The sequence below is a fragment of the Odocoileus virginianus genome, chromosome 31 (genome assembly GCF_023699985.2).
Source record: "Odocoileus virginianus isolate 20LAN1187 ecotype Illinois chromosome 31, Ovbor_1.2, whole genome shotgun sequence".
NCBI classification, from domain to species: Eukaryota; Metazoa; Chordata; class Mammalia; order Artiodactyla; family Cervidae; genus Odocoileus; species Odocoileus virginianus.
Genome location: NC_069704.1, coordinates 23,331,155 through 23,403,243, shown reverse-complemented (window position 1 = coordinate 23,403,243; position 72,089 = coordinate 23,331,155). Strand labels below are relative to the sequence as shown.

General features: G+C 40.0%; 1 pseudogene; it reads left to right on the top strand.

Annotated features, from left to right (window-relative positions):
* Positions 1-20,079: 20,079 nt before the first annotated feature.
* On the top strand, positions 20,080-42,972 carry LOC110150789 (casein kinase I-like; annotated as a pseudogene).
* Positions 42,973-72,089: the final 29,117 nt, after the last annotated feature.

Below are 72,089 nucleotides of genomic sequence, written 5' to 3'. Positions count from 1 at the left end.
TATGGAGAACAGTGTGGAGATTCCTTAAAAAATTGGAAATAAAACTGCCATATGACCCAGCAATCCCACTGCTGGGCATACACACCAAGGAAACCAGAATTGAAAGAGACACATGTACCCCAATGTTCATTGCAGCACTGTTTATAATAGCCAGGACATGGAAGCAACCTAGATGCCCATCAGCAGATGAATGGATAAGAAAGCTGTGGTACATATACACAATGGAATATTACTCAGCCATTAAGAAGAATGCATTTGAATCAGTTCTAATGAGGTGGATGAAACTGGAGCCAATTATACAGAGTGAAGTAAGCCAGAAAGAAAAGCACTAATACAGTATACTAATGCATGTGTATGGAATTTAGAAAGATGGTAACAATAACCCTGTATAGGAGACAGCAAAAGAGGCACAGATGTATAGAACAGTCTTTTGGACTCTGGGAGAAGGCCAGGGTGGGATGATATGGGAGAATGGCATTGAAACATGTAAATTATCTTATGTGAAACGAATCTCCAGTCCAGGTTGGATGCATGAGACAGGGTGCTCAGGGCTGGTACACTGGGATAACCCAGAGGGATGCGATGGGGAGGGAGGTGGTAGGGGGGTTCAGGATGGGGAACACATGTACACCCATGGCAGATTCAAGTCAATGTATGGCAAAACCAATACAATATTGTAAAGTAAAATAAACAAATTAATTAAATAAATAATTAAAAAAATAAATTTGACAGCAAAGAATGAACCTGCTGAACCCTAGGCACCTCACCCTCAACCCCAATAAAGGTAGAACTCCAGGCTCACACTACCTCACTCTCTACTGTGTCTTTGCTGTGTGGCCCTCAGGGTTGCTACACTCAAATCTGTCAGTAATAATCTTATGATTTTCCCCCCAAAGATTGCTAACAGTTGTTCCTGAGGTGCATAATAAGAATTACAAGGACCAAGAAAAATCTAATTTAAAAAGATGCATGCACTTTTCATTCATGCAATGCACCGGATGTTCATTGCAGCACTATTTACAATAGCCAAGACATAAATGCAACCAAATGTCTATCTACAGATCAATGGATAAAGAGGATGTGGTACATACATACAGTGGAATATTATTCACTCATGAAAGAGTGAAGTAATGCCATTTGCAGCATTATGGATGGACCTAGAAGCTATCATATTAAGTGAAGTGAGCCAGAGAAAGACAAGCGTCATATATCAGTATATGTGGAGTCTAAATTATGACACAATTGAAATTATGTATAGAACAAGAATAAATCCACAGACACAGAAAACAAACTTATGATTGCCAATGGGGAAAGGAGGTGAGGGAGAGATAAATTACGAGTTTGGGCCTGACATAAATACATTACTAGACATATAAAATGGGTAAACAGCAAGGACAAGGAAACTTACTCAATATTTTGTGATAATGTATAAGAGAAAAGAATCTGAAAAGTATGCATATATATATATTTTAATATATATTATATATACATATATATATACCTGAATCATTTTGCTGTACACCTGAAACTAATACAGAATTGTAAATCTACTATACTTCAATTTTAAAAGATAAAGCTTAAAAAATAATTACAGGATGGAAATACAAAAAACCTCGAATAGCCAAAGTAATCTTGAGAAAGAAGAATGGAACTGGAGGAATCAACCTGCCTGACTTCAGACTCTACTACAAAGCCACAGTCATCAAGACAGTATGGTACTGGCACAAAGACAGAAATATAGATCAATGGAACAGAATAGAAAGTCCAGAGATAACTCCACGAACCTATGGTCACCATATCTTTGACAAAGGAGGCAAGGATATACAATGGAAAAAAGACAACCTCTTTAACAAGTGGTGCTGGGAAAACTGGTCAACCACCTGTAAAAGAATGAAACTAGAACACTGTCTAACACCATACACAAAAATAAACTCAAAATGGATTAAAGATCTAAATGTAAGACCAGAAACTATAAAACTCCTAGAGGAGAACATAGGCAAAACACTCTCCGACATAAATCACAGCAGGATCCTCTATGACCCACCTCCCAGAATATTAGAAACAAAAGCAAAAATAAACAAATGGGACCTAATGAAACTTAAAAGCTTTTGCACAACGAAGGAAACTATAAGCAAGGCGAAAAGACAGCCCTCAGATTGGGAGAAAATAATAGCAAACGAAGCAACAGACAAAGGATTAATCTCAAAAATATACAAGCAACTCCTCCAGCTCAACTCCAGAAAAATAAATGACCCAATCAAAAAATGGGCCAAAGAACTCAACAGACATTTCTCCAAAGAAGACATACAGATGGCTAACAAACACATGAAAAGATGCTCAACATCACTCATCATCAGAGAAATGCAAATCAAAACCACAATGAGGTATCATTACACTCCAGTCAGGATGGCTGCTATCCAAAAGTCTACAAGCAATAAATGCTGGAGAGGGTGTGGAGAAAAGGGAACCCTCTTACACTGTTGGTGGGAATGCAAACTAGTACAGCCGCTATGGAGAACAGTGTGGAGATTTCTTAAAAAACTGAAAATAGAACTGCCATATGACCCAGCAATCCCACTTCTGGGCATACACACTGAGGAAACCAGATCTGAAAGAGACACGTGCACCCCAATGTTCATCGCAACACTGTTTATAATAGCCAGGACATGGAAGCAACCTAGATGCCCAACAGCAGACGAATGGATAAGGAAGCTGTGGTACATATATACCATGGAATATTACTCAGCCATTAAAAAGAATTCATTTGAATCAGTTCTAATGAGATGGATGAAACTGGAGCCCATTATACAGAGTGAAGTAAGCCAGAAAGATAAAGAACATTACAGTATACTAACACATATATATGGAATTTAGAAAGATGGTAATGATAACCCTGTATGCAAAACAGAAAAAGAGACATAGATGTATAGAACAGATTTTTGGACTCTGTGGGAGAAGGCGAGGGTGGGATGTTTAGAGAGAGCAGCATCGAAACGTGTATATTATCCAGGGTGAAGCAGATCACCAGCCCAGGTTGGATGCATGAGACAAGTGCTCGGGCCTGGTGCACTGGGAAGACCCAGAGGGATCGGGTCGAGAGGGAGGTGGGAGGGGGGATCAGGATGGGGAATACATGTAAATCCATGGCTAATTCACATCAATGTATGACAAAAACCACTACAATATTGTAAAGTAATTAGCCTCCAACTAATAAAAATAAACAAAAAAAAATGAAAAAAAATAAAAATAAAAATAAAATAATTACAGGGACCAGTCCAGCCAGAATGTTGGCTATGGTTGGGAAAGTGTCTATGGGTCTTTACCAAAAGTAATACAGACACAAGTGAATGCCCCAGGCATTCTTAGCCAAGAAGATCACTATTGATAAGCTGAGACGAACACATTATACATTCTGCATTGTATACTGTATTGTACTATATACTGCACTATAATGCCTATACCAATACTATTTATAGACCTAATAGGCAAACATTTTCTGAGCATGCAAACTGAGTTTGTAAATTAAAAAAACTCAAATATAGAAACGCATTCATCAGTTTCCTTAATTTACAGACTTAACCAGTTTCTTGAGGCATATATTGCTTCTTTGGACTACAAGCAGGAAACTTATATTTTTGATGGTTTCAATAATCATTTTTAAATATATTGGGTTGACAAAAACGTTCCTTAATTTTTTTAAGTAAAAATGAAAGACATTTTTCATTTTCACTAAGAATTTTGTTGAAGAGTGTATTCACTGTTTTGTTCCACTACCTTCTGCCATTTATTTGGCAACTTTATAATTCCGTCTTCCCAAAACTTTTATCTTCTTCAGCAAATAAGTGTTCCACATGTTTCTTATGGACTTCCAGGGAATTGAATATTTTTTCATAAAGAGAATTTTGTAAAGACAAAAATAAAGAAAATCCAAAGGTGCAATACCTATTATACAGCAGATGAATCAAAACTTCAGAACTACAGCCAAGATGTAACAGTTTTTCCCCAGTCATCGAAGAAACATGTGGTCTTTTTTTATCCTGATGGAAGATTACTAGTTTTCTGCTAACTAATTCTGGATGCTTTTCATTGAGTACTGCTTTCAGTTGGTCTAATTTGGAGCAGTAATTGTTAGAATTAATCATACGGTTTTCCAGAAGGAGCTCATAACAGAAGACTCCCTTCTAGTCCCTCCATATACACAACATCACCTTTTTTGGATGAAGCCCAGTCTTTGGCATGGTTGGTGGTGGTTCATTTTGCTTTCCCTATGAATACTTCCATATATATATATATATATATATATATATATATATATATATATATATACACTCACCCATCACCTACTTGTAATCACCCATCACAATTTGTTTTAAAAAACAGAGTGTTTTCATTATATTTAAGCAGCGAATTGCATGCAGGAATATGGTCGAAAGGGTTTCATTTTTGCTTAACTTATATGGAACCCAAACATCGAAAGCAATTAACATAACCAAGCAGGTACAAATGATTTTCAGCACTTGATTTGGATATTTTGAATATTCCAGCTATCTCCCATATGGTATAAACTTGATTGTTCTCATCTGATGCCTCTGATTGCATCAACTTCACTGGCCTACCCAACCATGGGGCATTGTCCAGTGAGAAATCACCAGCACAAAACTTCACAAACCACTTTAGCACATTGGGTCAGTCACAGCACCTTCTCCACATGCCGGGGTCTAGCCTCGGCAGGATCCAGGGGATACCCTCAGGATGAAGGGCGTCGGCGAGAGAGAGAGAGAGAGAGAGAGAGAGAGAGAAACAGTGACCAGATGGGGGGTGCAGAAGAGTCTGGCAGAGTCTGGCAATGCTTTATTTTTTACTGTGGCTTTTATAGCCTGAATTAGTACATTTCTAAGGGGAAGATAGTTTAACATTACATCAGCTTGTTCTTCACAAAACCAGGGTGTTTTCTGCATACTTCTTTGTTTATGAGGGTCTTGTACATTATCTTCTGGCCTTGGGGCCTATTGACATTTTATGACCTAGGTGAATGCAAAGCTGTTTTCCGTAATCTATTCTTTAATGAACACAAAGGTCAGTCATTTTGCAGAAGTTATCAGTTATATTTATCTAAAAGGTTTACCACACAAAGACTCTGCAGCTCTGGTGAGGCAGCTCCTGTTTAGCATTCCTGGTTAAAATTAGCAATTCTAAACTTTATTTTTCTAAATCTTTAACTATAACCACTTTTAGAATAATATTTTTGTGTTCTCTAATAGGGCTTCCTCACCCCCGAAGGGCTTTGCGCCTACTAGGGCCTTTTGTGTGATCAGGTCCTTTATGCTGTGTATGATTAAGGTGTTGTGAGCAGTCATGTGCATTAGTACACATTTGCCAAGCAGGCTAGAATGCCAGCAAAGGGGTCTAAATTGAAACACTCCTTTCATCCTGGATAATCTTATAGGATACCACCGTCCGGGGGACATATTGATTAAAGTTCTAGGTTAATTCTGTTTGGAGAGAGATCGGGGAAGGCCGTCTACCTGTGTCACAGAAATTAGGGAGTAGTCTAATATAGCAAGCATCAGAAAGACAGAGATCATCTTTAAGGTGAGCGCCGGGGCAGCTTTTCAAAATCCCTGAGGTCCTGATCTGCCTTGCTTGTCAGGTCTTCTCCTCATGACCTTGTCATGGGTGGGATCTCATGTTCCGGCTCCCAGCATCCACACACTGCACAAATCTTTTCTTGCATCTCATTTGCACTTTTAGCTCTCTTGAAATACTAAAACATAATATGCTGAAAATGTTGCTTTTTTATTCAATATCAAAATGGCTACATAGAAATTCACCAATTTTGCTATTAGCCTTTAAATGCATGCTGATATGACAGCTGTCACCGTACAATGACAAATTGTTTCCAATGACGTTAAAGACAACTAAGGGCTACTATAGTCATCTTATAGAGAAAAACGAAGGAACCTTTTGGCCAACCCAAAACTTTATCAAACTGCCTATCTTTACTAGGCAGGTTGTCCATTACTGATATCTTGGGATCTTCAGGTTTCCTACCATTTTTGTGCTTTGGAGATATCTTACTGCATGATTTAAGATGCAGTATTATTCATTTCTGGGCTTTGCAGGTGGCTCAGGTGGTAAAGAATCTGCCTGCAACGCAGGAGACCCAGGTTCGATCCTTGGGTCAGGAAGATCCCCTTGAGAAGGGATTGGCAACCTGCTCCAGTATTCTTGCCTGGAGAATCCCATGGACAGAGGAACCTGGCAGGCTCTAGTCCATAGGATTGCCAAGAACTGAACATGACTGAGTGACTCACACACACACACACACACTTTATTCACTTCTCAGGCACCACACCGCCCTCCTGCGCTGTTCCACGCTCGTCTCCCCCAGCCTTAACCGCTGTCCTCTATGAGTCTTGGGGATGAGGGTCCTGATTTACTCTCGGGGTGGCCTCCCCGGCTCCTCTGGCTCTTTCAGGTCAGGCACCACAAGAGAACCCAAAAGAAGACAGTGCCACCCCAGGGGACCACCCATCTGCTTGTGATATGAAGGTGGCCTGGCCCCACTCCAGTTCCTTCTGCTTCCATGTAGCATTCAAGCCTCTCCTGCAGGGCAGCTTACACCCACCTTCCACTGCTAGGATGCCCCGGGAGAGGCAGGCATGGCTCTCCTTAGCTTGGTCAGAGTCGCAAACATCCTAACCTCTTCTCTGAGTTGGAAATCCCACTTGTGTGTTCAGCTGGGCAGAGTTAAACTTCCAAGTGTCTCTCTTGCATTATCTGATGGTTTCATAGAACTGAATGGGAGAGGGAGGTGTGACTTGCATCTTCTCTCCCAGTACATACCCCATCCCCATCCTTCAAAGCTTCTAACGCAGGCTGCTCCAGCAGCCCCCAACCCTTAGCAATCTTCAGGCAACAAGTTGGCAATAGACTGTGTTTATGTACATCCTTCCAGCTCCGGGGATACACACCAACTTTCCCCAGAACTTCATCACTCCACACTCCTATCACTGCGAAGTTAAGTGGCAGCAAGTTGCTGCCTTTCAGTTATTTAAGCCCTTGTAGTGTAACTTCTCTCCATCGTGCTTCCATTCATTTGGAGCAATGCCAAAGTTTCCCGCAAATTACCAAAACAATACAATTGACACTACTTCTTCATTGAATTTACCAGGATTCCTAATGCACTGACTCACTTTATTAGACCCTGCTACATCAATAAGAGGAGAAATTGGAGTTTTGATGCCATTGTTACAGAGAAGACATGACTTAAGCACACACCTCAGATTTTCTTCCAAGAACAGGTGTAAGCCTTGGAGTCATGGTGCTTCATGAAGGAAACAAAATCTGAAAAGATAAAGACCTCGACTCATTATTGGTCTTGGGATCCTCACAAAGAAAGTATTGAAATTCTTCAGTAAACTGGCAAACACAACAGAGACGAGTGTTAAAATCTGAACAGTATCAATTTTCCAGACTCACATGGATTCCTCTTAAGCCCCTAGATGTTGCATTTTATTAACTGAGCAATTTTTTCCCACACCTAACATTCTTTTATAGAATATTTACATCAAAATAAGTCATTTCTTAGAAAGAAATTGTGGCAAGATAAAAATATCACCATCTTTTATTTGCTTTAAATGCCAACCCACTCCAATATTCTTGCCTGGGAAATCCCATGGACAGAGGAGTCTGGCAGGGCTGCATTCACGGGGTCAAAAAGAATAAGACTTAGGGACTAACAACAGTTTTAATTGTAGGGCGCCATCTGCTGATCATTGCTCTTCTGACTTTTTTTTTTTTTAATTGCTCAAGTTATTTACATTGGGTAAATTCATAATCAAGAAAAACAATTTAATTATGTACAGCATCTTCCATTTGGGAATTTGACCAAACTGATTTATCATTACACTTTGGAAGTAAACTCATAAGCATAATAATTCTTTAATATGAAAAAAATACTCATTTGACAAGGGGGCAAAGAGAAGGACCCATTCAGGTACTGGTATGACCAGTGACTATGTAACTAGGTAAGTGTGTAAGTAACTGTGTATGCATAGATCAAAAGCCTTAAAAATATCCATTCCTCTTAACCACAGAATTCAAATTCTATGAATATATTCCTGGTTGTACCAGAGATGTGGACACACATTCTTGTGCATGGCTACTTACACTGTTATTTGTAACACTTTTTCCTACAGTTGCAGATAGAGGTGTGTGTGTGCTGAGTCACATCAGTCGTGTCCAACTCTTTGCGACCCTATGGACTACAAGCCCACCAGATTCCTCTGTGCATGGGGCAAGAATGCTGGAGTGGGTTGCCATGCCCTCCTCCAGGGGATCTTCCCGACCCAGGGATTGAACACTCATCTCTCAAGTCTCCTGCATTGGTTGTTGTATTCTTTACCACTAGCATCACCTGGGAAGCCCAGATAGAGGTGTTTAGTTCAGGTCAGTCACTCAGTCATGTCCGACTCTTTGCGACCCCATGAATCGCAGCACGCCAGGCCTCCCTCCATCACCCACTCCTGGAGCCTACCCAAACCCATGTCCATCGAGTCAGTGATGCCATCCAGCCATCTCATCCTCTGTCACCCCCTTCTCCTCCTGCCCCCAATCCTTCCCAGCATTAGGGTTAGACATACATAAAATATGCAACCATTATAAGCCTAAATTTTAATTTAAAGAATAATATGAGAAAATGTCTATAATGCAAAGGCAAGTAAAATAAATTTAGAAACTTAACAGTATTTTCAGTATAATCCCAATTAGGTGCAAAGCATATTTATACATCAAATTAAAAGAAAAATAAAAGAAGCTATGGATGTAGTATAGAGGTCACGTTTAATCATAATTATAATTTTTAGTTTTGAATTTTTTATTTCAAAATATATATCTATCTTTCACTTTTGTAATCAGATAACTTGCCAATTTAGTATAAGCACACATTTTTTTTTAATTTATTTATTTATTTATTTTTTAATTTTTATTAGTTGGAGGCTAATTACTTTACATCATTACAGTAGTTTTTGTTATACATTGATATGAATTAGCCCTGGATTTACATGTATTCCCCATCCCAGTCCCCCCTCCCACCTCCCTCTCCACCCGATCCCTCTGGGTCTTCCCAGTGCACCAGGCCCGAGCACTTGTCTCATGTACCCACCCTGAGCTGGTTATCCGTTTCACCCTAGATAATATACATGTTTCAATGCTGTTCTCCTGAAACATCCCACCCTCTCCTTCTCCCAGAGTCCACAAGTCTGTTCCATACATCTGAGTCTCTTTTTCTGTTTTGCATATAGGGTTATCGTTACCATCTTTCTAAAGTCCATATATATGTGTTAGTATACTGTAATGGTCTTTATCTTTCTGGCTTACTTCGCTCTGTATAATGGGCTCCAGTTTCATCCATCTCATTAGAACTGATTCAAATGAATTCTTTTTAATGGCTGAGTAATATTCCATGGTGTATATGGACCACAGCTTCCTCATCCATTCGTCTGCTGATGGGCATCTGGGTTGCTTCCATGTCCTGGCTATTATAAACAGTGCTGCGATGAACATTGGGGTGCACGTGTCTCTTTCAGATCTGGTTTCCTTGGTGTGTATGCCCAGAAGTGGGATTGCTGGGTCATATGGCAGTTCTATTTCCAGCTTTTTAAGTAATCTCCACACTGTTTTCCATAGTGGCTGTACTAATTTGCATTCCCACCAACAGTGTAAGAGGGTTCCCTTTTCTCCACACCCTCTCCAGCATTTATTGCTTGTAGACTTTTGGATAGCAGCCATCCTGACTGGCGTGTAATGGTACCTCATTGTGGTTTTGATTTGCATTTCTCTGATAATGAGTGATGTTGAGCATCTTTTCATGTGTTTGTTAGCCATCTGTATGTCTTCCTTGGAGAAATGTCTGTTGAGTTCTTTGGCCCATTTTTTGATTGGGTCATTTATTTTTCTGGAGTTGAGCTGGAGGAGTTGCTTGTATATTTTTGAGATTAATCCTTTGTCTGTTGCTTCATTTGCTATTATTTTCTCCCAATCTGAGGGCTGTCTTTTCACCTTGCTTATAGTTTCCTTTGTTGTAAGCACACATTTTTAATTGAAAATAAATGTTACAATGGTTACAGAAAAATTAAGTTGCATACTTTGCTTCCACCTAGTGGACATAGGAGAAACTGCACTTAATGTCTGCTTTCTTTTAAAAAAAAAATAAATAAATAAAATACCGATATTTAAGAACAAAACCAAGACGTGGGAGTAAGGAGAACAGAGAGGAAGTAAAAAGAACAGAAGAGGATGAAAGACCATGTGGGCAACAACTGAATACAGATACATGAAGCCTGAAAACATGTTGTATTTCAAGCAAAATTTCATCTCTAGTGTTTATATACAATTTCTGCTCAAATAATTCATCTCAGTTTGGCTTCTTTAACACTAAATTCCTTCCACTTTTTCATCCATGACCATAAACTCCCCCCACCCAGTGTCTGTACCAGCCAGCTCCCCGCTGGCCTTTAGGTCTGCCCTGACCTAAACAACTATTAGCTGAACTACTGTGCCCTCAGGCCTTGTCCTGAAGGATCCCAGTGGTGATTTTCCTGGGGAGACTGACCTCTTCTCATCTCCTCAAAATACATTCTCTTCCCTTCTACTTGCATGAGTTTCCTTTTGTGCATTCTCTGGGACCCTTAAAAAGATCAAATATACATTCTAACATGAATCTTTCCAAGTCACTCCATTGCTGAAAACTCCTTACCTGTCTTATCATGAAAAATAAAACTGAAATTCTTTTCAGTTCTGTTAGTATTTGCTTTATATATTTAGGTGCTCCTATATTAGGTGCATCATTACTTATAATTGTTATATCTTCTTGGTGCATTGACATTTATCATTATATAATGACCTTTCTTTTTACCAATTTTAGCTTAAAGTCCATTTTGCCTAGTATAAGTATAGCTGTCATGCCACGCTAAGTCTCTTCAGTCCTGTCTGACTCTTTGCAACCCTATAGACTGTAGCCTGCCAGGCTCCTCTGTCCCCTGTCCATTCTTGTCCTCCAGGCAAGAATACTTGAATGGGTTGCTATGCCCTCCTCCAGGGGATCTCCCTGGCCCAGGGATCGAACCCATGTCTCCTGCGGTTAATGCACTGTAGGCAGATTCTTTACTGTTGAGCCACCAGAGAAGCCCTGGTCTTTTTATTTTCTGCTTTGATTACCACTTGCTTGAAATATCTTTTTCCTTCCCATAAAGCTAAAATGAATTTTTTGTCCAGTATATCATTGGATCTTGGTTTTTTGTTTGTTTGTTTGTTTTGTTTTTTATCCATTCAAATTCCAAGTTCCTCACAATGACAGAGGGTCATGTCATGACCGAGCCTTTGCCTTCTGTTCAGCTTGGTCTCCCTTCATTCCTTACTCCCCATCTCACATTTTTTCAGATTTCTGGAATAACCATGTGCTATTTCCTGGAATACTTTTCCCACTTTATCAATCTGGAAAACTCCTATGTACATCTGCGTTCTCTGTGAAAACTGAATGTCTAGAGACATGTAGATTTTTGTTGTATGATAGAGTTTTTTTTTTGTATGATAAAATTCTAAGAAATGATCTTTCCGGTTACTAATGCAAGATCTATGTGCATATTTGTATCTAGATAGATATCTAGATATAAATATGTATCTCATTCTGAAGATAAGACAATGGACATCGTGAGAAATTAAGTGATGTCATCAAATTCAGAGTTGGAATCTATACCACTGAGAGTGTAAATTGTTAGATATGTTTGGAAAGCTGTTTTCTAATGAATGTTGGATATCTCTGGCAGAGAAGTGTTGCTTGCTTTTGTTTGTTTTACACCTGCAGTTTCTGCAGGTAAATAACAAATGAAAGTCAAGAACAGAAGTTTGAGTAAATTGTACCTAATTGCAGGGTGGTAAGGGAGTGTGATTTAGGAGAAATGTTCAGAGAAGAAGGACAAGACACAGGAGCTAGGGGAGTTGTGAGACCAGGGTGGGTGTGAACTTTGGGGGCAAATGGCATGATCGTTGATGGAGCCAGGGACCAGAAGGAAAGAGCTGAGAAGAAAGCCCTGTTGGGCAGCTGGCAGCAACAGGGAGACTGAGAGGGGACATCTGGCAGAGAGGTAGGGGCAGGAGCTCGGTTCAGGGGTATGGGAGAATGGGTGTTGAGGGACTCCAGGCAATACGTGTGGCTCCTGTCTCATGTAGTGCCTGCAGGTACACTTGGCTGCCTTCCAGACTGACCAGACTGACGCATCTAAGAGGGCAGCGAACAGTGAAGGGGCTCTGATCTCTCATCTCCTTGCAATCAGAACTGGGGGCCTCCAGCCTCACTAGTGGGGGACAGGTTGTGCACAAGACAAGGCCAGAGGCGGCAGAGGCAGCTACAAAGTCTCCAGCCCAAGCTGGGTGGAGGTCACCCTTGGCCCAGACCAAGCACAGCCCAGATCTCAAATCTTTGAAATTTGAAGAAAAAAAAAAGGCCTTTCATGCAAAGCGCACAGATGTGATGTCCCCATTAGCAATGCCTCACAATCACCACAAAGGAAAAAAGAAAAAAAAAAATTAACTTTTGCTACTCTACCCCCAAATCCTCTTCATTGCTTAGTAAGACTCAATCTCCGTGAGCACAGAAAAAAGGAAAGGAAGGCTGTCTTTGTGGAAAGTGAAGAGGAGCCCAGAGAAACATGGATCAGAATCATAACTGAAAATTAGTCTCTTCCTCTGTCTTCAGTTTGTTGAATTCAAGCAATGTGGCTTCCCCAGTCCGCAGTCAAGGAGGAGATGTGGGAAGTCGCTTGACTTAATGCTATGCTGTCACCATCTTGAAATTTTAAACAATTTTATTTTTGAACTTGGATTTTGCAGTGAAGTCCATGAGATAATGGAGTGTGCGTGTGAGCAGAAATCTCTGCAGGTGTGTATCCTTCATCGCTTGCCGCCAGGTATTCATCATTTGCGATGTCTTGTGGACACGGAGCTCTGATGGATATGTGAAGTTCAGAGGAGCTCAAAGTGAATACCAGGTAAGTGTGTGATATCTTGACTGTGATACCTTGACTTGAAGGCTGCTAGTGCTGAGAGGACGCACGTTATGTTTCACTTGCTTCACTTGCTTCATCAAATGCAGAAAGTACTGACTTCTAAGAAACCACCATGGCACCCTATCCTGCCCTATCCTTTCTTAACCTCTAGTAGCCAACCACTTACTCGGTAAATGCTGACACAGAACAAAAGAGGGAGAGATGGAACAGCCCACAATTCCTTCTTCAGTGCTTCTTTACTTTTCAGTGAGCAAAGGTAGAGCGCTGATAAAGTGTGCATATCATGGAGAGAATTCACTATGTGCAGGATTTTCACTATAAGAGCAAAATATATGTGTACAAGCTACAAAATGAACGCTGAGTGCTTTCAATGATTCTATATACAGGTTAAAGTTCTAATAGCTATACTTAATGCTGGCAGTACCAGTTTTCTATAAACACAAATGGTAGAATTCAGGCTAATCATTTAAAATTTTAATTTTTCTCTAGTTAAAGTGAAAGTGAAGTTGCTCAGTCATGTCTGACTCTTTGCGACCCCATGGACTGTAGCCTACCAGGCTCCTCCATCCATGAGATTCTCCAGGCAAGAATACTGGAGTGGGTTGCCATTTCCTTCTCCAGGGGATCTTCCCGACCCAGGGGTCGAACCTGGGTCTCCCACATTGTAGGCAGACGCTTTACCATCTGAGCCACCAGGGAAACCCTTTCTCTACTTAGCATGATATTAAATAGCAAATTTTTAAAAATCATAAGATAAGAAAGGCACTATGGAAGAAAATGAAAACACATCATATGTTCGTATACTTGACAGTACTTTTATCCTTGCAAAGGACCTACATTTTCATCTTCATCTGGAAAACTGTGTATCCAATTCATCTACAATCAGCTGTCTACCAAAGCCACCAAGAGCCGTACTAGGTTCTTTTAAGGATGAGAATATAGAACATTACAGACAAATTCTCTCTCTTGCTGTATAAACTTTGGCCACAAATCTTTACCTGGTCTTTGGCTGTGAATGGGATGGGACCACAAATGATCTTCTAAAATTCCTTTAGATTAATGTCTGCAGAAAAACAGTTCTGCACACAGCATGCTGCATACCTACTTTATTTAGAACTCCAGTTTCCACTAAGCCGCCAAAAGATGAGTACATCTGGAATGTGAGAGGTATCACCAAGCCTTTACTAGCTGCAAAGATGTCAGAACTCACTTGAGTAACCAAGTGCCCAAGAGAGAAACTGCTGCTGACCATTTCTGTTTATAATCCTTTATCTCTTTCCATTGAAATCTCCACCATATACCACATCACCTGCATTATATATTTCTTTTAAACACTAATTTTATTTATTTTAAAATAAGTCATGTATAAACATGGTTCAAAATGAGCAATCTTAGAGGAAATTTTCTCTGATCAGGATAAAATAACTTAAATATTTTTTAATTAATAAATCCATTTATGTTTGGAAATTAAGTAGCACAATAGTTCTGTTTTGAATTTAAAAATAAAAACAAACACAAAGCTGGATATGAAAAAATCGTGAGTTTACTTAGGAAGTGTTCTCAGGAAGGAGAAGTGAGAGAATGGAAAAATCCAGACAGGAAAATTGGAGAAGTCGATAATGCAAAGGTGTCTGGTTTGTCTAATCACGACTTGATTTTTCAGAGACCTGCAACAAGCATGTAAAAACCTCCCAAAACTTTCTCCTGAAGGAGGGAAGGCTGGGACCGTCATACACCAGTTCCAATAGGCCATGGAGTTGTCAAATTCTCTGTATTTGGGGGTTGAATCTGTGCACAAGTCAAGAAGTCTTCCAAAGAATTGAGGATAGCTGGAGCAGAAATTAGAACACATATTTGGTTCTTACTTGAGGAGGGAGAATGTCCCCACAACAACATTCACTGCACTGAGTCTGAAATCAGAGCAAATTGGGAGATGAAATGTGAGTGCCAGGAGCATCAGGTACAGCCTATAAAAGAAAATAATCACAATGAAAAGTAGAAATATTTTTAATTGAACAATGATAAAAATACATGACAAATCTTTTGGGACACAGCTAAAGCTGAACTCACATGCATAAATTGAAAAAGTGGAAAAATTGAAAGTCAAGGAGTTTAATATCTATCTCACAGAGTTAAAAAGAGAAACTTAGATTAATGCAACAGATAGTAGAAAATAAGAATTAGAAAGGTACAAACAAAAAAAAAATAGCAATATAGGAAATAACTGCACACACAGCAGTAGAATCAACAAAGCCCCAAAGAAAAGGGGGGCAAGACTGACCAAGAGACAGACAATAATGTATAAGTTATGATCATCAAAAATAAAAAATGGGATACAGCTACAGACCTTTACGTACATTTAAGAGATGAGTCAGACATCCTTGGTGGCACGGCGGATAAGAATTTGCCTTTCAGAGCAGGGGACACAGGTTCAGTGTCTGCTCCAGGAAGATCCCACATGCCACAGAGTAACTGAGTCCATGTGCCGCAACTATTGAGCCCACACTCTAGAGACCGAGAGCCACAACTCTGACTACTGAGCCCACATGCTGCAACTACTGAAGCTCACGCGCCTAGAGCTTGTGCTGTGCAATAAGAGAAGCCACTGCAATAAGAAGCCTGCACGCCACAGTGAAGAGTAGCCCCTGCTCACTGCAACTGGAGAGAGCCCCTGCAAAGCAAGGAAAACCCAGTGCAGGCCGGAATAAATATAAATAAATTAATATATTTTTTTAAAAAGCTCCAGATCCAAAACAAGCAAAACAACAATAATAAAAAGATGAGTGGACCTTATGCCAAACTTTATACCAGTGAATTTGAAACGGTAGATAAAATTGATTAATTCCCATAAAGTATAAATTGCCCAAATTAACATAAGAAACAAAAACTGAACAGTCTTATATCTAAAAGAGAAACTGAATCAATAATTAAAAACTTTTTCACAGGAAAAACAAAATTTCAGGACTAGATGACCTTATCAATGAATTGTATTAAAAATTCAATGATGACATTATACCAGATCTATACAACCTCTTCTAGAGAACAGAAAACAATAGACTACACCTGTATTTCTTTTATGAGAATGGTGTACCTTGATATTAACTCTAACAAAGACATTACAATAAAAGAAAACTATAAAACAATACCCCTCATAAAATAAATGCAAAAATACTCTGCAAAAAATGGTAATCCAAATAAAGTTACATTTAAAAACAATAGAAATCATAAAAAGTTGAGGTTATGCTAAGACTGCATATGTTGGTCAATGTAATTCATCACATTAGTGGAAAGAAAGAAATGAATCAATATCATCATCCTGTGGTTCAGTCACTAACTCATGTCTGACTCCTTGAGACCCTATGGACCATCACCTGCCAGGCTCCTCTGTCCATGGGATTCTCCAGGCAAGAATACTGGAGTGGGTAGCCATTTCCTTCTCCAGGGGATCTGCCCGACCCAGGAATTGAACTCAGATCTCCTGCATTGCAGGCGAATTCTTTTAGTGACTGAGCCTCCAGAGGAGTCCAATCATCACCCTAATAGGTGCAAAAAATGCATATAAAAATAAAAAAAAACAAGCAGAAAAACACACCTCCCAGCAGTCTAGTAATAGAAGGATATGTCCATATCTAATAAGTGGCATCTGTATATACCTCCATCAAATATCAAACTTAATTATAAAAAGTTAACAATCTTGCTCTTTTGAGATCCAGAGGAAACAAGGATCACTTGAATTTGATATTGTTCTTGAGGTCCTTACTAGTGCAACATGGCAAGAGGAAGAAAAAAAATGCATTTAAAAATAAAATATATCTTACAAAAATATGAGAATTAGAAGACATTATTTGTATACATATGCTTAGTAAGTAGAAAAGAGGAACCTACAAATAAATTATTAGAATTTATGTGTACTTAGAATGCTGAATAAAAAGTCAATTGCATTACAATGAATCAGCAAAAGCTTAATAAGAAAAATATTATAAACTTATTACAGTACAGTACTATATTATGTTAGTTGTGTACCTAGGCTAACTTTGTTGGACTTACAAACAAATTAGACATATAAACATGCTGTTGGAATGGAACTCATTCATATGTAGGGGACTTACTGGACCGAGTCCTCTTCATCAGTAAGAGTAAAATGGCAGATCACAAAACAGCAGAAGATGCTTGCAACATATGAAAACAAAATAGCACTCAGAATATATAAAGAGCTTTTAAAAATCAATTGAAAGACAATCAAATAGATAAATAAGCAAGTCACATGAAAAAAAGTCACCAAAAAAAAGTCACATGAATGTTCAAATGGCCAAGAAACTTATTAATCTGCAAGGAGATGAAAATTAAAACCCCAATGTGACACAACTATATATCTACATGAATTTTGAAATTATAAAGACTCAAAAGTAAAAAGGATGTGGAGCAACTGGAACTCTGGTGGTGATGCAAATCAACTCAACCATTTTAGAAAAAAGATTGAATTACCTAGTAAATTTGAAGAGTAACATATCATAAAAAACAGTGTTTTCATTCCTTGTGATGTACCCTAATGTTGATTGATGCCTATTATATGTCAGGAACACTCCCAGGAGTTTTGTAAACCTTAATTCTAATACTTCCTATGAACCTATGAACTCTAATCTTGCTATGTTCCTTCAGAGGAACTGTGAATAATTCCTATGGTATTATTTCTCCCATATTTGGAACAACTAATAACTAACTTAAAGTCACATTGCTAGCAGCAATAGAGGGGAGATTCCAACTTAAATCAACCCAAATTCAGACCTCAAGAATGAGCATATATTTCACTCATTTGGTATGTATGTAATTATATGAAATAGTCACTCTCCTAACACACTATATGTATCTCTCTGTCTTTTCTAAAGCATCTGCAGCTGCACGTATGAGAATTGCCTCTTTGTCTTCAGGAGAAATAGAAAAGCAGAGCCAAGGAGTTGATGCCTTTCTGATCAGTCCTCAGCAAAGTAATGGACGTTGGAGAATAAATATTATCTTTTCTTCATCTGGAGTAGATCATTTTAAGCTTGTTCCACCTTATCTCCCTGAAGTCCTCAACAAAACTGAGTCCTGGCCTCCTGCTTTTCTCCCATCCTTGTCTCACTTCCCGCCCTCCTACCAGGCCTAACTGAGATCAGCTTCCAAATAAACCGCTTGCCCTGGAGTTCTCTCCAAGTCTGTGTTGGAACCCAACTCAAAAAGCCAACTTTACGTAAAGATAGTAACCGACTTCTTATATGGCAGCATTTAGTTTCTTAAATTGCTGTGAATCATTTGATATTGATATCATATGTGCATGTGTCCATGCTAAGTTGCTCCAGTGTGTCTGACTCTTTGTGACCATTTGGACCATAGCCCACCAGACTCTTTTGTCTGTGCAATTCTCTGGGAATGAATACTGGAGTGGGTTGCCATTTCCTCCTCCAGGGGATCTCTTGGACCCAGGAATCGAACCTGCCTCTCTTATGTCTCCTGCCTTGGCAGGTAGGTTCTTTACCACTAGTGCCACCTAGGAAGCACTTAATGATATCAGGAACCACATTATTCATTATGCATTGAAGAATCAATCATTAATGAAATTATCTCCCTTCTTTCCTAAAATATTCCTGCAGAAGTTTGCCAAATGTCTAAAATTTCTACTACTAAAATTTATTATTTTGGCATTAAAGGAATAGTTTTAAAATTACTGAAAGTAACACAGATCTTATAGACGAAACTAATACAACTTTGTAAAACAACTATACTCCAGTTTTAAAAAAAATTGACGCTGGTCTTTTTAAATAAAGCAGAATCCCTATATATAATTAAGAGGAAAATCAGGATTCTCTCTTGAAAAAGAATATGGGGGGTTCCTGGATTTAATGCACTGGGCTCTCATTCCCTTAATATCCTTCTAGAGAACCTGAAAGCTCTAGAATATAGTCAGAATAGCTCTGAGTTTTGAAATTAAATTCCCAAGAAATTTTTTTTTCATGTCATGACATTTTTCATGTCACTTGTTAAACACAAAATTCCATAGAAAGAGGAGAGAACTTTGACCACTGTGTAGATGGGATTTAACCAGGAGCTTTGTTCTTCTTCTGTAATGAATAATCCTGAAGAATCATTAACCAGTTATAGATTAAAACAACAACAACAACATCAAAAGTGGCTAAGACTGGTAAAGAATCTGCTGCAATGCAGGAGACCCATGTTGGATCCCTAGGTCAAGAAGATCCCTTGGAGACTCCCATGGACAGAGGAGCCTGGTGGGTTACAGTCCATGGGGTTGCAAAGAGTTGAACACGACTGGGTGACTAAGAGGGTTAGAAACATGCCCCAAATAACACAGGTGATAATGCAGGAGCTGAGATTTTTTTCTATTGTTTGTCATTTCAAAGTTCATATATTTTATATAATTCACTACAAGAAAGCCAGCTATTAGTGAAACCATGGGAAAAACATGCAGAGCTACCTTTTTTGTTAGAGTAATTGAGCAAAGATGGATCCAGAATGTTTCCACCAAGGAAAATGCTCCATGAAATGAGAGTGAATATCCACAGGTATCCCTCCTCCTATCTCTACTTCAGTCTCATGCTAGAAAGATTTGAAAGGCAAGTAAAACAAATGAGAGCACAAAGAGTTACATTTTCTTGTGTCTGCATTCACCTGGTCTATGTATACCCATTCTGTACACCTTATGTACGCCAGTCACTTGATCCTTAACATACCTTTCCCTGGCTGCAGTGTTTTGAATGAAAAGGTAAGAAACAACAGAAAAAAACAGAGAGAGAAGTGGCAATACTAATTGCTACAGTCCAAGAGGCACTGATGGCTTGGATGTGAATGTGAAAATGGAGACAAAGGGGAAGAATTGGGACATAATTTGGACAGAGAATTGAGAAGACAGGCTGATGAAATGGATGGTGGTTGAGGCAAATGTAGGAAACACAGGGAATGTCAAGCTTCTGATTCCGTCAAGGAGGTGTATGATGATGTGAATGGGAAGGCCAAGATGAGAAGGCTGGGAAAAGAAAAGGTGAGGAGAGGTGAAAATCAGAGTTCTGGTTTGTTTGTTTTTTTTTTTCCCAGATGCCCCCAGCATGCAGGTAAAGACACCAGAGAGTTGGCAGCAACTGCAGAGAAAGGAAGGTTAAGAGAGAGTTTGTTGTTAAGATGGATGATATCTAACCAGCAGAGGAAGGTAAATTGATACTGTGGGGGGATAAGGAAGGGGGAAAAGGAAGCAATTGCTTAAGAAAAGCCTCTCAGAAGAAGTTGAGGGTTAGAGCAGCCAAAAGACAAGTGAGTTGAGGGGGTTACTTGTAGGTAAAAAGGCAAGATCATGAGCCTAAAATGAGGAGGGGCAGGTGAAGGCGATGTCTGAGAATTCAGAAACCTAGAGGTGTGGAAAGTCACTTTAAAAGCAGCAGAGCCGTTCTCTCTGAACATCCCACCCTCGCCTTCTCCCACAGAGTCTAAAAGTCTGTTCTGTACATCTGTGTCTCTTTTTCTGTTTTGCACATAGGGCTATGGTTACCATCTTTTTAAATTCCATATATATGCATTAGCATACTGTATTGGTCTTTATCTTTCTGGCTTACTTCACTTAAGACCCAGAGGGATGGGATGGAGAGGGAGGCGGGAGGGGGGATCGGGATGCGGAACACATGTAAATCCATGATTGATTCATGTTAATATATGGCAAAAGCCACTACAATATTGTAAAGTAATTAGCCTCCAATGAATAAAAATAAATGGAAAAAATAAAAATAAATCTTTAAAAAGCAGCAGAGCATTAACACTCGAGGAACTGGTTCTTCGTCCTCTGGAATTTTAATGGTTGGACTTAACTTTAGAGTTGGAAAAAAAACTGGATGTGGGAATTTTGGAGAACTAAAATTAGGGAAAAAATTGTATACTAATGAATATATGCCCACTAAATTGGAGCTCATGAAATCCAGAGCATCACAGCTACATTTGACTGTATTCCAATTTGTACAAGTGATTACGATCTGGAGATGTATACCTCAAGTTTATTATTCTGGCCTTTGTGGTAAATACAACACTAAGGTGATAGAACTGCTGGGACCTGTTTTGGAAGATTTGTTTGATTTGTGTGACTGAACATTTTCTCCTAAAATGGTTCTCATGATAGCTATCCAACTGATTTCTCGCGTGGAATATGTCCATTCAAAGAACTTGATAAACAGAGATGTAAAACCTGAGAACTTCTTAACAGGCTTTCCAGGAAACAAAACTCAGCAAGTTATTCATATTATAGATTTTGGTTTGGCAAAGGAATATGTTGATCCAGAGGCAAAGAAACACATACCATACAAAGAACACAAAAGGCTTACAGGGACAGCTAGATATATGAGCAGATATGTGAGCATAAACACACATTTAGGGAAAGAACAAAGTAGAAGAGATGACTTAGAAGCTTTAGGTCACATGTTCATGTATTTTCTGAGAGGCAGTCTTCCTTTGCAAGGTTTAAAGGCTGACACATTAAAAGAGAGGTAGCAGAAAATTGGAGATACAAAACAAGCCACACCAATAGAAGTGTAATGTGAAAAATTTCCAGCAAAAATGGCAACGTATCTTTGTTATGTAAGAAGGCTAGATTTTTTTTTTTAAAATCCAGAATATGACTACCTCAGAAAACTTCCTACTGACTTGTTTGATTGAAAAGAATATATGTTTGATTATGAATATGACCGGATTGGTAAATAGTTGCCTACTCCAGTGGGTGCAGTTCAGCAAGATCCTGCTCTATCTATTAAATATAGGAGCACATCCACACAGAGAAAAGATACAATTCAAAGATCAGGTTTGCTGTCCTTTTAGATATGAAATATCTTAATTTATTTCTGTATTATCTTCTCACTGTTTATAAATATATTTGGTGTTTTATTATGCCCAGATAACAGTTTTATATGTGCATGCATGCATTTGTGCATGTGTTTGCATATGTGTGTATACATACTTATAGATACATACTGAATGATTAAAATACATATCCTTTTCTTCTATAAAACAGACTGTATACAGACATACTAGAGATAAAAATGCACATGTTTTCAATAGATAGGCTATTTCCCCTAATGTTCACATTAAAATTGTTTAATCATAAATCCTGATTAGCGGTGTTAGTATAAACTTGGAGAATATTGTTCTGTTAGAATGGAAGTGTTTGGATACCCTGTTGTAATGAATTGTAATAGTAGTTGTTCTTTCTAACTGTAGTCTAGTTTAGTGAATAAATTATTTACTGAGTTCTGTTCTTTGAAAGCTACTGCTCTCCACATTACAGAAATGCAGAAGTAAGTAAAAACATATAACCTATGAGAAATGACTTTGTAATGAGTGGTTAAGAGCTCACTGAGCCTCTGGAATCAATCAGACCTGGATACGGCAGGTTACTCATTCACTCAAAACCTCAGTTCTCAGCTATAAAATAGAAATAATGTTTGTTAATTCCTAGCATGTAGTAAGCTTTCATTAAGTTTCAAGTCTTGTGGCTTGTGTTCCTGTTATCATTATTACAATAAATTCACAAATAACTACATAGCAATGCAGGATAAACTCCACCATGGGAGATACCTTAATAAAGTGCCATGAAGGATCATTGGAATCTGTAGGATCTATAAAGATTTGATGCAAAGGTGGTTTTTGAGATGAGCATGAAGAATGAATGGAATCTTTAAAGGCAGGCGAAAGAATAAGAGAATTTTGGAGAGAATGGGCATTAAAAAATTATAAAGCAAAAGTTTAAAAATGTGGAATATGTTTGAGGATAAATAAGCAGTTGGTTTGGAGCAGAGAGCAGGTTCAAGACAAGATATAGAAGATTCATTGAAGAGTTTGTATTTCCTGGGTAAGATAAATTGGAAGCTCTTGAATTTTTGAGCAACATTTCACTCTCCTCTTTTTTGTATAAAGAAACCTTATGAATCCATTTTTGAAATAGAATTTTTGCTGTCACCTTGACTTAAACAGTATCTTTAGAATTTTCAGTTATAACCCTTTTTGGAGAGGGATAGTGTGCTATCTTTTTTGTATCCCATCAGGGTTGAAGTGAGTGTTAAAAAAATGAAATCAAAGAAGAAACACAACTTACAAAAAAGCATAGTCAAATAAAATGCTACATTTATGAAGTATTTATAATAGTATGCTTTAAAGTATAGACAATTTAAAAGATTAGTTTTATAATTTTGCCTTAGAAAAACTGGGCAGTAAAGGGACTTATATATAAATTACTTCAAGTATAAATTAAAAGATATTGATAGCTTGAGTACTCTGATAAGATGCTGTATATAGAAAGAAATGTGAGAAGTGAAGACTTGGGGTATGTGTTTTATAAATCAGTTAATTTCTCAAATGTATGTGGAACAAGACCAGTAATTCATGTTCTGTGAAAATCTCCACTTGAGCTATTAGGTATTGTAATAGATGAAACTCTTCTTTTATTGTTGAATTAAATTATTCTTGAAATAAATTTAAATATTTTAAAGTTTAAAAAATAAATAAATAAAAGCAGCATAGTACACATACTAGAGTTTGCCATAGAATGGCTCAGTAGTCTGAGAACTCAACTTGAAATTTGCAGTCAAGAATTTAAAAGTGGTTTGGTTTTTCACACAAGCCCAGATTAATTGGACGCATGTTTGGAACAACTGGACCATCAACCAGTACATAGAAGAGTGGAAGAACTAAATTCAAGGTGTTATTTAGAAGTGATTGAAATGATGACTATTTTGGCGGGGTTTTGTAGAATGATAAAGAAAGTAAGATTGAAACAAGAGGGAAGGGGGCAGGACACAAGATTTAAAAGAATTACATACACATGTACCCCAATGTCCATTGCAGCACTATTTATAATAGCCAGGACATGGAAGCAACATTTTGTAGCTGTCTATCTACAAATGGGTTAATGAAGAAGACATGGTACATATATACAATGGAATATTACTCAGCCATAAAAAACAACTAATTTGAGTCAGCTGTAGTGAGATGGATGAAACTAGATACTGTTATACAGGGTGAAGTAAGTCAAAAAGAGAAAAACAAATATTGCATATTAGCACATATATGTGGAATCTAGGAAAATGATATCATTGAACCTATTTGCAGGGAAAGAATGTAGATGATGTAGTAGAGAATGGACTGTGGACACAGTTGGAGAAGGAGACAGTGGGACAAACAGAGAAAATAGAATCAACATATATACACTACCACGTGTGAAATAAATAGCTGGTGAGAAGTTGCTATATAACACAGGGAGCCAAGCCTAGCACTCTGTGATGACCTGGAAGGGTAGGATGCGGGGAGGGAGGAAGGCTCAAGAAGGAGGAGACATGTGTATAGTTATGATTTATTCATGTTGTTGTATGGCAGAAACCAACACAACACTGTAAAGTGATTTTCCTCCAATTAAAAAATAAAATTAAAAAGAATAGCATAGCCTGAGGACACAACACATACTGATTAGAACCAAATAGGTGCAAGATGGCAGATCAGCTGACTTCCACTAGACCTTTAGCCTTAGAATAAGCTCGACTTAACACATCAACAAACTAAATGGCATACCCACCAGTGACATGACAGTTCTGAGGCCAAATATAAGGATCAAAAAGTGGTCAGTGACCCAATTCCTGGAAACCTCCACCTCTTCCCCAAAATTGCTGGAATAACCATTGCACCCATCAGTCTATGAAATTATCCAGCTCATAAAAACTAACCACACCATATTTTGAGATTGCTTTCACCATCTGAGATAGACAACACTCTGTCTGTGGAGAGTGTTTCTCTCTAAATAAATCTGCTTACCTATCACTTTATCTCTCATTGAATTCTTTCTGCAATGAGACATCAAGAACCTGAGTTTCATTAAGTCCTGAAACCAAGTGTGTGATCTTAGTTCAAAGGCGATGGGTTCAAGTCCCAAACTGGGTTACATGGTTTCAGTAAGTCCATGCATCGGAAACCCAAATGAGACTTAGGAACTGCTAGGGGAGTTAATTAGGATAAGTGAGCTGGAAGACTAGGAACCCACAGACTGAGAAGGGATTGCAGCTCTGCTCTAAGACATGGTGACGTGAGAGTGGGAGGTGTAATTCTGGGAAGGAGGTGTTGAGCGGGAGGAGAAGAGGCACTCTACCACTGCTGCGTGGGCCAACTACCCGAGGCTGAGGCTACGAAGGATGGTGGCCAGGGTATCATGAACAAGGAGACATTGGGAGAGCGGGACTACTCCATCCATTCCTCTGGCCTTCCCATCCCTCCTCCTCTTCCAGCCTTCTTACTACATGGTACTCAAACCTCTTTCCTTCTGAAACCACATCCTGAATATCCTCATGAATGAAATCCTGCCAAACCTTTGCCTCTCCCTGGATTTCCGGACTTTCTTACAGACTTCATCCCTCTGGATTTGCCACAAATTCACACATTCTGTCTTCCTGAAGTTCCCCTGTGACACTGACCTCCTCACTGCTCCCAAACGTGCCCTCTATTCTTCAACATTCTGAACTCAACCCATCTTTCTATTAGATGCAGAAGCCTGAAGAAGCATCTACTTCCACAGGCCTGCTTTTGAGATGAGTGGCCTCTGTGTTCTTTGATCTGCATTAGCAAATTGCATATATTATGATGTGTATGAGCAAGATTACATAGATTTGTACACAGTTCACTTCTCCATGTTCGTTATGACTGCAGAAAGCACTCAGCACAGGTCCTATCTGATTTATAGGTATAGACTTGAAAGACTTCAGCATTTCCAGACAAATGATCCTGAAGAATTAACAAGTCCAGGTACCCTGTGGCCTGGCATGGCCCCAGCTATATGAGAAGGACACACCAGTCAAGGCCCTTGATCATATGGAGAGGTGATGCATCTCTTATATAGACCTCTAGAATGAAGTCAGAATGAGAGAACAGCTTTGTCGTGAGTTGTTATATAATCACAAATAAAAAGAAATAGATGTCTAACCTGACGTCAATAGCAACTGATAACGAATACATCAACTTTGATTTCCTGGGAAACATAATACTTTTTATATGCCATTTATTGTTTGCTCCAAAATGCACAGTTAAAGACATTCTTAAACGGAATTTTTTGTGTATAGTCTGAACAATGTAAAACTGAATATGTTCTATTTATGAACCCCTACACATAGCTGCAACAGGAAAAAGCTTTCACATTAATCAGTAGGAGTCTTCCAGATTTGACAAGAAACTCAGTTGCTCTTTCTATGGACTGATTTTTATAGCTCACAGATTACTAGTTAAGTGGGCTATGAGAATGGAGGTCCACACCCTGACAAAACACCACAATGCTGGCAGCAAGAACTCTCATGTCTCAAGTCTCTCTTCACCTATTGTAATGAGACAGTGATGGAGCTTTCTCAGTGCACAGGGGCCAGACCCATTGAACTTGGTACATCCTCTTGTCCTTTCCTGCTCTGTGTCTGAGATACTAGTTAGAATTATGCTGTTTATCAGAACTTAACCCTTGGTATTAACTTTGAGCAAACTCAGTGAGATGGCCAGGGAAGTCTGGCCTGCTGCAGTTCATGGGGTCACAAAGAATCAGACACGACTTAGCGACTAAACAACAACCACCCTTGGTATCAACAACCCAAGGAATCCTGAGATCCCCCTCCTTACATTATTATGGAGTTCTTATTCATGTTGAACAGAGGAACCAATACCACCTCCAAATGGCACAGTGTGATCAAACTCTGAACTTTATCTCTCTCCATCAAAGTAATGAGAAAAAAAAAAGGCAAAAGCCAACATGCGTAGCTTCATGGATCAGAAATGGGTCAGAAACACAGTCAGAAGTTTGGGGCCTGGGACTGAAGCTGAAACCACAGGCCAGTAGGCTTCCGAGGTAGAAACAGACTGGTATTCTCTTTCACTCAGTATGTGTTGGAGGACCAGAGCCAGGCTTACTGCTTAACTCTAGCCCTGTGATGAGGGGCTTCTGAGGCTGGCGTAAAAGCCACACCTGGGTGAGTCAGCTACTTGGCAGTCACATGCATCCTACCGGGACCTGGACAAGCCAGGCTGCCTTAGGAATCGGATTTTATAAACTGATGATGTAACTCCAGGGAAGGAACCCCAGGTATGCCTGTGGTAACTGTGGCCCATGTGAAGCCATGGACAGTGAAAGTAATAGCAAAACTCCTACAATAGTGATTAAACAGAAAAAAAATAAAATTTGCTTTTCAAAATGCATTTCCCAACTAAAGTTGGGAGCACACAACAGAAATTAATACTAACCAAGGAAACAACTATTAGAATGTTCACTCCTGACTAATGAAGTAGTACAAAATATTAAAATAGCTGCCATGTTTATATCTTTGGGGAGCTAAAGGAAGGTGGGTCAGCACTTAAAAACAAGTAATTAGAGGGAAAACACGGGGAACTTGTACATAACAAACAACGGTTTGAAATCTTAGAAATGACAGATGTGTTAGCCACTCAGTCGTGTCCGACTCTTTGCAGCCTCATGGACTGTAGCCCGCCGGGCTCCCCTGTCCATGGAATTCTCCAGGCAAGAATGTTGGAGAGGTTGCCCTTTCCCTCTCCAGGGATCAAACCTGGGTGTCCTCCATTGCAGGTAGCTTCTTTACTATCTAAGCCACCAAGGAAACCCAATACAGACACTGACATTTTAAAAAGCTTTTGAAGGATAAGACAGATATTACCCAACTCTTTCTTTCTTTGGAAGAGAATGGAGTAAATCAGAAGAAAGAACTGAATAGCTCCTATCTAGAACACAGGGCAGAGAGAAACAATTGAAAATATTAACTCATGGATGAAAAGCTTGCTGATTGATTTCCAGATTGGAGGAAGAACTAAATAACAGAATCATTAGAAATTAGCCTATTTATACTGGGGTGAAACTGAATAATATCAAAAGGTAAAAAGAAAGCTTAGAAAATTACCAGAGAAGACAGACCCACAAAAAGCTGATAGTTAGATGATAGATTTTTAAATTTGTAGTAACAGATGCCCGAAGACAATGAAATAACTTTTGTCTTAAAATTGCAACTTGAAATCTAGAATTCTGTGTGTTGAGTAGAAAGCATTAGTCAGAAAGGAAATCTTTGACTAAGAAAAAGGACAATACATCAAGATAAGATATTTAAAATTGATAGCTAAAATACATAAATTCAGGAAAACCTAATCTTGGATAAAGGCCCCCATTGGGTCAGCAGATAAACAATCCACCTGCAATGCAGGGGACACAGGTTCAATCCCTGGGTCAGGAAGATCCCATGGAGGAGGAAATGCAACCCACTCCATTATTCTTGCCTGAAAAATCCCATGGACAGAGGAGCCTAGTGGGTTATGGTCCAAAAGGTTGAAAGAAGTCAGACATGACTGAGCATGCACAAGTCCAATCTTGGCAAGGATGGAAAACGCAAGAAAAGCTGGACAGAATTGGGAAGGAGCTTCCATTTCTTTAAGCCCCACCCCCACCTAAGAACACAGGAACATCTGACAAATCTTCATTACCTCTTACTTGACTTTGATTTGATAATTGCCCCCCTTACCTTAGTGTAAAAGTATTATAATAGGCAAATCCACATTCGAATGAACCAGACAATAACTGGGAATTAAACTGTAATCTGGAAAAAGGTCCAGAGGGACATTTGAAAGGATTTCTTTTATAGACCCAGAAGAAAGTTACATAATATATGTAGCAAAAGGGTTAGCTTGATTTTCAGTGCTCGCAAAAGGCAGATTGGCTCACCAACGTCATGTCTGGAAGAAAATCTCAGGGCTCAGGATTAGGAAAATCCAGTTTCCTTATTCTGAGGCTCTATGCAGGATTCAGGGCCTTTCCTGGTGGCTCACATGGTAAAGAATCCTCTTGCAATGCAGGAGACTCAGGTTTGATCCCTGGGTAGGGAAGATCTCTTGAAGAAGGGAATGGCTATCCACTCCAGTATTCTTGCCTAGAGAATCCCATGAACAGAGGGGCCTGGCAGCCTACAGTCCATGCAGTCGAGTCAGACATGACTGAGAAACTGAACACACACATGCAGAATTCAGAGAAATCCAAGCAGCTTATTTTAGGGATTTCTTTCGGGAATCACCCAGAAATGCAGAGGTGAGCATCAAATCTATACCCAGCTAAGTTGTCATTCCATAATAGGGATAAAACACAGGCATTTTCAAAAATGCAAAGTAATTTACCATTCAGAACCATTTGCTTAAAATGGGGTGGGAAATATCTAGAGAGACAGAAGAAACACAAGTAAGCAAAACAACTGTAAACCTGCTTAAACTGTGGTTAAATAATCTGCTTAATTAGTGGCAAAATGCAAGCAGTTGAACATGACCAGAGCAGAGCACACAACCACAGTTTAGGTTTCAAGAACAGGTATACTATTGGGAGAAATGGAAAAGAACAGTGAGATTATCTACAAGGAATAATTATTGTGTGAGACAGGGATATTTAAACCAGGAAAGGAGGAAAGTGGGTACAAGATCAAGAAAATGGAGGTGTGATATGATAGTTAATAGCTTGAAGGGCTCCATGGTTGAACTAGAGAAAATTGGTTGGGATACCAAGAGGTGGTGGTGAGGGAATAAGATGCTCACAATTAAGGCTTTGAGGGAAATGCTGCTGTTGACAATGATCAATTCTAGAATTTAACCATGGGAGTGAGCTTCTGAGGTGACTTGATAGAAAAGAGCATTGGTAGGAAAGTGTAGGAGTGAAGGGGAGCCTGGATATAGGGTGTGTTGGTCCACGTGAATGTTGAAGTCACCGAATATGGTGACAGGACTGATGAAGGAAAAGCAGGAAGTCAGATACTAAACTTTCTCAGGAATAATAGGGAGCACTTTAGTTACGAAAAGGGCAGGAGATTTTAGGTAATGAGCTTCAAAGTTGGGGGAAGTGGTTAGTGAAGAAGGAGGAATAGTAGTCATGAAGTCATAATAAGGAACAAGAAGACGGATTTTCCACTTCTAGTCTTGGGAGTAAAGAGTGCGGAAGAAGTGGCTACGCTTCAGATGGCCAAAGCTAAAACAGTATCCTGAAGGAAAAAGTCATTTTCAGTTAAAATGTTAAAGTAAATGATTGACTGAGAGGAGAGAGATGTCGTTCTAACCACAGTCTCTATAAGGCTCAATTGGGAGACTTGGGGAAGCTGGAAAAACCTCTAATGCCCACAAGGTTGGGTGTGGGGTGAGACCTGAGGCTACAGAGCATAATGAAATCAATACTAATATTCTGCTAGGAGTATGTGGGTCAGTAGTTCTAATGATGGTGTCTTTTGAGAAACTAGGCTACATTGTACACAGTACCATCCACAGAGGAGGTGTTTGGGTGAATAAGTGGAAACCAGGGTGGATCCCTTGTTGAGGAGGCAGAAGTAGGGAGAGCATGTGGCAGTCATTCTAGACTCAGTCCTCAGCTAGAGGGACTGACAGAGGCCTGGATGGTCACAAATGCCAGCACAGCTGACTTGGCAAGAAGAATGATGAGCGTGTGATAGATACAAAGCATGCAATTACCTGCTGTGGATATTCCTCAGAAACTAGGATAATATTGAGTGCTAGGTCAAGAGTTTGATGTTTGTCGTATAGACATCTTACTTTCTACTGGGAGACATAATCAGCCGTGAGGTCTTTAGCTTCAGATCTTCCTTAAGGTACATCACAAGTGATATGACTGATGCCCAATCTCAAAGTCGCTTTTACTCCAGTGCTTTCACTAAAGCTATGGCCCCTTACCTCCTTTCAGTCGCTGCTGGGAAACGATGGAAGGTCAGAATAATTGGAAGCCACAAGATAACCCTGGATGAGTCAATAGGCATGCAATTCCTCAAGGCCAACAAATGATCAGTTCATGGAATGATTGGGTAGATTTTACTGTGGGCTCCACACATCTGAGCTGCGAGGAACCCATTTGTAGAATACTCTGGGTTACTACTAACACCTCACTTCACATCTTAAACCACTGATCTGAACTACCCTGGCACCAGGAATCATGTATGCATTCATCAGTTCAGTGCATCTCCATGCATGTCATTTTTCACTGGTAAGTCAAAAACTGTGGGGAATGTTTTTTCACTGGTAAGTCAAAAACACGGGGAATGTTTTCAAGGAACTCGGAGTCAAGAAGGGGGACAAGTTATCCCATCATCTTTCTAGTGCTGCAAAGAAAAAACATCGGAGCCTTTGCAGTGACCTAGAATACGAGGCGCTGACAATCTGAAAACTGCAAAGCTGGAGACAGCAAACAAATGTCAGTTGTTCATTTAAAGGCCCATTTCCTCACTCTCAGTTGAATTGACTAACAGGAACTCTCTCCATATTTTCCCTTATTTTCTCTGTGCCCATTAAATATGTAAAAGTTTGTTTAGAATGTGTGCTCTCTGAACTTGTATGCTTCTGGGAACAATCCAAACCTCTGGAACATTCCAGACACTTTTGCTGACCTGGCTAGAGAGCTGATATTCTCTAAACTATGTCATATGAAGCAAAACTTATGCTCAGTGATTTCATTTGTCATTTTGCTCATTTCCTAGAGATTGTACATGCATATCAAATTAACTCAGATGCTTAAGATTTGCTGAATTCCTTCTTCTTTCAGTTGGCTTTTTTTTTTTTTTTCAAAAAGACAGAGCATATGTGAGCCTTTTTATTCTTAGCTCTCCAAATCTCTGTCTTACAGCTTTTGCGTTTTCCTGTCTAATCCTTTCACTGGATTTAGGAAAGTGTCATTTATTTGGTTGAAATGCTAATAATTATCTTTCATGATGCAGATTTCATGATGTGTTAAAAATTTCTCTTTGACCTGTCAACATCTCTCTACGTCTTCTGACATCAGCTGCAGTGCGTGGTGCACAATGAGTATGTATACAGAATTCTCTCTCTTTCTCTGCTCCCCTCTCCTTTTCTCTCTAACATATACATGCATGCATGTATGCGTCAAAGCTAACATAGGCATGGACATATTTTTGTGATAGATAATTACACCAGAAATTGAGCAGGTCTCTTTGAAACTGGGAACAAAGGAAACAATTGAGAGAGTATCAGAGAAAGGATGATGACCATTTGTATATGATATGGTCTAGGAAGGAAAGAGATAACATCAAACAAGAAAGTGTAAATGTTTTCAGCACATCTGTGTTGGGGTAATCAATGCAGGGTTTGGGGAAATCAATGCAGATGAGTGGGTTGTTGCTGTTAAGTTGCTAAGTCCTGTCTGACTCTTTGAGACCCCATGGACTGTAGCCCACTAGGCTCCTCTGTCCATGGGATTTTCCCAAGCAATAATACTGGAAAGGGTTACCATTTCCTTCTCCAGGGGATCTTCCCAAGCCAGGAATCAAACCTGTATTTCCTGAATTGAAGGCAGATTCTTTGCCACTGATCCACCAGGGAAGCCTTAGAAGAGTGGGTGCCCTGGGGTTAACAGCTGTAGCCTGAGGAAACAATAGGAGGGGTTAGTTAGCCTCACCTGCTATTCAGTGAGGGTGGTTGTTAGAAGGCTGCCTGACAGGGCTTGTACCAGCAGGAGTGGGGCACGGCAAGCCTGCGGTTGAGGCAGCCATAAAGACTCAGTTCCAGCCATCAGGGGCTCCTTGTTCTCCCCCCTTTGATGACAGGGGGTAGGGGGCGAGGGAGCCTCCTAGTACTCAGAGAGAGAGAAAAGGATCCACAGTGGCAGGGGTGATGCCAAGCACACTTCCTCTGCTCAGGGATGCTGTTCTATTGTAAAAGCTAGTTATTCATTAATACTACCTTACCCTGATCTGGCTCTAAGAAGATTATGATGTACTTGGTGCATTCAGATGGAATAACACTCCAGGTTACAGTCACCTGCAGAAGCAAGTTTAAAAAAGCGAATTCCTGCCTCTCTCCACTATACTCAGGGAATCAGATCTGCTAGTAATGCAAACCATTTCAATAGCATGAAACCCTTAGTAGCCAAACACATTAGTCTTTTGGTCTCCCATTTGGTACATCCAAACTCAGGATAGAAATAATAGATGTTCCCAGCATAGTGCTGTCTTATTTCCAGCTGCATTACTTAGTACAAAGACATACCATCTGGCTATTCATACACACACTCACTCATGGTCCCATCACTTAAGTTATTTCCATGGTTACTGAAAATAAGACCCAGGGCACTAGAAACTCTACAATAGCTAGAAAAATGCTGAGTATATATTGAAACTCTGTTTCACCTTCAGAAAAAAAAAAAAAAAAAAAAAACAGATTCCTGAAAGTAACCTCCCCTGTGTTTGAAAATTAGTTCAAAGCCTGAGAAGATCCTAAAAGTGATTTTTCTCTTTGTACCTAAGAAGTTTGCACTCCCTAGCAAGAAATTTGCATTAGGTTGGCAATGTGTTAAGGGATGATAGGAAGGTTATTTGTTCTTTCATTGTTTTACTTTTCTGCCATAAATGCATTCATTTTGAAGACAGGCCAAATCTCACTTTGAATCAAAACAGCAAAGACTGAATCAAAACAAACTGAAGCCAGAAATGTTATGGCTGCATCCAGTCCTGGGATCAGAGTGAAAAAATAAATAAACTTCATTTGGGGTAATCTCCCCCCTACCAGAGAATGGGAGCGGGGGTGAAAACCTCAGGAGGGTCCTTCTGGCTAATAAGTCCAGATGAGCAATTTTCAAAGTAGGTTCTATCTATTAGTAGTCATGTCAACAGAAGTTACATAAAAAAAAAAAATCATATCCAGACAGGTTTGAGAAATGTAACATTCCATGATATTAACATTAATTACTTTAACTGAGAATTGTGTGAATCTCCGAGAGAATGACATGGTAAACATAAAATTATTCAAACTCATTTGACAATGGAGTCCTTTAATTTTTTTTTATAAAACTTTTAGGAAGGAAAAATGTTTCCCAGAAACATATTTTGAAAATTAACTATAATCTGATTTTTCTCAGATCCCGAATATGTGTGTTAAAAGACTGCTTTTCAGAGACAACCAAGATATAGAAACCAGAACTGTTTGTAGAGCTACAGATAATGCATCAGAATCAACTTCTCAGGATGGCTGAGACATAAGCATTTTGAAAGACGTCATTTCCTATTGGAGGATTTTTTTTTTTTTCACTTAAAGAAGACCCTTTTAACACTTCTCATAAAGTCAGTTTACTATTGACAAACTTTGAACATTTTTAGTTTTTGCTTATCTAAGTATCTTTATCTCTCAGAAGATACACTCCATGTTACAGTCACCTGCAGAAGCAAATTTATAAGAGAATTCTTGCCTCTCTCTATTTTACTAAGGGAATATAGTGTAGTAGAATTATTAAGAATTATTAGAATTGAAGAATCTCCTTCAATTCTAAATGATAACCTTCCTGAGTAGAATGTACTGTGTTGTAGGTTTTCTCTTTCAGTACATTAAATACATTATGGCATTTCCTTCTAGCCTGTTTTTAGGAGTTTCTCTTTATCTTTAATTTTTGCCATTTTAATTATGATATGTCTTGCTGTGGGTCTCTTTGGGGTCATCTTGTTTGGAAATCTCTGTGCTTTCTGTACCTTGATATGTTTCCTTCCTAAAATTATGTCAGTTTTCACCCATAATTTAATCAAATACATTTTCTACCCCTTTCTATTTATCTTCTTCTGGAAGGCCTATAATGCCAATATTAGATATCCTAGGTATTGTCCAAAAGATCCCTTAAACTGTTTTTATTTCTTAATTTATTTTTCTTTTTGCTGTTCTAATTGGGTGATTTCTAATTTTCTGTCCCCCAGATTGTTTCTATATTCTTCTGTAGTACCTAATCTGCTGATAATTCCCTTAGATGTTTTTCTTTTTTTAATTTCAGTTATTGTATTGTTCATCTCTGACTGGTTCTTTTTTTTTCCCCTCATTTATTTTTATTAGTTGGAGGCTAATTACTTTACAATATTGTAGTGGTTTTTGCCATACATTGACATGACTGGTTCTTTTTTATATTTCTCATTCTCTGTTAATATTTTCACTGTGTTCATCTGCTCTTTTTCCCAATTCAGTTAGCATTTTTCTTACTATTGCTTTGAACTCTCCATCAGGTAGGTTATCTCTTTTTCATCAGAGTTTTTTTAAGGGTCCTTTCCTTTTTCTTTCATTTGAGACATATTCTCACCTATTTTCTCATTTAGTTTAGCTTCCTCTGTCTTTATGAAATTGGGTGAAGCAGTTACCTGTCACAATCTTGAATGCATGTCTTTGTATGATAGCACCCCCAGGCAGTGTGGATGCACCCAGTGACTTTGGTGGGAGAGTTGAATCTGAAGTGAGCACAGGCTACATCTTCCCCTGAGAAGCCCTGGCCGCCACCACCTTGATGAGAGGTAGGGCTGGAGCTAGGGCTGGAGTTGAAGGGGTTAGAGACAGAGTCAGTTTCATGCTGGGGCTTCTCCTAGGTTCAGTGACTGTCGCTGCTCTACTGGGGAAAGAGTCAGGACCCAGTGGGCTGAAGCAGAAGCCCTTGAGAAGCTGGATTTCTCCCATGTATGTGATGATGGTTTCTGCCTCGTTGAAGTCAAAGTAGAGATCTGAGGGCTAGGGCCTGCACTTCTGTTTTAGTTTTACTTATTCCCGCTTTGTGCATGCCTTGGTTAGAGTCTGGGTCAGTGCTGCATGCTAAGCTGGCCCTGCTCCTTCCCAACTCTGCACAGGGACATTCCTGCTGGCAATGTGGAGGCTGGACATTCCAGCCTCCACCCTGGTGGAACAGCAGCCCTGGAGCAAGATGGGCTGAAGAACGGGCCCAGTGCAAGCCTAGAGGCATGCGAGGCCAGTCCTGGCAAGCCAGCCAGAGCCCCAGGCAGTTTCAATAAGCTGCCTAGGTGTGCACATGCTTCTCGAGCTGGAGTCTCTCCTTTGTATCATCCTTCAGTAAACCCCACTGATTTTCAAACTGGCTAAAGTGGTTTGTCTTCTTGGTGTTGGACCTCCAGCTTGTGGTTCTTAGTATGTGGTTTGAACCTCTGGCTCCCCAAAGAGGATCAAGTCTGGGATATCCCCTTCTTTCATGTACCTGCTAGTGGTGCAGGCCCCAATCATATTGCTTCTCTGCCCTTCCTAACAGACTCCATGTGGATCTTTCTTTATAGTCCTGGTTGTAGAAGACTTGTTTTGCTAGTTCCCAGATCAATATCAGTGACAGTCCCTCTATATGTAGTTGTAGTTTTGATGTGTTCTCGAGAAGAGGTAAGCCCAAAATCCTCCTACTCTGCCATCTTGACCACAAATGTTTTGAATGAATTAAAATTTTGACAGCAAAACAGCTTCATTCTAAAACAAATCTGCATCAACATCAGAGTTATCAGGAAATGCCTTGTGCACATAGGCAGTCCTGTGTGCCTCTGGGTATTGAATTTCCTGTATTCATCAACCTCTCCTCAGGTGTAGCTGAGAGCCTATCACCCCAAGATGAAGAACCCTCAGACTACTTCAGCAGATGGGAAACCCACACTCGCTCAGAGCCCTGCCCCTACCTACCAAACCATGCTTAATCCTGTCCTCTTCTCCCCCCACCCTCCCTGCCATGGGCCTTGCAGTCATTGCAACATGTACTTCTCAATCTCAAGTCTTCCTAAACCAATGGTGCATCCAGTCACAAAGAATAAGCTAAGAACAGTCAGTTTAGTTGCTCAGTCATGTCTGAATCTTTGCAACCCCATGGACTGCAGCACGCCAGGCTTCCCCGCCCGTCACAAATTCCCAGAACTTACTCAAATTCATGTCCATAGAGTTGGTGATGCCATCCAACCATCTCATCCTCTGCCATCCCCTTCTCCTCCCTCCTTCAATCTTTCCAGCATCAGGGTCTTTTCCAATGAGCCGCTTGTTCACATCAGGTGGCCAAAGTGCTGGAGTTTCAACTTCAACATCAGTTTTTCCAATGAATATTCAGGACTGATTTCCATTAGGATTGACTGGTTGGATTTCCTTGCAGTCCAAGGGACTCTCAAGAGTCTTCTCCTACACTACAGTTCAAAAGCTTCAATTCTTCAGCTCTCAGCTTTCTTTATAGTCCAACTCTCATATCCATACATGACTACTGGAAAAACCATAGCTTTGACTAGATGGACCTTTGCTGGCAAAGTAATGTCTCTGCTTTTTAATATGCTATCTAGTTTGGTCATAGCTTTTCTTCCAAGGAGCAAAAGTCTTTTAATTTCATGGATTCAGTCAACATCTGCAGTGATTTTGGAGCCTCCCAAATAAAGTCTCTCATTGTTTCCATTGTTTCCCCATCTATTTACCAGAAAGTGATGGGACCAGATGCTATGATCTTAGTTTTCTGAATGTTGAGTTTTAAGCCAACTTTTTCACTCTTCTCTTTCACTTTAGTTCTTCTTCACTTTCTGCCATAAGGGTGGTGTCATTTGCTTATCTGAGGTTATTGATATTCCTCCCAGCAATCTTGATTACAGCTTGTGATTCATCCAGCCCAGCATTTCTCATGATATACTCTGCATATAAATTAAATAAGCAGGGTGGCAATATACAGCTTTGACATACTCGCTTCCCGATTTGGAATCAGTCTGTTGTTCCATGTCTAATTCTAACTGTTGCATCTTGACCTGCATACAGATTTCTCAGGAGGCAGGTAAGGTGGTCTGGTATTCCCATCTCTTTAAGAATTTTCCACAGCTTGTTGTTATCCAAATAGTCAAAGGCTTTAGCATAGTCAATAAAGCGGAAGTAGATGTTTTTCTGGAACTCTTGCTTTTTCGATGATTCAGCAGATGTTGACAATTTGCTCTCTGGTTCCTCTGCCTTTTCTAAATCCAGCTTGAATATCTGGAAGTTCATGGTTCACATACTGCTGAAGCTTGGCTTGGAGAATTTTGAGCATTACTTTGCTAGTGTGTGTGATGAGTGCAATTGTGCAGTAGTTTGAGCATTCTTTGGCATTGCCTTTCTTTGGGATTGGAATGAAAACTGACCTTTTCCAGTTCGGTGGCCACTGCTGAGTTTTCCAAATTTGCTGGCATATTGAGTGCAAGCAAGCTAAGGACATTGCATTGTATTTTTAAGTTTAGAAAAATAGAGGATTTAGAGAATATTAATTTTCATTGTTTATAAAAATCTGAGGATTAGTATGTAAAGACATGTGATGAAAATATCTTTAGAACATTCTTTCCTGAAGCTTCAGTGATTTTCACTCTTGGAAGGCCTGCATGGAAATTTCCTTTATAGGCCTGCAAATGCCCCTCCTTCTCTTCAGCACCTGGGATTGACCAGTTACTGGTAATGGACATGGGGCTTCAAAATCTCATAACATACGGACAGCAGATGATAAGAATGTGGAATGCTTTAGAATGCTTTGCTGGGAACTCTGATTTCACTCGAAATTATGTTTGCTTGTTCTTTGTGTTTCTGTAAAGACATCTCTCGGGGTCCTGAATGAGCCTGGGGCCCTACATGGAGGCTCTTAATCCAGTTCAAAGAGAGTCAGCTTGGGGCCTGCACTAGTGGGTAACTGAAGACTCACCTTTTGGCAAGTGCCATAACAAAGGATGTGGCATGTTCATACCGTTTGGCAATGCAACTGTAAGGAATAAAGGGACAATATAATAATAAAGGTTTTTATAATAAATATAAAATTAAAAATTATAAAACTTCATTTCTATCCCTTGCTGTCTGAATATATATTTTGTTATAATAAAAATAATCAGAATAAGGTACACAGAGAGAAAATGAAACATTTTGGCAGATCTCAAGACAGAAGTGAATCTCTGCAATCTAAAAATAAAGGATTTTTGGATTTGGAGATTTGGTCATTTTTCCAGAATTTATATGCCCCATACTTTATGTGCCAAAATTTATTGGGTGCAAAAGAAAAGAATTAGACAAAGGTTGGCCCTCATTCACTGTCCAGTCAAAGAAGAGAGAAGGATGTAAATATGAAATCACAACATATTATTAAGTAGGGGTGTATAGAAAATGTGGTGAGAATACAGCACAAAATGAAGGAGTGAGAAACTCAGCATTGAGTGATGGGTAAAACTTCCTGAAATTGTGAGCTTTTAGATACAGCAGAAAGAGTCCTTAGCATTTCATAAGGCTAAGAGAAGGCAGATGCACCACCAAGAGTGCAGAGAATATAGGTCACCAGGTGAGAAATGATGGAGAAAAGGGAAGGAAAGCAACTGAAGAAGAAGCATATGCTAAAACCAGCTATCCAGAGAGCAGCTGGAGTGAATTCTCGAGCCTGGAATGATGGAAAGGATGAGGAGCACACACCTTGAAATGAGGGAGCCAGGGCCTTTGCACAGTCATGGGCTACATGCTGCTGGAGTGTGTCATGGAGTCTGGGCTACCAGCGGAAGGGCAGTGGCTTGGCTTTGGAGAATTCCTGCAGCCTGAAACAGGCAGGAGGCTTCAAATATTTTGGCAGTGTGAAATCAGGTTCTGCTACAAAGGGATGTTGGAGGAACAGTTCCAAAGACTTCATCAGATGATCCAGATGAAAGAGTCAACTAGTGAGAATGTGGAAAAAGAGAAGGAGGCGATGACAAAAAGCCTAATTGAAGTGGACAGTGCTCGTATAGCCAGAGACTCCAGAGAAAAAAAGCAAGTTAAGGCGAGGGTGGGATGTTTCGAGAGAACAGCATCGAAACATGTATATTATCTATGGTGAAACAGATCACCAGCCCAGGTTGGTTGCATGAGACAAGTGCTCAGGCCTGGTGCACTGGGAAGACCCAGAGGGATCGGGTAGAGAGGGGGGTGGGAGGGGGGATCGGGATGGGGAATACATGTAACTCCATGGCTGATTCATGTCAATGTATGACAAAACCCACTACAATATTGTAAGGTAATTAGCCTCCAACTGATAAAAATAAATGAAAAAAAAAGAAATAAAAATTTTAAAAATGAGAAATTAGTGAAGTTTTGGACTTTTGTGACTATGCTAAAACTGAATGGTTATGTCTAGTAAGCAATTTGAATGATGAAATGGTAGCTGAGGTCTTAAGTTTGTACCAAGTCACAGAGCCCAAAATCAGAAGAGAAGAAGAAAGTAAAAAACATTCATACTGGTATTTCTATTGTCAAACAAACTTCTCTGTAGTAGCTCTGTGGCTGGACAGAGATAGACACATATTAAGCAGAGAAATCGTGGCTCACTGGTAAAGAAGCTGCCTGCAATGCAGGAGACCTGGGTTCAATCCCTGAGTTGGAATATCCCCTGGAGAAGGGAAAGGCTACCCACTCCAGTATTCTGGCTTGGAGAATTCCATGGATTGGGTAGTCCATGGGGTCGCAAAGAGTCGGACACGACTGAGCGACTTTGAGTTTCACTTTCAAGCAGAGAAAAATAAAATAACAACATTAAGCAGCATGCCATAGAGCATCACTCTACATCCTGGAGATGTTTGTTGGACTGACAGGAAATGAAGCTCTTTTGATTTCAAGAGGAAGAGAAGACTGAAGAACTCTGCTTTTAAATTTGTTTTCTGGGAGATTCATGTTATGTTGTTAATCAACAGTCCTGCTTTGACAGTTTTCATTTCCTATAAATACAAATCCCCAAAAGAATGTCCACTGTTTCCTGACTCAAATCCAGAAGGAGCAGGTGTGTTCACTGGGTGAGTCATGCCATTAGCAGACAAGACTGTGACGTGGCTGCAGGGTCCCTTAAGGGAATAAAAGCAACCTCAGAGGAGGGCCAGGCTTCTGGAATCACAGTTATTTGGAATTTGGGGATTCTGATAGGCGTGGTTCTCATTTTTCATTCCTGCTGAAAGCAATAGCATCATCTGATATTCCAAGGAAATTTTCTACATAAATAACTGAATGTAATTTTTATCCATTCATCTGTTGATAGATATAAACTGTTTCCATGATTGACTATGGATTAAAGAAATAAAAGATGAGATACAGACAATGAAAAATTACTCTGTTTTAAAAACGAAAAAAATTCTACCACATGTGACCACACGAATGAATCTAGAGGACCTTGTGCTAAGTGGGATAAGCCAAACACAGGATGAGTATTTTGTGAGTCTACTTATATGAGAAGCAGAGTAGCATAGTGGTTGCCAGGGAATGGAGGAGGGGGAATGGGTTGTTACTGTTCGATAGATATAAAATATCAGTTATGCAAGATGAATGAGCCCTAGCCATCCACTATGCAACACTGGGCATGCTCTTAAACATCTGTTAAATGGGTAGATCTTATTTTACTTGTTTTTACCATAATCAAAATAAATAGATGAATCAGTAGGTCAGTCTCAAAACTCTTCTTATTTTCTTTAAATTCACAAGATACATGTGTACTGAGATGATGTCCTTACCAGTTTCCCAAGTCAAAATACCCACTTTACCCAAAGCATCTCAGGGGAAGTTCTTTCATAAAGAAGTAACACATACATATATTAAGAACACTTCACTTCATTCTAAATAAATACATTGACAATTAAATTAGTTATCATATTGATGAAAGCACACGTAATATCATATGTTTTATTTGAAGGTCTCTTTCTCAAAACAGTGATGCAAGAGGGTCAAAATATTGAATACGTTTGGAGATAATAGTAGTTTCTGGTGCTAGGTTCCACGTTCATCAATCTTGTAAATCACAAAGTCTTGTTTAGACAATTAAAACAGAGGTGCTACAGTGGAAGACCTAGAAATGGAAAGAGGAATTTTATATTCCTTTCTCAAATTATTTTTGTCATTAATACGAACATACTCATGAAATAGGAAAATAGGCGGTACAGCCTAATTTAGGAGACAAAGTTATATTCTGTAGCTTTAATATCATTAAATCTGACTAAATGCTAAATAAAATAGGAGAACTTTTTAAAACTACCACTACAACTCAACTTAGAGGCAACACCACAGTAAGGAGCTCTGCTGGGTGAAATACTGAGTCATGTTTGTGGGAAGTACAAATGTGGTTTCATGTTCAGAGGATCATGTTAGTCATCATTCTTCTGGGTTCTCTCCTACCTCCTAAATAACTTCTCGTCCCCTGTCGCTCGGCCCTGCCTTTCCCACAGGGTCCCTGGCACCAGGCACATGACAGGTGAGGCTCCTAGGCTGATGGCGCCTGTGCAGCAGCTGTTCTTGCCTCAAAGAAAAGGAGGCCATAGGTTGCATCAGGACGAATGAGTGCAAGTCACTCTAAAACAGCAGAGCTGAGGTCATTCTTCCCGCAAAAAAAGTCACTGGAGATGTAGTAAGTTGACAGCAGCTTTCAGGGGATGATATGACAGACAGCTTTCCCTGGCCACATGTCATTGTTACACATCAGAAAGCAAGCTTGTTCATCCAGATGGACTCAGGATACAGAAAATGATAATCATTCATTCCAATATTCCTAGCTCTTTTTACGGTGTGACCGCAACTTTCACTCATTCTTTTTCTTCTATGTGCATGTCACTCTAAGAGAATTTCTGAGACTAGTTGAACTTCAGTGAAGATCCTAGAAAGCAGTATTAGATATCAATATCATTATTATGGAATAATGTGCATCATAATGTATAATTTATGGTAATCAAACTGTTCTTGAAAAGCTGCAAACTAAATGGTTATATGACTTCTGTTGGGAGATTGTGCTATTGCTCAGAAACTATTTATTCCCTCTGTCACACTCCCAACCCGCCCCTGGAAGATGGATATCCTTGTCCCATGAGTGATGGAAGGACTTGCTTTGGTTTATGGGGATGAGAGTGGGAGAGCGGAGCCAGAGTCTCCTGGCGGTGCAAAGACATAAGCACATGTGCTTGTGTTGGCTCATTCTGCGTGCTCCTGCTGTCTGTGCCAGATAGTGGTCTCTGATTCTTCCTTCAGTGTGAAAACGCACAAGAATCAGATATCTGCCTACTTGCAGCCTGTCGGGGAACTGGCACAGCCTACCTGCAAACTCAGGAGTGAGAAGTAAAGAAATGCTGCCTGCTTTAAGTCACTGAAAAAACGAGTTTTTGTTGCCTCCGCAAAAGATAATACACTTACCTGTTTGCACAATGACCTATAATATCATTTCAGAGTGTACCTTTTGCTTGACTAATCCTCAATTGACAGTTATCAGCTATTTATTGCCACAATAATGCTGCATGACGAACGACCCCCAAATTTCAGAAGCATACAAAATTTTAGGTTTCTTTAGCATTTGTGTATTGACTTGGGCTTGACTGGGTGAGTCAGCTGGGGTAGCTCTGTACCATGTGTCTGACATCCAAATTCCTGAACCAGGGGTTTATCCCATATGTGAGAGCCCAACTGTGCAACCATTCTACAAGCCTCTACTCTGTCATGAGTGCTAAATCCCAAGTCACATGGCCAAACTGATAATAGAACAGGGAGGTATTCTCTTTCTTGGAAGTATAGCGAAAAGACTGAATATTTCTAAAATTAATCTAATTCACCACACTTGTTAGCCCTAATATTTTAAGAAAGGTGTTTGCTTTTTCTTTTACATTCTGCTTTCCTTTTCCATATTTGAGTCTAAGGAAATACAATATAAAGACATATTCATAACCAGTATACAGTGCCTTCAAAAGACTTCTGCCGTTGAGCACTTATCTGTAATGACCTGTAAGCTAATTAACTGATCATTGCCATAATATCTATTTAGTATTGATCAAGCATAGTGGAACATATTGAACAGCAAACTTGTGACTATGACATGAATCCCTGTTGTCCAATATTGTGCCATAAGTCACACTTGGCTACTGAGCATTTGAAATGCATCTAGTCCAAAATCAGAAGCTTTGTTAGTATAAAATACACATCAGACTTTGAAGACTTCCTGTAAAAGTGTAAAACATATCACTAGCAATTTCTATATTGGTTATATATTAAAATAAAAGTATTGGATATAGTGGGTTAAATAAAGAAGAGTATTAAAATTAATCTCAGAAATAAAGGAGTTTCTGATGAAGTCTCTCTCCTTGGCTTGCAGAAATCTGCTTTCCTGCTATGCTTTCACATGGCCCCTTATCTGCATAGACATATAGAGAAATCTCTGGTGTTTCTTCTCACAGACACCAGTCCTGTCAGACTCTTAAGACCTCATTTAACCTTAATTATTTCCTCAAAGGCTCTGTCTCCAAATGCAGTATTTGGAGATAGATATTTTAATTAGTTGGGAGGGGTGAGGGACATAGTTCAGTCTAACATAGGAAGTCAACAAAGATTGCTCTCTTGGGAAAAGACATGGAAACATGACTTAAGGACTGAGATTGTGGTGGCATCACTAATGTTCTTTCTAATCAAGTTTGAAATGATATCAGGGTATGTTATTGTAACTAGTACTATTAAAGAAAAAGTTACATAAAAGGAATTACATTTCATAATTATAATGATATAAATTTAAGGGATAAAATTTCAATCCATCTTTTTATGGAATAATTCAGTAGCACACTCAGAAAGTTGTGAAATTTTAAAATATTAGGGATGGAAGGAACTCTGAGGTCATCTGGTAAAAAAGTAGCCAGATTCATAAGGCTCCCTGGTAGTGCCTCAAACTTCTCTTGTTCCCTCTGAAAATGGAACCATTATTCCTTTTATTCATACTGAGGTGTAGTGAAAATTAATGAAGATATACAAATTGATCAAGAAAAGAATTTTAAGCAAAAGTCCAGAAAACGTGCCACTAATTTGAGGGGGAGAAAAAAACGGAATTGATCAGAGACAGCTAAAGAAAATTATATTCCAAAAACTGTGTCCACATTTTTGAGTTGTTTAAATGAAAGGTGAAGTTAACTGTCATTATTAAAAGTTGACTAAAATCCCCAAACAGAAAAATCCAATAGTACCTAGAAAAAAACTTCAAAGTACATGGTTCTCAAACTCCAAATTTAAGCAAATACTCACATCTCCACCCCTCATAGTCTGACACATTAACTGTGTGTAAATATTTCTAGACATTATGCTCATGTTACCTGCAGACTTCACATAGGAGGCAAAGAGCCGCAAAATACATCTCTACAGTGTTCTTGATCTGTAAGTCTTCAAAGCAGCAACCCTAGCCTAGAAAAGAAAAGGAAAGACCACAAGTAACCCAACTTCAAATTGTCACTCTAATCCCTTCTCTGGGCCTTAGATTAAAGGATGCTGCTGTCTGGATGGTCGATGGCTTCCAATAACGGATGAAGTCATCAAGAAGCTTAAATTGGAACTTAGCTTCACTATTCCCCTTGAGGGAAAGAGAAATAGTTACTTATCAGATATGCCATCAAGAATAAGAATGGATCCTGCATATACATAAAGTACCATTAACCTTTCTGATAATGTTATGAGGCATTGGTATTCTGCAGTAGTGAAAGTCGCTCAGTTTTGTCCAACTCTTTGCGACCACAGGGACTGTAGTCCATGGAATTCTCAAGACCAGAATATTGGAGTGGGTAGCCTTTCCCTTCTCCAGGGAATCTTCTCAATCCAGGAGTCGAACTGGGGTCTCCTGCATTGTAGGTGGATTCTTTACCAACTGAGCTATCAGGGAAGCTCTGCAGTACTGAAAACTTTAGTGTCAATTTGCAGTGGCACTCCAGAGTCAGTGGCAAAAAGAGGAGGTTGGCAAGTTGCAGGTCATGGCCCAAATTCATTGCAGCCTGTTTGAGCATAGTCTGTGAGCTAAGAATGATTTTTGAATTTTTAAATAAATGTTTAAAAATACTAAGAGAAAAAGAATATTTCATGACACATAAAAAATACATAAAAGCCAAATTGCAGTTTCCTTAAAGATTTGTTAGACTACACATGGATAATGGTCATCTGTTATGGGTCATCTGTGGCTTCCTCCGGGATACCAAGGCGGGGCTGACTGGTTTCAACACAGACAGTATAGCTCTCAAAGCTGACAATAGGTGTCTGGCCCTTTCCAGAAAGAAAGGTAGCTGCCACCTGAGGCAGATCTGTCTTCCTCTACCCTGGCTGGACGATATGATCATTCTGAGAGAAGAATCATGCTCAGGCTTTCCAGAAAGAGCTTTATTTACACAAATTGGTAAGGGTTTCCAAACTGATTGGTCTGGAAGCCTGAGCCAGGTTATTTCATGAGCTCGAGCTTTCAGAGGGTTCTACCTCATCATGAATTTGCAACTTCAAGTTGCCCATTCTTCTTCCTGACCTCTGGTCCTAACCTCCCATGACTTTTGGCATCATGTCTGGTTTGGATTCTTACTACAAGAATGTCTTCTCAGAAATGACACACCACACAAGTTCACACACATATATGTGTATACACACAATGTACAGGTTTCTCTCACATGCACACGTGCACATGTACATTCACAAACAAGTACATATGTGAGCACACATATATGTGTGATTTTCAGAGCTCAGAAGAGTGGGAAATTGATTTTACTAAATCAAGGAGGCAGATTCCTTATCCAAATAACACACATGTATCCTTTCCCTAACTGGAACCCCTCTAGCCCTTGATTTGGAAAAATCAGCAGTTGCTCTTGGATCTTGGATTGTTGATAAATTAAGATCTCAAGAGGGTTTCATTCTTCCATCTGCTTCTTCCAAGCTGAGCCTCTGGGTGGCAGCAGAAACTCACAGCTGACTATCTGATTAAGTAAGTGTGTGTATCTGTGCTGTCTGGGTATGTGTGTGATGCATGTGCATCTGTGTGTAGAGTGTATGTGTCTTGTGTCTATGTCTTTATACGTGTGATTATACGTGTCTGTAGTGTGTATCCCTGTGGTATGTGTATTTTTTGTCTGTATGTGTGTACTTGTATATGTGAGGCATGTATGTGTGTGTCTGGTGTGTGGGTATTTATATATGTAAGTGTATGTGTCTGTGCAATATGTGTGTGGTTTGTGTGTATTTTCTATCTGTATGTGTGTATGTGAGATGTACATGTATGTGTGTATGCATGTGTGAGGTATGTAGGTATGTATGCATGTGTGTGAGATATGTGTGTATATGTGCATGTGAGGTGTATTTATGTGTCTGTCTATGTGAGGTATGTATGTGTGTGCATGCATGTGTGTATGTGCATGTGACACATGCGTGTATGTGTGTGATGTGTGAGGTATGAATGTGTGCATGTATGTGTGTTGTGTATATATGTGTTGCGGTATGTATGTGTATGTGTGTATATGTTTATGTGAGGTATGTGTGTGTGCGAGGTGTGTGTGTATATGTGTGTATGTGTGTATATATGTATATGTGTATGTGAAGTATATACGTGTGTGTGTGAAGTGTGTGTGTATGTGTGTGTGTGTGTGTGTCTGCATGTGCATGAAGCACATCGGCTTTAGATGGCCAGCTCCCCCAGAGGTGCCTCTCCAAAGAAGACTGTTTTGGGGAAGACAGGCCACACTCTGTGCTGCTCACCGAGGAGGCGGGATGATCACGGGGACAGTCCTACTCACCTGCTGACCAGGAGCAAGCAGCAGGGAGACCCCAGCGCACCTCCACCCCACCCCCGTCGTGGCCTCGGGTGCTGCTTCTGGGTCACGGCTGTGGGGCAGGTGCCTCCTGGAGCCGCACCTTCTTTCTGTGTGAACTTTCCTCCATTGTCTGTTTTGCTCCACTAGGTTCCTTTGCCTTCGCCATCCGTCCTGGCCAAGGGGCACTGTGTTCTGCCTTTTAAATCTGTTTGTACAGATTCCTGCTGACCGAATAAGGGAGGGGACCACATGCTCACAGCAGCCTGCCTCAGGTGTGGTGTGTGAACGTGCCTCATTCTTTCCCGTCTCTGCACAGCTGTCCTTGGCCTGGACATCCTCTCTGCTAGTAGCCAGGGTTATCATGACTTCACTGAACTTCCTCTGAAGTAATGAGAACTCTGGCCTTATCTTCTTTGCCTGGGGCCTGTGATAAGAAGGTGATGCAAGGGGAAATTGATATTTAATTCTTCCCGATTAAAATATGTTTGCAGAATCCCAGGGATGGCGGAACCTGGTGGGCTGCCGTCTATGGGGTCGCACAGAGTCAGACACGACTGAAGCGATTTAGCAGCAGCAGACACAAAATGAGTTTGCAGATACAAAAGCCTGGAAACAATGGAAGGATATAGATGCACACGGATCACTAGTGAGAGGGTCTGGTGCCTTCCCCAAAAGACCTAACCTACTGCTTACCAATCTCTCTAAGTCCAAGTTTCCTCATCGGTAAAATGGGACACATTGCCTCCCCTATCATTACCAACTCAGGAGATTAAATGAGACAGTATGTCCAGGATGGCTTTATAAACTAAAGCCACAAATACGGTTTCTGGATCCAATGTCAATGGCACCGCTTCCATGTGGACAGTGACTGGACGTCTCAGAACTTCAGCTCAGGTGCCTCATCCTGGCTGACTCCTGGCTCTCGCCCTTGTTATTCATGAGCCACCTAGGAGCTGGGCCTGCATTCCATAAGCCCTGGGTCTTTCTGTTGATTGCATCATCGAGGACTAGGTGAAATACAGAGCAAATGTGAAGGCTCCCAGCTCCGCCAGCCCCCGTGTAGCCGTCCTGCTGGCTGGTGGGGCTGGAGCCCTGGGATTGCAGCTCTGGCAGAACCAGGTGTCATCTCTGAACTGCACTCTGATGGGAACACAGAGAAACTTGCTCCGGGGTGGCCTCAGCATCCGTCTTGCTGCTTTTGTTTATTTGGGTGCCTGGGAGACAAGCGCCCTGATCACTCACCCACATTCTGGGCCAGGGCCACTGTACCCACACGTTGCCCTTTTACCTCGGAACAGGCCTTCTGATGCCAGTGTTCCTTCCATTGTGAAAGATGTCAGCTTCTCAGCCCTGTGGATTCAGCTTTCTTCACTCCCCAGCCGGGCCCAGAGCCAAAGCTGGAAATAGGGGCCCCACCACGGCTCTGACCTGCCCCATGCTGCTCCCAGGGAACATGACCTTGGTCGTTAATTATTTGAGCCACATTCATAGTCTCTACATATCCAGTTTCCTTTTCCCCAGGCTCAGGCTGTAGGTGAGATCCTCCAGCTTGGACACATCTACAGCCACTGAAGAATTCTTATGAGACTCTAGATATTGTTTTTAGTGGAAAAGGAGCCTGATCTCCCAGGAAAGCTGCTCCTGACGTTTCATCCCTCCCCTGCCCTGAGGCTGCCCATATCAGCTCAGCATATTGGTTCTCTTTGAAGACAGACACCTGTCTACAGACCCTGCTCTCACTCCATTTCTCTGCCCTGATCAGGAGCCAGACAGAGGCAGGCCTGTCACAGCTCTAAGCCCAGAGAGAGTGCTAGAGTCAGACGCTCTGTAAAAACAGCAGGTAGTCTTCACTGCAGAGATCTGCCTCTCCTTCAAGGTGACTCTTGAAGGAGAAAACTATTGAGCAAAGTCGGATCTATTTTCTCCCCTCATCCAGAGGAAAGTTATTGTCAGAAAGGCACTGTGCCTGCAGGATTTTGGAGTAAAGTTTGATATAAAGTGAGATATAAGGTTTTCAATAGCTCTGAGATGTCTTGCTCTGTGTGTGTGTGCGTGCGCATACACATGTTGTGTCGGTCCAAAGGCACACAGGGCAGCTTACAAAAGATCTGTGCTCTGTCTCAGACAAATCAGGACAGCATTGTTAGACTATTAAACAGAAAAAACCTGTATCCTTTCTTCTTGTTGATTTTTTTTTCTGCCTGTTCAAATAGTAATAGTGTTAGCAATAATAGTGTTCACGTCACTTAGTTTCAGCAAACCAACCAAAGCAAAGATGGCCAAGATGTACCCCAAACCCACAGCTGCTGTGTGCTCACCAGCACTCTCCAGGGATGATCCTGAACGCCCACTGGATCAGCAAGAGCTCAGAGCCCTGGGCTTCTGGTGTCACAGACCACAGGGGAAGCTGCATGTATCCAAATGTACTCAGAAGACACAGGCAGATTGGGCTTGATTTGAAGGCATTTCATTTCTGTGTTTGATACTAAAAGAGAATATTGACCTTGCCCGGGGAGTAATCCTCACTCTAACTAATAATTATCATAAAAAAAGGTATAAGTGCAAAATTTCCCAGGCATTGACTAAGACCAGGAGAGCCTTTGTGCACAGACATCTCTCCGAGCACCCATAGGTAGTGGCTTGGAGGTGGAAGAGAAGGACCTCTGGGATGCTGGTAGCACCTGTCAGGCTTGTATTGGCCACAGAGAGAGCAGCGGCCAAAAGAAGACATTCCCGGCTGCTGGCTTAGTGATTTGTAAATAATGAGCTCCTGGTGGGAGGCCTGTGCGTTTCAGAGCATATGCTCTGACAGATGGGATGGACATCAGCAGGTTTGTGGGTACACTCTGGGGACCTGCCAATCACCAGCATCCAGCTCTTGGGAGGGAACCAGCCTTCAGAAAAGGATAGAGGTATTAGATAGAAACTTCAAACACATTTCAGTGCAGGCTGACCTTGACCACAGTGATCTTTCTACACAAACTCCATTCTCCTGGAGTACAGAGAGCCCCAGATCGACTTCAGATCAGCCTAGGGATGTTTCATGTGGGGAACACTAACTACATCTATGGTTCTCCAAGTGGGGTCCCTGGACCAGCAGCAGCTGGAATCTGGACGGATATTTTTGGAGGGAATAGAAAAAGAAAGGAAGGGACTCTGATATAATTTTGACTTCACTCCTTACATTTGGTTTCAGATTGAAAAGCAGAAATTCCAGGCAAAGAGCTCCTGAGAGTGGGTTTATTTTGCACACTCTTTCAGGAGCAAGATGCAGTGCTTTAGGTCAGAGCCCATTCCTAGCAGACTTCAGGAAGAGAAGATTCTGCAGAGAAATGAAGGACTAAGTTCCACCAAGTCTTGAATCTGGGACTATTCCATTTGAAACAACAGGGACAACCTGCAATGCTCCGGACCTTGCCCTTTAAAAAGTGATTCAAAACAAAAATCAAACCAAAGAAGCCACTGAAGATGCTCTGGCCAAACCCTCAGATCAGCAGTGATCAAGGATCACCCATCAGTGATGCTCCCAGCTGAGACGTGGAGAAGTTGCGACTCAAAGACTGCACAGCATTCTTGGGTCGAGACATGGAAGAGACTGCCAGCAGATACCTGGTACAAACACAGTGCCAGGGAGCTCCTGCCACCCCCAGCAGGGCACGTGTCCACTCCTGCCAGCAAAGCTGAGAGAGTGGAACAAGAATGGTCTTTTATTGGGCAAAGAATTTCTCCAAGTCACTTATGCTGACTGAGCTTTCAGTTTTTTCATTGGCAAAATGGATCTATTAGTATCTTCCTCAAAAACGTGTGGGTGTTAAATGAGTCGTGCCCGGCATCCAGCATCTGGTACATGTTTATGCAGTGGTTTGGAAATCTGAGTTGCCACCCATTAGAGGGAAGGACAATCAATTCAGTAAGTCATGATTCTAAATGATTTATTGGGGACTTGAACTTAAATCGTTTCAAAGTCATACTTGATATTAATCTTTTTTAAAATTTTTCTTTATCAAATATAGTAAGCTTTTTCACTAAACTTTTGTTTCAGTTGTATTTATCATATACATGAAGTATGATGTGAAACACATTTCTCTTTTTTTGAGTTCCTCTTATATTTATTGATGAATAAGATAGTAAGTATAGTGCATATATGCACTGATACATTTGCTTTTGATTTAGAATGCAGGAATTTTTTATAGTTGTTCATTAGCATTTTTAAAATGTTTTTAATATTTTAAATAACAAAAACAAAATAATATATTTTTTAAAAAGTAAAATGTTTCTTAGTCAGAATTGTAAACCTAAAATTGGAATTATTGTATTAGCTAATCAATAGATATTAGTCATTTTCCTTCTTCCTCCTTTGTCGCTTCATCCATCCCTCAGAAAAGCTAGGCGGCCACCTTCAATCATCTGAGTATCTGAAGGGGTTCTGCATCCAATTCTGATGTGTGTGTGTGTGTGTGTGTGTGTGAAGGTGTACGGGGGTTTCCTGCACTGCCAAGCACCTCCATCCTGACACTGCCTCCCTGGAGATAGCATCAGGTCACACAGGTGAAGGGCTAAGTCCTGCAAGACTTGCCCACCACCTCCGCACTTCAGATGCCAGTCCCCAAGTCCAAGTTGTCACCCAAGCTTTGGGGCAGTGGATCAGAGGTTCCAGTGACCTGCTCCTTGGGTCTGATTAATTTGCTGGAGCAATTCGTAGAACTCAAACATTTTACTGACTAGACTGTCAGTTTATTAAGAGAAGGGTATAACGTGGGAACAGCCAGATGGAAGAGAGGCACGGGATGAGCTGGGGGAGGGCATGGAGCTTCTACACACTCCCCGTCTTGTCCTTCTCCCACACCTCACGTGTTCACCAACCCAGAAGCTCTCTGAACCCCATCCTTTTGACTCTTCTATGGAGGCTTCATTGCCTAGGCATGACTGATAAATCATTGACTATTGGTGACTGATTCAGCCTCTACAATCTCTAGCTCCTCTCAGCCTTTCTAGAGATCCAAGGTGGGAGTGAAAAGTTCCCACCCTCTAATGCCATGGTTGGTTCTCCAAGCAACCAGCAGGCAATGTTAGGTGATTTCCCGAAGTCACTGGATTAACATAACAAAAGACACCTTGATCCTTTTTATTGTGAGGAAATTCTAAGTTTTAGGAGCTCTGTGCCAGAAAGTACCAAATGTATATATGAATCATCTAGGAGAGGCTGATTTTTTTTTAACTGGGGTATAATTGCCTTACAGTGTTGTGTTAGTTTCTGCTATGTATATTTTTATTATAAATCAGAATATCACAATGTCAACATTACTGGTCACCACCGTAGAAGCAGAGGAACAGGATACAGACCAAGACTGCAGCATGTGGTGTGACCTGTGTAGGAGGTTCTGTCCTACCACAAACACCTTCATCCTGACACTGTCTCCCTGGAGATAGCATCAGGTCACACGGATGAAGGGCTCAGTCCTTCAAGGCTTGCCCATCACCTCTGTGCTTCAGAGGCCAGTCCCCAAGTCCAAGGAACTCCTCATCTAGCAGGGTTTCCCTGCACCCAGCAAGCCCTAGAAGAGCCAACGGCATGCCAAGGGGTACAGAAGGGCCAAATAGGGGTCTGATGGCAACTTGTGAATAAAGAACAGAGCACTCTCCTTGCTGACTCTTCTTGCCCTGAAGGTAATTAGGGGAGCCAAAACTCAGAGAGCATCAGGAGGTAGGGAGGAGTGTGTGTGTGAGCAGAGAGGGACAGAGGCATGCAGCCATGTAGGTGGCAGGGGGGCAGTTCCCAGCCAGAGCTACTCCTGTCCTAGTGTTTGAAGAAAAAACCAATCTGAGTGACCTGATGCCTGGCTGCCTGCTGGGGCCAAGCTCGCCCACCCTGCCCAGCTGGGCTGTGGTGGTGAAACACACGTATGGAGACACAGGCTTAGCCATTGCGGGACAGTAACAGTTACTCCATTGAACAATGACCTGACTCCTCAGGGATCAGAGCTGCATAGAGACATCCTGCATGGACGCCCTCCCTGGAGACACAGCTCTCCACCGTCTCTCCTCTTTTCAGTTCAGACACCCCTCTGCTCTCTCACTGGGTCTCTGAGCAGAAGAGCTCAGAGAAACGGGACAGGAAGGCTGTTGCCAGCTTGCCTTCTGCTGGCCCACGGTGCAATTCCCCAAGCCTCTTTCCCAAGAGCTGGAAGGTTCTGGCCTGAGAGTCTGGGAGGGAGGCCTGCCTTCTGCAAGCTCCAGAACACTGCCAGATTTCCTTCCCTCTGGGGCCCTGCTGAGAGGCAAGACAGTGATGGGGTGTGAACAACTGACAAGGTGGCCTCTGAGTTAAGAGGCACTCTGACCTCTGATCTCAGGTCAAGCCGAAGTTTAGGACCAAGCACTCTCCTGAGGGAGGTGTTGGAAACCCTGCTCAGAAGTTCCTCCCTGCTCTCTTCAGGGTGAGGGGGGCCACTTTCAGAGGCTCTGCATCACCCTTTCTAGTTGCCACCAAAACCTGGGAGATGCAAGAGGTCTCAGCAGATAGGGACAATGCATGTCTTGTTTCCTTTTCAATGTTATTTTTCTTTTTTAGCTGTTTAGAATTCAACAGAAATATCTTACTGTTCATCTAAAGATGAGGTCTTACCCAATAGATAAGGTAAAGACTCAAAATAGCTACCAAGGTATTCTGAGAAACAATTTTAGGGGAAAATAAAACACCAAACTGTGATAGGTTTGCATTAAGCATTTTTAAAAAATTATCTTAATGAGTTAGATTCATATTTTTTAACCAGTGCTTTCCCTATTCTCACCCCCATCGAATGCATTCTGGATAAATTGGCAGCAAATTGACTTAGACTTTGGGTTGGAAAATAAAGCTGGAAGGAAACCTTGCTTTTAGTGCTGTGGATAGCACGCTGATATTATTCTACTTCTAGAAATCATTGTCAAAGTACCTTCAGCTTTCACTTCCAACTTTGATGTGAAATATTATATAACTTACAGATGTACAACATAGTGATCCACAGTTTTTACAGGTTATATTTCACTTATAGTTATTGTAAAATATTGGCTATATTCCTTGTATTTTACAAAATACACTTTTAGCTCATTTTATACATAGTGATACATGTATAAAATATATACATACATGTATGTGGTTCCCCAGCTCCTCAAACTAGTTGCAGATCTAACTTGTTTTCTATTTATCTGTGAGTCTATTTCTTTTTCATTATATTCACTAGTTTTACTTTTTAGAATCCGCATCTAAGTGGTATCATACAGCATTTGTCTTTTGCTGTCTGACTTATTTCACTAGGCATAATGCCCTCCAAATCTATCCACATTGTTGCAAATGGCAAGATGTTATTCTTTTTATGACTGAGTAATATTCCATTGTGTGTTTTTATGTGTATCACTTCTTCCTTACCCATTCATCTGTTGATACACATGTGTGTGTGTGTGTATAAATGAAAAACTAAATTAAAAATGGGCAGAAGACCTGAATAGACATTTTTCCAAAGAGGACATCAGATGGCTAACAGGCAAGTGAAAAGATGTTCAACATCACTAGTCATCAGGGAAATGCAGATAAAAACCACAATGAGACATCATCTTGCACCCTTAAGAATGGCTACCACCAAAAAAAAAAAAAAACCCCACAAATAGCAAGTGCTGGTGAGGATGTGGAGAAAAAGGAACCTTGTGTACAATCAGTAGGAATCTAAGTTGGTGAAGTTAGTGTGGAAAAAGAGCACAAAGATTTTTCTAAAAACTAAAAATGAAACTACCATATGATCCAATTTCACTCCTGGGTATATAATCTGAAAAAATGAAAGCAGCAAATCAAAAAGATACATGTATTTCAATGTATACAATGGAATACTACTCAACCATAAAAAAGGAAATTTCAGAACTACTTTACTTATGTATACTAGAACTGAAAAAATATGAATTTGGGGAGAATGCCATAAAAGTGATGTGTCTGTGTCATCTCATCATATCAAGGGGTACATAATTTCACTAAGACTTGTCACCTGTGATGTCCACCTCGATCATCTGATTAAGATGGTGTCAGCCAGTGCTCTCGACAGTAATATCACTACCTTGCATTTTCTCTGTGTGCTTAATTGCTCAGTCGTGTCTCACTCTTTGTGACTCCATGGACTGTAGCCTACCAGGCTCCTCTGTCCATGGGGAGTCTCCAGGCAAGAACACTAGAGTGGGTTGCCATGCCCTTCTCCAGGTGATCTTCCCAGACCAGGGATGGAACCCAGGTCTCCCACATTGCAGGCAGATTCTTTACCATCTGAGCCACTAGGAAAGCCCAAAGATCCTGGAGTGGGTAGCCTATCCCTTTTCCAGTGAACCTTCCCAACCCAGAAATCAAACTGGGGTCTCCTGCATTGCAGGTAGATTCTTTACCACCTGAGCTACCAGGGAAGCCTTGCACTTTCTTTAGAGGAAAGCAATTCAATTTCACTTCCTGGAGGGAGGAATGTCAAAGAATTTATGGACATATGCTAAAACTAGTAAGTTACTTGGAAATGTTAGGGAGTAGATATTTGAGACTTTTTAGATATAGACTGTAGATAATGAGACCCAAGTTTCTCACCGATAGAGAAAGAAATTAAAAATAAGCAATGGAGAAGGTACCATGGAGAGTATACAATGGAAAGGAATTAACCCCATCCTTCTGGATTATACTGAGAGATATCAACAAGAACTGCTTATTTTATTTTTTTTTATTTATTTTTTTCCATTTATTTTTATTAGTTGGAGGCTAATTACTTTACAATATTGTAGTGGGTTTTGTCATACATTGACATGAATCAGCCATGGAGTTACATGTATTCCCCATCCATATTTTAACACATGCACCATTTAATAGACACATAAATGAATATACATAATGTGTGTATGTGTATATACATAGGTTAATATAGATAAGGGCTTCCCTGGTGACTCAGATAGTAAAGAATCCTCCTGCAATGTGGGAGACCTGGGTTCAATCCCTGGGTTGGGAAGATCCTCTGGAGAAGGGTATGGCATCCCTCTCCAGTATTCTCACCTGGAGAATCCCCATGGATAGAGGAGCAAAGTTCATGGGGTTGCAAAGAGTCAGATATGACTGAGCAACTAAGCACAGCACAATATAAATAAACATTTTTACATTTCTGCCTGCTGAGAGGGCCTCAAAACTATGACACCCTAGTATCCATAATCACACACACCAACTAAGACTTGGTTTCTAACACCCCTTTTTACTTTTTTTTTCTTTCAAAAAAGGAGCCAGGACTCCTTGGAAAAATGGCTGATTACAAGGCTGGGACAGGGAAAGCATAAGATAAGGCTATGGCATCTTGTGGTGCCAGAAAGTAAGGAAGTGATTTTAAAGATTGGGAGGTGGGATTAGGTGTATGTCAAAAGGAACCAACGTGAAACAGCTAACAATTGTCAAACCTGGAACAATTTAATCTCCAAAAATAAATAATGAGGTGCTTGATTATACCCCAAAGAATAAAATAAATAGCCATGAGTCTATACTGATACAATAAATGGTTGAACACATAATCAAAGTGAGAGTGAAAGAGCATATCTTCCTTACAGAATAATTCCAGTCAATAAATGCAGAAGGACTGAGGGAAACAGAAGTCATCATGAGAAAACCACGCAAATAGTAGCTGCCAGCAAGGTCAAAACTTTGAGCAGGAGCAAGACAATAGCATGGCTTCAAAGTGTCTACCCTAAACTACTTCCAAATTACTTGTTAGTTTTAACATATTCCATAAAATTTTCAACATTCCTCCCTCCAGGAAATAAAGCTGAATTGCCCACCTTCAAGGAAAGGGAAAAGTATGATGTTATAATCAAGAGCCCTGGCAGATACCACCTTAGCCAAGTGACCAATGTGGACTGCGCAGGTGACAAATCATGGTGATATCATGTTCTCTTTGATATGATGAGATGGTAGAAACACATCACCTTTATGGCATTCTCTTCAAATTCATAACTTCTGTGTAATCATGAGAAAATACCAAACAAGCCCAATTTGAGGGAAATTCTACAAAATGCTTGACTAGCATTCTTCAAAAAGTGTCAAGATCTTTAAAAAAACACTGAGAGAATGTCACAGATGGGAGGAGATTTAAAGACACACGACGCCTAATACAACACTGTAGCCTGCATGGAATCCTGGTAGAAAGAAAGGCTGATAAAAATCCGGTGAAATCTGGAGTCTGTGGCTCGGTTAATAGTACTGCATTGCGTGTCTGGGCTTCCCTGGTGGCTCAATGGTAAAGAACCCTCCTGAGTAGGTAGGAGACACAGGTTCAGTCTCTAGGCTGGGGGCTCCTCTAGAGAAGGAAATGGCAACCTACTCCAGTAATCTTACCTGGAAAATCCCATGGACAGAACAGCCTGACTGGCTAAAGTCCATGGGGTTGCAAAGAGTTGGACAGAACTGAGCAAGAAAACAACAATGTTGTGTGTCTATAACTACATCCATGATAAATACACTATGGTTTTGTGAGATGTTGACTTTAGAGGAAGCTGGTTGAAGAAACTCATGGTATTAGTTTTGCAACGGTTATGTAACTTTAAATTTAAGTCAAAATTTAAAAAAAATTAAATTTAAAAAAAAAAAAGGTGTCACTAGCCTTTTAGACCTTCAGATGCCAAAGTTTAACAGTGGCCCAGACTTTTCAAATGTGAAAGCACAAAGGCTTGATTCTGGATGGTCTACAGGGAGGCCAGGCCAGCCTGACCTCATCTTGGTGGTTCTTAGGGACAAAGGCTGACCACTGTCCTTATAGTGAGAGTGACAGAAATGGAGGTTGAGGAGCAGATTTCTTTCATGTCTCAAAGCTGAATTATGGCTGGATCGTGGGTTTTTCCACTAGTGCATTTCAACTGGAAAAGAGTCAGCTCAGACTGGAGTCACCTGCTAAACACAAGCTGTTTACAGATGAGAACCAGCTGGTTCTAGACCCTTGAAACTGTTGCTATGGTTTTCAATTTGGTCTTGGTGTCTTAATTTTCATTTGTCCCTGAGTCAGTCTCTGCACGCCAGTCAGAAAGATCTTTTACAAAGTAAAGAGCACATGAAGGTGCACAATGTCCACTGGAACAGAGATGCCCTCACTCAAGTCAGAAAACAGAACAGCAACTGAGAACTGCTAGTCTGCTTCAATGTGGTCAGCATAATCAGTGTTAAGGTTGACCATCAATTTATCTATATAAATTTTATGCACAAATGACATTGCCAAATGACCTTGTGGGTGAAAGGAGGGAAGTTAGGGTTGGGGACAGAGGAAGAATGGCTTTTGTGACCTTTAAAGAGACACGCTGATGATTCTAGAATTTTGCAGGTTTTCCTCTGTCTTCTTCCCTCCGAAGAGATCGATAATGTATGTGTGGTTGTGTGTGTGTGTGTGTGTGTGTGTGTGTGTGTGTGTGTGGAGTATGACACACACATTAACATCAGTACCTACAATGGAAAGAATCCAGGATCAGTAAGTAACCAAGGAATCTGGCTCTAGTCCTAACTTTACTACAAACTGTGTCTGAATAAACACCTGAACCTCTGCTCTTGTGTGTACACGCTGTCGCTGCATGTGTGACAGCTACTGTGTGACCCTACTCTGTGTGACCCTACGGGCCATAGCCCACCAGGCTCTTCTGTCCTCTTCAGGTGAGAATAGTGGGCAGGTTACCATGCCCTGCTCCAGAGGATCTGCCTGACCCAGGGATTGAACTCGCATTTCTTACATCTCCTGCATTGGCAGGCAGGCTCTTTACCACCAGCGCCTGGGAAACCCTCTCTACTTCATCTCCTCACATATTAACCATGGAATTTGAACAATAGTAATGTCTAGGGCTTTTATCCTGTTAGCTCAGGTACAATCTCAGGAAGATTGACCTAACTCTGTAATGTTACAAGTAGAACATTGTCAAGTATTATGGAGTCTGTCTGGCACCATTCTACCTGAATTAGCTCATACACAAATGCAAAATGGAGAAGAGATTACTTTCAAGTGTTCTCTCCAAGTAAAATTTCTCAGTAAGCCCTAGATAAAAGTCGACCGAATGTCTGTATGTTTCAAATGATGTCAACAGCCATCCATTTCATAAAATGGAAATGTGTGTTTTGAACCACTAGTAGGTCAGTTTATTGCTGTCTGACAATATAGCAAGACTAACTTCACTATGAGCAATGTCAAGCCTCTGGTTTCAAAGAATGTGGTTCCAAACAGAAATAATCAGCCATGCTCTCCTTTCTTTTCTAAGACAAGAGACAATACTCCAATTATAGCAGACCACAGCAAGAAGATCTGTAACTAATTCAGGTGAAAATTAATTAGGTACGTCTCCCCAGGATAGGCAATATAAGCCTTACTCTCTGGTAACCAACCCCTTCCCTGAAGGCTTAAAGGAGATAAGCCCCCGAAAGCATGTCCTGCTGAGTTGTGCGGCCACACAATGCCACAAGGGCTGAAAGGACTTCAGTGGGATCAACAGATGTGAAGCACAGGAGTCCAACTTGAACCACATAGCAGGGCCCAGCTTGGCTGTTAGCTGAAAAGTGCTCTGTGCAAAGCGGCAGGGCAACTCAACTGAAATCAGTACAAATTCAAAAGATACTCTCAGTGACCTGGTTTACCCTCCTCACAACGTGAATTTTTGCTACCAAGGGTCTCAAGGGTTTTCTTGGACATCAGACACTGCTCAGTCAGCCAAACCACATTTTGACAAATTTAAGGAGAAGCAAACCAAAACCATTCAAGGGTGTAATTGCTCATAAAATGCAGATGCATTGAAAAGCTTAAGAGGGAAAATATCTGGGCAAAATAAACTTGGAGTTAGTAAACACAGCATATGCAAAAACTACTTGAGATTTTGGGAACAAAGTTTCTAAGGTCAGATGACCCTGCCCTGTTATTTAATCTCATATCTCAGCCTCAGACAGCCAATGGCAGTCTGAGACCCATACAAGGCACTGTATACTGCCCACCTAATGAAATAAGCCCCAGATCCAGGCTGCCAAGTGGCAGGAAGACCCTCCAGAAGTACAGTGCACTTACATGGAGCTCTTCCAAATATGCCAGCAACAGATTTTTACAGCCCAGCACACCTGTAAAATATCTGTGCTGGCTGCATTTCTATTGGCTTATGGCCTTTCTAATCAGGATAGATAGATAGATAAGTGATATTATACCTACATAGATAGATAGAGATATCAATCTACATATATAAATTCGACAGGACCCAGTGATTTTTAGTCTGAAATGAAAACTGGGTAATAAAGGTGAATACTTGGATTTGGAGCTCACCCTCTAAATACACCTCTTTTGAAAAATTGATGGCCATTTAAACATTGTCCATTGTTTCTTAACATCTGAATTTGTAATTTCAAATTCATTTACTGGAGCTTACTTTTCTTTATCAATATTTTAGCCACTCTGAAAATAGAATTTGGAGGGCAATATCCTTCAAGATGTATTTTATCAATTTTTCACTCAGAGTAATTAAACCAAGAAATCACAGTCCTTCATATGTTTAATCCTGGTTAACAACAAATGCACAGATTCATTTCGGAATGATGTTTCAAATTATGCAGTGGAGGAAACTTGAGTACACCTTCATTAGCAACATCAATATTTACTCTTGACAAATCCCATGTCCTCTGTAACTTCTCAGGTTAAACTGTATGGTGGCCTAAGTTTGCAAATAATTTGATTGCTTTGTTTATGTTTTCCAAGAACAACAAGAATAAACGGAAATATAAAAATGATGTTCAATATATAATAGTAGTCTGAAAACTATTCTAAAAATAAGTTAAGTACAGCTCAACTGTATTTGATATAAGCAGTGTCCTCACTATTTGTTTTGTAATTTGAATTGCCCTCTGTTAGCATCTGTCAGCAATGAGGTAGCTTACGGACTTACACCAACAGGATGGTGTTTAATCACAATCTCTCCACAGCAACACACACACACACATTATTTTCTATTATTCTTAGTAAACCTCATGTATTTATTCTACTGTATGGACTAAAATTATTTTTATTCAGGGCTTCCCCATTTCCCTGGTACAGAAACTTAACAAGAGATTAAGGTTCTGACTTAAAGTTGCAGTTGACCCTAATGATCAGCATATGAAAATGTGTGCTAAAATCCAATGTTCAGGTTGATGCCAACCGTTTTATCTCCCTTCACATAGTCCGCATCCCACCATACTCTTCCCTCTGCTTTTTAATAAATATTTCTTATAGTGCAAGAAGTAGTTCAATATTTGCCTCTTCTCAGAACATTTTCATGGTTCTTGTATCACCTTATTCTGTTAAGATTTGCTCATGTGCTCATATAGAATCTGGGCTTCCCAGGTGATACTGGTGGTAAAGAACTCACCTCCCAATGCAAGAGACATAAGAGACTCAGGATTCGATCCCTGGGTTAGGAAGATCTCCTAGAGGAGGGCATGGCAACCCACTCCAGTATTCTTACCTGGAGAATCCCATGGACAGAGAAGTCTGGTGGGCTACAGTCCATAGGGTCGCAAAGAGTCAGACATGCCTGAAGCAACTTAGCATGCACACATATAGGATCTAGTGCTTACCTCTATGCCAATGCTCACATAATTTTGTAATTGACAAATTGTCTATCTGCCCACTAATTTCAGTGGAAGTTTAAAACAGGCCATTTCCTGGAAATTAATGTACATGAATAGTTCAGTTTCTTTGAACAGTAGACCAAAAGCCCTTCGAAGGCAGCCCTCTTCTCTGCTTCCCTTGTTGCCATATATCCTGACACTTGATAGATACTTCATGTGTTTTTGTCCAGTGAATTAGTTAAGTTTCAATTTAGTGGAATAAAAATATATACTTAGTAACTGAGGCTGGCATAATCATACAAATTCCCTGGGGGAAGAAAGCTGTTTCTCTAAAGCAGACACAGACAAACCACAGTCCGCTGCCTGCTTTTGCATGCCCACCAGCTAAGAATGACTTTTACAGTTTCAAAATGTTTTGCTCAAAAGAAGACTACCATCCCATGAGATGTGAAAATTATATGAATTCACATTTCAGTGTTCACAAATGATATTTTTATTAGAAAAGCAGCCATGTTTATTCTGGCATGTACTGCCAATAGCTGCGTTCACCCCACAACTCTAAACTGAACTAGGAGCACTGTGACTAGCTATGTGTTCTTGCTTAGGACTCTATTGCACTACAAATTGCAAATTGCCCTTGTAACTCAATGGTTTTCCCAATACAACTTGTACTTGCTGCACAGCAAGAATTTATTTATTTAATTTCACTTTACTTCATCACATCAGTCAAGAGAGGGGTCAAAAAGTGAACACTGAATATCTAGCTTTCAAGGCACAGTGGAGAGTAGATTATTTATCTTCACATTAGATGGCAAAGTGTGTCTTCATTATGCAATGACACTATAACTATGCAAAAGAAGACAATACACATTGGCACGGCCAGACTAAGCATTCATTACTAGAGTCTCAACTTTAGGCAGAAATATTAGAAAATTTGAAATGGAATACCTAATCACAGCAGAATTTTCCACAAATTTTGTATCTCTGTATCTATCTATTTGGGCTTCCCAGATGGCACTAGTGGTAAAGAACCTGACTGCCAGTGCAGGAGATGCAGGAGACATGGGTTTGATCCCTGGGTTGGAAATATCCCCTGGAGGAGGACATGGCAACCCACTCTAGTATTCTTGCCTGGAGAATCTCATGGACAGAGAGGCATGGCAGGATACAGTCCATAGGATTGCAAAGAGTCAGATACGATTGAAGTGACAGCTTGCACACATCTATCTATCTATCTCTATTTATATCTGTCAAGAGATAGACATGATTACAACCAAAATAAGTTTCCAAGTGGTTCATTTGCTAACCAAGCAAACAAAACCATTTGCTGATGTTTAGTTATATATATGTATATATATGTATATATATATATACAGTTGAAGAAATATGTCCAGAGAAAATAAACTTCTTTAAGGTTATTCATTTTTTATCAAGAACACTTGTTTGAAGACATGAGGACATTGGGAGGAACCTCAGTAGTCAATTTAAAAGCAAAATTATTTTACACAGTTATAAAAGGCAAAACTAAAATTCATTAGATAATTGTATAAAGCTATGCTTAGGGCTTCCCTGGTAGCTCAACTGGTAAAAACCCGCCTGCAATGCAGGAGACCCCAGTTAGATTCCTGGGTTGGGAAGATCCCCTGGAGAAGGGAGAGGCTACCCACTCCAGTAATCTTGGGTTTCCCTTTGGCTCAGATGGTAAAGAATCCGCCTGCAATGCGGGAGACCTGGATTTGATCCCTGGGTTGGGAAGATCTCCTGGAGGAGGGCATGGCAACCCAGTCCAGTATTCTTGCCTGGAGAATTCCCATGGACAAAGGAGTTGATGGGCTACGGCCATGGGATCGCAAAGACACGACTGAGTGACTAAACACAGAAGTTATCTTTATCACTTTGGGAATGGGAAAGAGTTTTAAACAAAGCTAAAGTATAACAAACACATAAAGGGAAAGATTTAACATTTCTGCTTCATTAAATTAAATTTTAGATCCTTTAAAAGATATCATAATCTCATAATGAAAGAATCCAAATTGAAATTGCACCTCTTAGATGGGCAAAAATCCAAAAATGTTTATCTCAACAAGATGGCAAGATTAGGAAGGAATATATCTTCTCTTCTACTACTTATGGGGAAGTAAATTGTTCTAGCCAACTCACTTTGTAAAGTGAATTTCACAATATATATAAACAACTCACAGCATTTCCATTTCTGGGAATTTAGCCCTTGGGTAATGTATATAAAAATTATCTACTTTACATATTTTACAGTAGTAGAAATTTTAAACAACCCGGACATCCATCCTGAGGGGACTCATTGTAATGAATTAGAATACACACAATATGAAGGATAAGTGCAATTATAAAAGTTTGTTAAGCACTTTATGAACAAAAATAAGTAGAGTTATATATAACCTTTTCTTTTCTCTCTCTCAGTTAAGTGAATAAAAAACAAGGTGAGGAAACATTCATATAGTATGTCCACAACTGAAAAAAAAAGCGCACAAAATAAATACTATAGCCACGTTATACTGTGCTTAGTCACTCAGTTGTGTCCAACTCTTTGCAACCCCATGGACTGTAGCCTGCCAGGCTCCTCTGTCCGTGGGGATTCTCCAGGCAAGAATACTGGAGTAGGTTGCCATGCCGTCCTCCAGGGGATCTTTTCAGACCAGGGATCAACCGAGGTCTCCCACATTGCTGGTAGATTCTTTATCATTTGAGCCACCAGGGAAGCTCATGAATACTGGAATGGGTAGCCTATCCCTTCTTCTGGGGATCTTCCTGACTCAGGAATTGAACTGGGGTCTCCTGCATTGCAGGCGGATTCTTTACCAGCTGAGCTACCTAACTACAAATTAATTATTAGAAAAGGACTAAGTTGCACTGCAGAAATGGGCAAAAGATTTAAGCATCATTATATATTAGACTCTCATTATTAGAGGAAGCTAGAAGTGTCAGATTTCTAAATAACCTTAATCCCATTAAAAATCTGGAACATGAAAATCAACATCAAAAAGAGATTAAAATTTCCCACCCATCCAATTGGAAGCAAGTTCAGAGTCTGATAAAATCAAATGTCGGTTAAGGATGTGGAGCTACAGGAGGTCTTACATAACTGTGGTTGAGAGTCAAATTAGTGAAACCACCGTACTTTGGGAAACAAATTCCACTTCTCATTCCCTTCAGAAATGTGTGTGGCAAAATATATGAAAACAATGTCTATAGAGAATGGCTTATAATGGCAAGACACTGGATGCAGCTAAATTTTCAACAAGAGCAGAATGGATAAATGAATTGAGGTATTTTTATTTAGTGGATTTCTATACTGCAGTAAAAATAAATGAAAAACATTTACAAGCAGCAACACAGATGAATTTCACAAATACAATGTTTCGTATTTGTCAATATGAAGTATGTAGTATTAAAGTGAGTCACACTACTGTAGGATTGCATTTAGGTAAAATTTTAAACATTCAAAAGTAAACACAGAATGTTAGTCACAAAAAAAAAATGAAATTATGCCATTTGCAGCAACATGGATGGACCTAGAGATTATCATATGAAGTTAAGGAAGTCACAGAAAGACAAATATCATATGTATCACTTAATATGAAATCTAGAAAATGATACCAATTAACTTATCTACCAAGCAGAAATAGACTCACAGTTATAGAAAATAAACTTATGATTACCAAAGAGGAAAGGTAGTGGAGGGAGGGACCAATTCTGAGTTTGAGATTAACAAATACACCCTACTATATATGAGATAGATAAACAACAAAAAGCTACTGTATAGCATGGAACTAGATTCAGTGTCTCATAATAATCTATAATGGGAATCTGAAAAAGATATATATGTATAACTAAATCACTTAGCTGTACACCTGAAATGAATAAAACATTGTAAATCAGCTATACTTCAATTGAAAAAAAAAATGAAACACTATGATTTTTAGGAATACACACCTGTATGTGTCCAGTCACTCGGTCATGTCCAACTCTTTACTTTCTCATGCGGTGTAGCCCACCAGGCTCCTCTGTCCATGAAATTTTCCAGGCAGGAATACTGGAGTGGGTTGTCACTTCCTATTCCAGAGGATCTTCCCAACCCAAGGATCAAACTCACATCTCCCACATCTTCTGTGTCGGCAGGCAGATTCATTACCACTGGGCCACCTGGGAAGCCCTAAGTGTACAGTAAATATATAAAAATCAAAAGAAATGAAAAACAAAAAATAATTAGGATAGTGGTTAGCTTTGAGGAAAAGGGAAACGAGAAGAAACATGCTTAGGAAAGGGTGGGATTAGTGCAATACAAGCAGGATCCTAAAAAGTAATTGCAGTTATCTAGTCTTAAACTGATTGATGCATACAAGTTGTAGATTGTGCTATTACTCTTTATGCATTAGACAATTGTTATAAATATTTCTATTTAAGCCATTATTTATTAAAATCATTGAATTTTCAGTTTCCTAATCTAGCACTTTGGAATAAAATTCGTTTGCCTATGAAGAACTATTTTAATATAGCATCATATTCTATATTTTTTATTTAATGTAGAATTCTGGAACCAGTATTTAAAACTAAAATATGATATTTACTTTTTCTATTTCAGTATTATCTTGGTTTTAAGATTATTCCTGACTTCACAAAACCAACTGAAGAGTTTTCAATACTTTCATGGTCTGAAACTGCTTAGGTACCCAGGCATTATCTGCTTTTTGTTTGTTTTCTTGCTTTCTTTCTTTTTTTAAAATGTGTCTATTTTAAACATTCTTTTATTCTAAAATATAAGTAGGAGCAAAGGGATAGTCAGGTAATTCAGGAATTTTTTATTTCTGTTTTTAAAATGCAAGCATTTTCAACCACTTGTCTCCCTGATTATATAAATCAATTTGCTTTTGAAAAAGAATCAGGGCATGGCATCAAACTTTAAGGCCATTTAGGCATTCTATTGTTACTTAACGGACTTGGACAAGTAATTCACGTGGAACTTTCCCAGCTATCCTCTGGAAAGAACTCAGCTCACAATTAGGGCACTCTTCACATAGTGAATTACAGAGTAGCTTAGTTCACTTATTGAATGATCCTAGGTAATGTGAGAGAATATCTTGGTATAATGGGTTGGATGATGATTCCCAAACTGGTGGATCTGCATTTGTACCCCTAGAATCTAAGAGTTAAAGTTACTGGTAAAAGGGTCTTGGAAAATGTATTGAAATTAGTGATCTTGAGATGAGAAGATCATCCTAGTTACTGAAGTGGACATTAAATTCAATTAAAAGTGTCCTTATGAAAAACAGAAGTACAGAAGACATAAACATAGACACACAGAACTAAAAGTGATGGAAAGACAAGGGTAGTGATTAGAATGATGTGGCCCCAAGCCATAGAAGCCAGAAACCAATAGAAGCTGAAAAGCGAGAGGAACCAAAATCTTTCCTGGAGCCTCTAGGGAGAACAAGGATCTGCTTACTCTTTGATTTATTATGTGGCTTCCAGGACTGTGGGAGAATAAAATTCTATTATTATAAGACACTCAGTTTGTGGTAATTTACTACAAGAGTCACAGGAAACTGATAAAGATTTCTGTATGATGAAGTGAGTTGCTCTGTACCTACTACTTAAAAATGTGAAAGTGATTTTGGATTTGGGCAATAGACAGTGACCAGATTAATTTTGAGGTGTATGCTAAAAAAAAAAAGTCTAGAATTTTCTTAAAAAGACTGCTGGTAGAAGAAAGGATGCTAATACTCTGCAAGTGAGGGCTCAAGAGAAAGTAAGGAACACAACAGAGAACGCTTCTATCATCTAAAAAAATGTATATGTTGTCATGAACTGAATGCTGGCAAAAACATGAACACTAAACTTGCTTTGATAAAGACTTAGAAGGAAGAACGTGCTTTTGGAAACTGGAGGAAAAGTAATCCTTATATTCAGTGCAGAATATAACAGAATATAGATATAGAATTTATAATATAATATAGAATTATATTATAATTCTAATATATATTATTATTTAATAATAGAATTTAGCTGAGTTATGTCCTGCTATTGGGTAGAAAGCAGAACTTTTAAGCAATGAACTTGAATGTTTAGCTGAAGATAATTTTTCAAATAAAGTGTTGACGGTGTGATCTGGTTTTTCATTTCTGTTTATAGTAAGATGCAAGAGGAAAGTGATACTTGAGGGAATAAAAATGTTGGGAGAAAAGGAATCAAAAAAGGAACACTTGAAAAAATTGCAACAGATGCTACGAGATTTACTGTTAAGAACGTATACTCTAGAGAGAAGTCCATGGGTATATATGGACAATCTGTCACTGAAAGAAATCTGTGTCTTGTGGATCCACTTGGCCATCTCAGCAAAGTGAGGAATTGATATGAGCCTCCATGACATGCACAGGAGAACCATAAGGCTTTTTGACAATGTTATATCAGCAGAAAAAACTGCCAGCTTGCAATGAAGGAGATAGAAAGAGGGTTAAATGAGGGAAGACTGTTCAATCTCTGAAATTATACTGGTAGGAAATGAACTGATAGTTACTCAGCTGCAAACATGTGCTAGTCTTCAAGAAAAGGAAGATGACTTTGAGAACAGTCAGGCCCAGAGAGTGGAGCTTTGGGTACATAGAACAGATTATCAAGCAGTAGAGTGTTATTCCCAGCATTAAAAACTAATGGGATTTTCCCTTATGCCTTTGGATGTTACTTGGGACTGGAGACTTAGTTCTGGCTTCCATTTTCTCTTTTGGAATAAGAACGTTTATAAATTATTATACTATGATTGCCTCATCATTGTATTTTGTTTTCTAATTTAACATGTTAACAGATGGAAAGAAATTTTGCCCCAGCCAGAGCCAAACCCATTTGTGATTTACATGATTAGATGATGAGATTTGGCACTATTGAGCTAATAATATTTAGATACGATTTTAGACCTAAGAGTTGTTACTTTGGGCGATATTCTGATGAGCTGTGTTTATTTTCCATGCTGGACAGACATTAATTTGGGGTGGCCAATAGGCAACCTATAGAGTTGAATCAGTCAGTCAGTCAGTTCAGTCGCTCAGTCGTGTCCAACTCTTTGCGACCCCATGAATCGCAGCACACCAGGCCTCCCTGTTTATCACCAACTCCTGAAGTCTACTCAAACTCATGCCCATCGAGTCGGTGATGCCATCCAGCCATTTCATCCTCTGTTGTCCCCTTCTCCTCCTGCCCCCAATCCCTCCCAGCATCAGGGTCTTTTCCAATGAGTCAACTCTTCACATGAGGTGGCCAAAGTATTCAAGTTTCAGCTTCAGCATCAGTCCTTCCAGTGAACACCCAGGACTGATCTCCTTTAGGATGGACTGGTTGGATCTCCTTGCAGTCCAAGGGACTCTCAAGAGTCTTCTCCAACACCACAGGTCAAAAGCATCAATTTTTCAGCACTCAGCTTTCTTCACAGTCCAACTCTCACATCCATACATGACCACTGGAAAAACCATAGCCTTGACTAGATGGACCTTTATTGGCAAAGTAATGTCTCTGCTTTTTAACATGCTGTCTAGGTTGGTCATAACTTTCCTTCCAAGGAGCAAGCGTTTTTTAATTTCATGGCTGCAGTCACCATTTACAGTGATTTTGGAACCCAAAAAAATAAAGTCTGACACTGTTTCCACTGTCTCCCCATCTATTTCCCATGAAGTGATGGGACCAGATGTCATGATCTTAGTTTTCTGAATGTTGAGCTTTAAGCCAACTTTTTCACTCTCCACCTTCACTTTCATCAAGAGGCCTTTTAGTTCCTCTTCACTTTCTGCCATAGGGGTGGTATTATTTGCATATGTGAGGTTATTGATATTTCTCCTGGCAATCTTGATTCCAGCTTGTGTTTCTTCCAGCCCAGCGTTTCTCATGATGTACTCTGCATATAAGTTAAATAAGCAGGGTGACAATATACAGCCTTGACGTACTCCTTTTCCTATTTGGAACCAGTCTGTTCCATGTCCAGTTCTAACTGTTGCTTCCTGACCTGCATACAGGTTTCTCAAGAGGTGGGTCAGGTGGTCTTTTATTCCCATCTCTTTCAGAATTTTCTACAGTTTATTGTGATTCACACAGTCGAAGGCTTTGGCATAGTCAATAAAGTAGAAATAGATGTTTTTCTGGAACTCTCTTGCTTTTTTGATGATCCAGCGGATGTTGGCAATTTGATCTCTGGTTCCTCTGCCTTTTCTAAAACCAGCTTAAGCATCTGGAAGTTCACGGTTCATGTATTGCTGAAGCCTGGCTTGGAGAATTTTGAGCATTACTTTACTAGCGTGTGAGATGAATGCAATGGTGTGGTAGTTTGAGCATTCTTTGGGATTGCCTTTCTTTGGGATTGGAATGAAAACTGACCTTTTCCAGTCCTGTGGCCACTACTGAGTTTTCCAAATTTGCTGGCGTATTGAGTGCAGCACTTTCACAGCATCATCTTTCAGGATGTGAAATAGCTCAACTGGAATTCCATCACATCTACTAGCTTTGTTTGTAGTGATGCTTTCTAAGGCCCACTTGACTTCACATTCCAGGATGTCTGGCTCTAGGTGAATGATCACACCATTGTGATTATCTGAGTCGTGAAGATCTTTTTTATACAGTTCTTCTGTGTATTCTTGCCACCACTTCTTAATATCTTCTGCTTCTGTTAGGTCCATACCATTTCTGTCCTTTATCGAACCCATCTTTGCATGAAATGTTCCCTTGGTATATCTAATTTTCTTGAAGAGATCTCTAGTCTTTCCCATTCTGTTGTTTTCCTCTATTTCTTTGCATTGATCACTGAGGAAGGCTTTCTTACCTCTCTTTACTATTCTTTGGAAATCTGCATTCAAATGGGAATATCTTTCCTTTTCTCCTTTGCTTTTCACTTTTCTTCTTTTCACAGCTATTTGTAAGGCCTCCTCAGACAGCCAGTTTGCCTTTTTTCATTTCTTTTCCATGGGGAGGGATGTTCTTGATCCCTATCTCCTGTACAGTGTCATGAACCTCCATCAGGTGTTCATCAGGCACTCTATCAGATATAGTTCCTTAAATCTATTTCTCACTTCCATTCTATAATCATTAGGGATTTGATTTAGGGCATACCTGAATGGTCTAGTGGTTTTTCCCTACTTTCTTCAGTTTAAGTCTGAATTTGGCAATAAGGAGTTTATGATCTGAGCCACAGTCAGCTCCCAGTCTTGTTTTTGCTGACTGTATAGAGCTTCTCCATCTTTGGCTGCATCTGATTTCGGTGCCGACCATCTGGTAATGTCCATGTGTAGAGTCTTCTCTTGTGTTGTTGGAAGAGGGTGTTTGCTATGACCAGTGTGTTCTCTTGGCAAAACTCTATTAGCCTTTGCCCTGCTTCATTCCGTACTCCAAGGCCAAATTTGCCTGTTACTCCAGGTGTTTCTTGACTTCCTACTTTTGCATTTCAATCCCCTATAATGAGAAAGATATCTTTTTTCGGCATTAGTTCTAAAAGGTCTTGTAGGCCTTCATAGAACCGTTCAACTTCAGCTTCTTCAGCATTACTGGTTGGGGCATAGGCTTGGATTACCATGATGTTGAATGGTTTGCCTTGGAAACGAACAGAAATCATTCTGTAGTTTTTGAGATTGCATCCAAGTACTGCATTTCGAACTCTTTTGTTGACCATGATGGCTACTCCATTTCTTCTAAGGCCTTCCTGCCCACAGTAGTGGATATAATGGTCACCTGAGTTAAATTCACCCATTCCAGTCCATTTTAGTAAGCTGATTCCTAGAATGTCGACATTCACTCTTGCCATCTCCTGTTTGACCACTTCCAATTTGCCTTGATTCATGGACCTAACATTCCAGGTTCCTATGCAATACTGCTCTTTACAGCATTGGACCTTGCTTCTATAACCAGCCCCATCCACAACTGGGCATTGTTTTTACTTTGGCTCCATCCCTTCATTCTTTCTGGAGTTATTTCTCCACTGATCTCCATTAGTATATTGAGCACCTACCAGTGGGTGCCCAAACCAACCTGGGGAGTTCCTCTTTCAGTATCCTATCA